Source organism: the organism of the source record quoted next, unplaced genomic scaffold (assembly GCF_019419815.1).
Source record: "Pyrus x bretschneideri cultivar Hongxiangsu unplaced genomic scaffold, Pyrus_bretschneideri_v1 Contig39, whole genome shotgun sequence".
Lineage (NCBI taxonomy): Eukaryota > Viridiplantae > Streptophyta > Magnoliopsida > Rosales > Rosaceae > Pyrus > Pyrus x bretschneideri.
The window spans coordinates 1117275-1188773 of NW_025999712.1; the positions used below are offsets into that span (position 1 = coordinate 1117275).

At 36.3% G+C, this 71499-nt stretch overlaps 6 protein-coding genes, 1 long non-coding RNA gene and 2 other non-coding genes across 11 annotated transcripts in view; 4 read left to right on the plus strand and 5 right to left on the minus strand.

The window, feature by feature from the left end:
- Positions 1-671: 671 nt before the first annotated feature.
- TRNAE-CUC lies at positions 672-744 on the minus strand. Its single transcript has one exon. It is a non-coding gene; the product is annotated as a tRNA-Glu (tRNA).
- Positions 745-1783: 1039 nt separating this feature from the next.
- On the minus strand, positions 1784-4343 carry LOC103959027 (BAG family molecular chaperone regulator 4). The gene is made up of 4 exons (XM_048564772.1): positions 4020-4343; positions 2986-3242; positions 2766-2912; positions 1784-2205 (listed from the first exon to the last, which is right to left on the minus strand). The coding sequence occupies exons 1-4, from the start codon at positions 4210-4212 to the stop codon at positions 2005-2007; spliced, it is 798 nt and encodes a 265-aa protein (XP_048420729.1). The 5' UTR covers positions 4213-4343; the 3' UTR covers positions 1784-2004.
- Positions 4344-13400: 9057 nt separating this feature from the next.
- LOC103958990 (probable N-acetyltransferase HLS1-like) lies at positions 13401-15268 on the plus strand. Its single transcript, XM_009371313.3, has 2 exons — positions 13401-13893; positions 14000-15268. The coding sequence occupies exons 1-2, from the start codon at positions 13720-13722 to the stop codon at positions 15002-15004; spliced, it is 1179 nt and encodes a 392-aa protein (XP_009369588.2). The 5' UTR covers positions 13401-13719; the 3' UTR covers positions 15005-15268.
- Positions 15269-32206: 16938 nt separating this feature from the next.
- LOC103958991 (zinc transporter 6, chloroplastic-like) lies at positions 32207-34863 on the plus strand. Its single transcript, XM_009371314.3, has 2 exons — positions 32207-33041; positions 34330-34863. The coding sequence occupies exons 1-2, from the start codon at positions 32298-32300 to the stop codon at positions 34642-34644; spliced, it is 1059 nt and encodes a 352-aa protein (XP_009369589.1). The 5' UTR covers positions 32207-32297; the 3' UTR covers positions 34645-34863.
- Positions 34864-38828: 3965 nt separating this feature from the next.
- TRNAI-UAU lies at positions 38829-38902 on the plus strand. The gene has a single exon. It is a non-coding gene; the product is annotated as a tRNA-Ile (tRNA).
- A 13000-nt stretch (positions 38903-51902) lies between these two features.
- On the minus strand, positions 51903-53102 carry LOC103931247 (RING-H2 finger protein ATL63-like). Its single transcript, XM_009340682.3, has one exon. The coding sequence runs from the start codon at positions 52935-52937 to the stop codon at positions 52113-52115; it is 825 nt and encodes a 274-aa protein (XP_009338957.2). The 5' UTR covers positions 52938-53102; the 3' UTR covers positions 51903-52112.
- A 4303-nt stretch (positions 53103-57405) lies between these two features.
- Positions 57406-65301, minus strand: LOC103931246 (6-phosphofructo-2-kinase/fructose-2,6-bisphosphatase). Of its 2 annotated transcripts, none has more exons than XM_009340681.3 (23): positions 64824-65301; positions 64648-64711; positions 64194-64492; positions 63792-64010; positions 63286-63492; positions 63084-63179; positions 62767-62865; positions 62633-62662; positions 62250-62303; positions 61844-61897; positions 61683-61760; positions 61482-61573; positions 61349-61406; positions 61175-61249; positions 60820-60867; positions 59913-60010; positions 59472-59547; positions 58790-58852; positions 58570-58655; positions 58431-58499; positions 58287-58350; positions 58122-58187; positions 57406-57766 (listed from the first exon to the last, which is right to left on the minus strand). In XM_009340681.3, exons 1-23 carry the CDS (start codon positions 65025-65027, stop codon positions 57689-57691), a joined length of 2277 nt encoding a protein of 758 aa, XP_009338956.2. In that variant the 5' UTR covers positions 65028-65301; the 3' UTR covers positions 57406-57688. The 2 variants fall into 2 exon arrangements, with proteins under 2 accessions (XP_009338956.2, XP_009338955.2); XM_009340680.3 differs by having other exon boundaries at positions 58564-58655.
- Positions 65302-66569: 1268 nt separating this feature from the next.
- On the plus strand, positions 66570-67081 carry LOC103958996. Its single transcript, XR_668977.3, has 2 exons — positions 66570-66692; positions 66843-67081. It is a non-coding gene; the product is annotated as an uncharacterized LOC103958996 (long non-coding RNA).
- Positions 67082-69049: 1968 nt separating this feature from the next.
- LOC103931244 (protein CHUP1, chloroplastic-like) overlaps positions 69050-71499 on the minus strand; it is a 3029-nt gene continuing 579 nt past the window's right edge. Inside the window, exons 1-5 of one of the 2 annotated variants that reach the window (XM_048564515.1) lie at positions 70928-71499; positions 70471-70787; positions 70234-70345; positions 69384-69515; positions 69050-69288 (exon numbers count right to left, since the gene is read on the minus strand). The exon at positions 70928-71499 is cut by the window's right edge and continues 579 nt beyond it. In XM_048564515.1, coding sequence (XP_048420472.1) covers positions 69247-69288; positions 69384-69515; positions 70234-70345; positions 70471-70787; positions 70928-71499 — 1175 coding nt within the window. In that variant the 3' untranslated portion in view covers positions 69050-69246. Of the gene's footprint in view, positions 69296-69383; positions 69516-70233; positions 70346-70470; positions 70788-70927 lie in introns of both variants that reach the window. The other variant, XM_009340678.3, reaches the window with a different exon arrangement.

Genomic DNA, 71499 nt, shown 5'->3' on the forward strand with positions numbered 1-71499 from the left:
CAGGAGTGGCACCATCGTTAATGTATGCTTTGAACACATTGCCAAACCCACCAACAACAATAATGAAAGTATTGTTGAAGTTTAGGGTGGCGGCTCTAGTCTCAGCCAGCGGAAAGTAACAACACAGATAAGACGATCAAGGACACTCGAGGGTCTCTGCTGACTTTGTTGAGTTGTTGCAATAGACGAAAGTGAGAGTGGAAAGTTTCAACCTTCTAAATTCGCTTTTGAATCTCATTTTCAATAATATTATTTTATACAAAAAAACTGACACACTTGATGATATATTTTCTAATGTAAATGATGCCTACTACTATATGTGATACTTACTTATATGCTAGAAAGTGTATGAGCAAATATGTTAACTTTATATATCTAAATAGCATCTCTCACTTATGCTAGATATGAATATAAAAATTCTTTAAAAACTTTGTAATATTGAATTAGTTGTTAGAAAAACGCTAGTCAGTTTGCATGTTTTAGTCCAACGAAAATTGATTACCAACTAATTAAACTTCTGAAGATTCCACGAATTTGACACTTGAAATTCTACGATTTTAACCATTGTTCTAAAAACATGCACAAAAAACGCATGACTATACTCTTCAAAGATCAATCAAAGACCATAAAGGGCACAAAACTTCATCCATCGAGGGAGAGGGAAAAAGAAATTCCGTTGCCGGGACTTGAACCCGGGTCTTTCGGGTGAGAGCCGAATATCCTGACCAACTAGACTACAACGGATTAGCTGACATGGTACTACGCAATAGTTAATATCAATAGATAGACCACATTCTCCTCTTTAGAAAAGTATAATATTGATGGGTGCCCTCCCCCAATTTTGTGTACAGTGATATGACCACTTAGTATTACTTTCTAGTAATATTTATTTTTATTTGTAAGTGAGATGTTTTAGATTCAATTCTCGTCAAAGGCGAATTTGAACTACAGCTAGCCGAGTGTGAGGCTTAGCTCACTTCCCCATCTCCTTAGTGTAGCTAATAAGGTATGTTTAAAAAAAATTGTAATGTCTTTCAATTCGCTATGATCAAATCTCACGAACATTGATAGAAAGGTTAATTAACCTAACCAACCTCACAATCATTGATCTCAACTTTAATCAAAGAAAAATGCCAAAGAGACCTTTTTTCGATTATATTTTGTAAATCACATGATGTGATGATTGGTTGAACGTTGGTTGAATTCCTTCTTTGAATCATCAAAAATGAGTTCAACCATCAACTGACACATCATGTAGTTACCATTTGAGAGGCTCTCCAAGTTGAAACTCATGTTTTTTGATGAACTGTACACTAGAGAGGGTGCCAACGTGTTGCTGTTGGTTTTAAAACCGTATAAAACATGTCGAAAGTTCTAAATATATAAATGATAGTCAATACTATTTACATGTGAAAATCTATTTACAATGAACAAAGGCAACAATTTCACAAATAAATTCAACTACAAATTAAAATGATAATTACATTCAAAACGAAAAACTTGGTAGTTACAATGAAGGTATCATTAAATGAGGCAAAAATATGAGCAACACCGAAAACATGCTCTCCATCACAGAGAACAGTTCCAGGAATTACATTTTCTGCCACTGTGTACCTAGGTGAGTATCGGAGAGAAGAGGAAGAAGGAAGAGAAAGAAAAAATGAAGTATTTATATTTTCTTAGACGGGCGGACATGAAATACGGAAACTAAGTAGAGGCAAAACTGAAACTACTGTGCTTATAAACAGTAAACAAGTTCATTTTGAATTTAATTTAGATTGAATTTGGGGAAGCAACAACCAAGATTTTGGAGACTGAGCATCCAATTCCTTGGGTTTATCATTTCTGTTTCCATTGTGATGGTCTTTGAGTACAACCTTTCACCAATCAAAATCAGTGTACAAAATTGCATCAAATGGGTTCGGGTCCTATGACGATACATATATGTGTGTGTGTGTGTGTGTATTTATACAAAAGCGGTATAATTAGAAGAACATAATAAGCTTAGTCCAACAATTCCCAATCCTGGGTTATTTTGGTAGAAGATGGCAATGGGGTTGAGGCATGCAGGCTTCCAACCCCCAACTCAAACCTCTCCCAATTTGTAGTGACCGAGACCGCGTTGATACTCTTCTTGCTGAATGGATTAGAGTTTCTCGCCTTCAGATTGTCGAGCGTGTCAACAAAGCTCTGCACACGTCGAACCTGTATGCACGAACACAACCATTGTCACTCTGCATTGACACAAATACTCATTGATATTCGTAAATTGGACAATTGTTTCCGAGCAAAAATCTCATGCAGGCACTTCTATGAAACACATGGGCGAATGATGTAAAAAGCATCATTCGGTACAGAAAATGTTGCACAACTTGAGAGTTGAAATTTCTCAATGTTGGAGTCCTAGGATTCGTTTCTATGACACAATCCAAAATACGCACATGGGAAACAAGTATGTTGGAGTCCTAGGATTCTTTTTCTCAAGTATTATCAACAAATCAAAATTTGATTTAGGATCCAAGAAATGTCTCCGATTTGGAACACTTTCAGTCTTCCAATTATACTCGTATTAGGCTTCAGATTTCTCAAGTTCTATTGCATTTCGAACTTTATAGAGCACGAGTAACAAGCATCATTTACCTTAAGTAATGACTCAAGTATCAAAAATATTGATCAGGATAATGTGGATAAGGTTCCCTTAGACATGGAAAACCGTATGAATCACGACACTAGCTATAAAGTTTCGAAAAAGAAGCATCACCAACCTCGACCCGCCTCTGCACTTTTGCTTCTCCATCAGCTACAATCGAATCCAATTTAAGTAACTCCACCATGAATAACTCTGTTAAGACCATAATTTCCCTATCTGAAACCTTGATGCCACTTAACAGACTTGTCTCCAAATCAACAATCTAACAAATCATTAACAGCACAATTAGCTTATAGAACGCTGCACGAAAAAAGGACCTGATCAAACACACAAACCTTTTGAGAGAGCTTGTCAACCTCTGCTCTAACTTTGGCAACTTCCTCGTAGGCTTTCAATGTGCCTTGATTTTTCTTCATCTCTTCAAGCTTCTTCTCTTTGCTAGCCGGGTCCTCTAGTAATACAATCTTCGACGTATCTTCTACGCCTGCTATGTGCAGACATTCATTATCTTCCTTCTCTTTCCCTCTGAACAACAATCTTTGTTCCTTTGGCTCCAACCCAGTCTCATGGGAAAGAACTCTCTTCAGATCACCTTGCATTTAATCGCTATTACAAATAAGTCCCCAAACAGTACCGACATGTTGAATGATGTGCGAAAAGATTGACATTCTATCCCCCACATAAATTCCAAATGCCAAGTCCATCACACCAAAATGATGAAGCAAAAGACAACTCTTGAACAATAAAAATTTTGTGTCAGAACATATGAGTTGTTTGGGATTGATTTTAAAATAATTGAAAACTCTTCTAGGTCCAAAAATGACTTAGAGTGCTTCTTGCAATAAATACTTTTTCAAAATTCACTTGCATTTTTGTTAAAAATTGATTTTAAAAATATTTTTACAAAAAACGCGTTAACCATTTAAAATCAATTCCAAACAAGGCCCGAAGAAAGAAGATTAAACAAAACCCAAGAAGCAAACTTCAAGAATCCACTGCATACATTGAAACATTAAATAATAAGAATGCTAACAAACACACTTGGGTAAAAAAGAAAAAAAAAAGACAAATACAATTTCACAAACTATTACATAAATCATTTATCACCTCCAACTTCATCCCTAGAATTGTCCATTTTGAATTTTTTTTACAGCTTTTAATAACAAACAAAACAAAATGGCATCAATGGAAATCTTCAAATTTTCCAAACATTTAAAAATAAAAATAATATGTAGAACCCAAATTGTAAATGGGCAATGCTACCCAAAATTCTCACTACAACACCAAAAGAGCAATCCTCAGAAAAATTACGAGGAGAACAACAAGAACCCAGAGAGCAAATTTAAATTAGATTAATGAGAAGATTTACCAAAAGTGGACTGAGCATGGACAAGGACATCATGGTAATAAGAACCATGAGAAACCTTGATCTTGATCATAATCCCAGAATTGGCTTCCCCAATGTCCCTCTTTTGAACAAGCATTCCACCTGGCCTCAGCTCCCAATATATTTTCCTGTTTAACCCATCATTTTCCACACTAACTCTTGATTTTTTTTTCATTCTATTTATCTGAGAGGATCATAAAAAATAAAGATATAGAGTTATGGGGAAAATGGAAAAGGTGGAATTGCAGAAAGAGAGAGGTGAGAGTGTGTGATGGCTTGGCGGGTTGAGTAAGCAAAGAAAAGGCAGCTAGCGGTTGGTCGGTACAACTCAAAAGTTGGTATGCAGGAGAGTACCACTTTACACTTGCACTCGTGCGACTGTGTTTAGTTTTCCTGGAGATTACGTGGGCTTCGTAGCATACTTATATGATGATCAAGTAATGGGCTTTTTGTGAAATTTGGACTTGGATTTGAAGTTCATGGATATTTTAGAAGTGTTTGCCACCAATGCACTTTGATTGGTCCACTTTGTTCAATGTGTTAAGGACATGGATTATGTGTCTTCTTAAGTTGGCGTGGCCTCCCTATCCAAATACTCAACTTGGGTTCTTATCATTTTTTAGTTTATTTTAAGGGAGTTGTATTTAATTGAGAATTTAAGAGATTTTAATGGATTTATACATTCATGAATTTTTATGAAGTTTAACTAATTTGTAGAGATTCCATGTAAAATTTTGATTCAATCCCTCAAAATCTCATAGGGAGAGGTGAGATTTGTAGATGCTTAAAATACACTACAAAATCTCTCCATTTCCCTTTAATTCCTCAACTTTTCCAAATTCTTTAAATTCTAATTGTAATTGAATACATCTAGAATGTTATAAAACTTCTTTCAAATTCTAATTGAATACACTCGGATTTCTAAGGATTTTAATAAACTATCTTAAAATCCTGATTGAATACATATTGAATTTCAGAGAATCACTTAAAATCAAAATTGAATACCCTTGGATTCATTAAAAGAATTAAAATCCCTCAAAATCCCAATTGAATACACCCCCCCCCAAACCATCACCCCTACATTTTTTAGTTGAATAATGTTAGGTAAACTAACTTTTTAGATTAATTTATAAATTATACAATGTGTCACCAAGCACATTAATCAATACTTAAGAAATAATTAAATCATTAACAGCCACATCATATAATTTATAAAATTTGGTTTAAAAAGTTGGTCTCCTTATCATCAGGTGAGGATGCTATATGTGGCAACTCAATCATAAAGGGTGGGATCGAGTGCGGCCCAAACGCAGGGCTTCTTGCATTTTTTAGAAAGTTGTCGGATAAGGCAGCCTCACTTAAAATACTCTTCTTAATAGTGATTTGTGTCAGATTTAACTTCTCAAATACTTAGCTACTTAAAGATATTGTATGACATTATTGTCCTTAACGATACTTGGATGCTTCACTCCACAATTGATTAATAAGGTGCATAACACGTTTCTTTGATAACACCATTAACAAGGTGTATTACACTATTGCCAATTCTACCACCAGAACTACATATACCCACCATCAACGCTTTATATGTCTGCGAGGTCTCTCACAATCCATTTGAAAAGTTATTATTATCCAACACATCTATTCCGAACTAAGTCTACATGGGTGGTGTTCTTTTTCTTCTCATTATCCAAAAGAGAAGACAGCTCTCTCTCTCTCTCTCTCTCTCTCTCTAAAGCTCTGTTCTCTTTGCTCAACTGGTGATAGCGGCACCTCCTCCATCCTTTTGTGTTGACTCTCCATCCTCTTTGTGATGGTTCCTCCACCCTCTGACCCCTCAACCTCTCCATTGCTTCTTTTCCTTCCTTCTTCCCTCTTATATCATGCCCTATTGCTCATTTTTCTCTGACTTTTTGTAATAACCCGTATTTTAAAAGTATATATGTATGTTCATATACATTATTATGTTTCTTTCAAATATAATTATGTTACAAGGTTTCAAGAACTAATATTTTTGGCACGTAAGTTACTTTATGAGGTCCTTTGACCACAAAAGTTTATATATTCTCGTACTTAACTAGTATCTGAGATGCCTTTTATTTTGAATAGGAGAGTGATTTGGTTGAAGTTGGTTGATATTTACTATCAAAGAATACGTGGCACATTTGCAATCATTAGGACTCAAGCCATATGTGATTACACACCACTCTAAAATAAGGAGGCGGAAGTCTACATATAGAGGTGGCTGGTAGAGGACTTGTTGGTGCCTTACTATTTGAACACCTGGATGCTTACGTTCAAGTTTTTACTCTCACAGCTGGAACATGACGTGATTCAAGCTACATAGATAGAGCCTCCGTGAAGCACAAGCAATTCCAATCATCCCCTTTACAGGAAAGAACATGCAGAAAAGAAGACATCAGCAGGAGGAAGAAGTTCCCTCCTCGGACCACTCCTTCATACAACCCATTTATTTTAGGTTATATAAAGGCCTTTAATCCATCTCCAATGTATTTTGTAAATCTTCTTAAGTAGTGAAATACAAACACAGACACAACATAGTGAACGTAGTCGATTTGGTGAACCATTTAAACTCCGTGTGTGTGATTTTGTTATTACAAGAACTATGCATGAATCACAACCAAACAAGAAACCCTTCGAAAAATTTGGAAAAGTAACCATATTTTAGACCCTATATAGAATTATAGCCACCATTTTAATTTTATGATAATTCTAACCAAAACTTATGTAAAAGTACTAATATACCCTTAATATTAGGGTTTCTCACAACAAAAACAAAATCTTCGTGGAAATCAATAGCAATCAACCAAGAATGAAAAACAGGGAGAGATTTTGACAAAAAAAAAAGGAAAAAGAAAAAGAAAACAGGGAGAGATTAAAAATTGAAGAAAATCAAGAGAAGAGAGGACCTGCAAGTAGGGGTATTGGGTAGTATTGAAGAGGCTACCTCTTTTATGCTTGAAGACCTCAACTAATTGTTGTTTTTTCATGTTAAGGGTATATTAGTACTTTTACATCAAGTTTTGGTTCGAATTATCATAAAACTAAAATGGTGGTTATAATTCTATGTGGGGTCCAAAATATGGTTACTTTTCCAAATTTTCCAAACCCTTCATGTCGGTAATGAAATTTCATTTCCTTTAAAAAAAAAAAAAACTTTTATGTTTTGTCTATCAATTATCTTATTACAACAATATCTGTTAATAGAAATTTCAATTGAAATGACTTTAATTAAAATTAAAAATAAATTTATAAGGCTAGTTTATTTAAGAAAATGATTTTTGGACTCCCATTTTATCTTCACACAATACCTCTGTTATTATATTTGTCTTAATTGAATTAGATTAAACAAAATCATCGTAGTAGAGAAAATCACTACTATTAATTTAATATGTAAGACGGAAAAACATAAATTTGGACACATTTGATTTGAGTGAGTTTTTTATTTTTTATTATTGTTTCTTTTTTGGTAAATTGTTATTTTATTGTTGGTGGAAATATGGCATATAAAAAAAATACATCTTTGTCATCGTGGGCCACACCCTGTCAAGACATGTAGACAATGGGCCCAAATTGAGATAGCAGCTTGTGGACAGAGGTGGACTAATAACCTTTCAAAAGAAGTTACAGATGGGCCATCAAAAGACCCACACTTCAGATTGTCGAACTCAGTTAATCAAACTTTTTTGACAAAAAAAAAAGGGTTAATCAAACCTTTTTGACAAAAAAAAAAAAAAAAAAAAAGTTGATCAAACATTGAATATTGATGGGAATGGGATTATTTCTTTCGTTTAAGACAAACTTTTCGTGACACATACGCCAACAAAATGCTACATTCGCAAGAAAAATTAATTGAAATTTTTGATAAATGGATTATGAGAATATATTAAATGGATGAAAATAATCTGCAATTTGATGGAACAATTGACAAAACTAACGGCCGATGGGACATCTGCACAAATTGAAAAGTTATAGGGCTCAAAATCAAATTGAAAGTTTAGAAAGAAAAGTGAAATAAGGCCTATAAATTAAGAGGCATTGCACTCAGTATTTTTCTTTTGTTTAGGCATATTAAAATTAAAATTTTATTGTTTTTGACTCTCACGTTAAATAAAATTGAATTATAATCTTTGGCGTATTTATTTATTTTTGTTCCGCCGTGTTGTTGAGAAAACTATTTTTCCACTTAAAATGCCCCATATGTATATTCTATTGGAAATATAGTGCTATATTGCCGAGTTTGAACATTATACATGCCCATTTTAGGACAGGAAAACTTGAATTTTTTTATTGGTTTTTCAATATGTTCTAAGGTACAACATTTGTAGCTTGCTTTTAATGTTTTCTCGTCTCATAGCTAGTTAAATTCAAGGTTCTTTAAGCTGAGGAAAAAGGACCAGAAAACCACAAAGATTTTCGTCACACCAAATGCGCAAGTAATATTGTCACGTGTTGTCATAAATGCTTTTAAAACACAATTAGACAAGACGATAAGTTCATATCAAAATATGATATTGTTTGAATTACTTATAATAAATCAAGTAACATTTACGAGTCAGTGTAACGTCATTACAGTCACACATTAAATGTTTCTTGTTTTTTATGTGATCATCTATGGTAGGGATTGCATAGTAACTTAATGTTCTAATTGGTTACGTAGGTCATCGTGTTGCCTAATGAGTCATGTATTTATCTTCAGCACCACCAGTTCTAACACATCAAACCTCACCATCGTAATTTCTTTCAGCCATAAATATCAACCCCATTCTCTATTCCATATGTAAGTGCATCAAATACGGACACGTCAACGAACATAAACAAATGGCCATCGGTTACTTGTCACATTAATATGTATCCACGTGTCAATATCTTGATTAGAATTAGAAAAGAGATCCTTGAGCGATGAATTGCAAAATTATGGCATCTACGATTTAGAGGTGGAAATCTGGATAACGAAAGTTAACTTTCGGTTAAACATCTTTAAAGGAAGATGGTATAGATTCTAAAGTTGTTCTCGACATTTTCTTCAAACTCTCGTCATATGGAATAAGTTCTACATGTATATGCCATAATATATTATGGGTTCCACCATGAAAAAAAGAAGAGAATTGAACTCTTTAAAAAGTTGGGTTCAAAAGTATTTTTTTGAAAAATAATGTACAAAAAATATATTTCTTTTAGCACGGGAATGATTTAAGTTGATGTACAATTAAAGTGCCAATTAATTAGGTTATAAGAAATCACATTTTTTTCCAGCACATTGGGTGCATATACTTTGCCAGAAAAGAGTACTCTCGTCGGTGTAATTTGATATGAACATAATAGAAAAGAAAGTTTCGCACACTTATTTTTATCTTGTTACGCTCTTCTATTTAATTCTAACATTTGAATTGAATAAATAGGAAAAATCGAGAGATAATAAAAACATAGGCGTTTATAAATCAATTCTCTATCTATACTTTTCTAGAAACTCTTAGTATGAGATATAAAGTGCCAATTAGCAAACTCACTAAAATACTAAAAAGATGCATGATTCCTTTAGTGCTCATTTGATCCATATTGAAGAAGAATCAAGAAACCCGCACCCCCAATCACAAATTCCCCTCCCTACTCATTTTGGACAGGACCCACTATCTTTCCCCAGACCCCCACAAGAAAAAGTGGATCCCTCCCCCTAATCTTTGAGCATATTAGGAATGCTATTAGCAAGCTTCAAAGCATCTAATTATCATTGAGAAAAAAAGCATATGTAGAGGGACAACATAATGCATGCAAAGAAAAAACACAAAGCAGATAAAGATATGCAGACTTCAATTGGAAGATGCACTTTGTTGTGGAGAGTTGAATCATTCGAGAAGGGACGCTCAGTTTTCATGTAAAACATGTAATGGCAAAGATCACAACCTCCTTGGTGGTAGTGGGTTGGGGCAAAGAGTGATTTTCTTGTGGGGTGGGAAAGCTTAGCATTTACACACGCTTGTACATGTTGCAGATGGTGAATGGATCACAGATTGGTGTACGTGTCTTTTCTAGTTATATAATGGAAGGTCTAATGATTAAGGAAGAAAGGTTAATGAGTAAGTTGGGATGGAACTAAATAGATAATTAAAGGGCCACAAAATAATGAAAAAGGAAGCATGAAAAAGAGCACAATAGCGATGTTTAGGGCTTATTGAGCCATTTTTGTTTTGTTTTTTGTGTGAATATAAGTGCTTGGTGCAATATTATGAAGTGATTGTGCTATTTTCTATTAGGGTTTCTTTTATCGGTCTTTTTTTCAGTGATTGATTTGTCATTCATATTATATACCAAACCCTAACCAACGCTTATTATTGAGATTGTAAAAATGATCGATTTGATTCATGAGATAATTGAGAGACAAGTCCAACTTAGTATATAGTGTATCGTGAGATAATTGAATATAATCCGCAATTCCTAATTGTGCTTTTCTCAATCAGTTTCCATCGCCTTTTCAATTTCTTTTACCTTTCTTTCATCAAATAAGTTTTGTTTCATCTCTCATTTTGTCTAGTAACCTCTTTAATTTCCACGCACTTAAGGCGCATTAGGTAAGTATTATCATTAAAATTTGCTTCATTAGCAGAAAGCTAAGCATGATTTAGGTGGGTTTCACTTTCACTTCCGAATTCCGAATCTAAGTGTCTTAGAAAAGGAGGTTATGGGCTACGCAACACCACAAGTGTGGAGCCAAACATAATCAAGAAAAATATGAAGGCGACACGTGGATTTTAAACAAGATTACCCTCGAGGCACACCAGGATTTTTACGCGCAAGCAATGGACAATTATCCCTCAATCAAGTTAAAAGTGCCCAAAATAGGTATTTACTCAAAAACCATTTCATCCATTCTCATTAAATCTTCTCCACAAGGTAACTCCCAAATCATTCATTTCTAATTATATTAATTAGCTAATTAATTGATTTATTACCTAATTAATTTATTAATTAGCTAACAAATCATGAATCTCACCCAAAAAATAATCCAAGTGGCTGGTCCTCCTCCTCCCAAAGGGGCTGGCCACATCCCTATATAAACACCCTCATTTTCTCCAAAACCTAAGTTCTACACTTTTGCTAAATTCTCTAAATTCTCCAACATTTTTCCCTCAAAATTCTAACTTTGGCATCATAGGTTCTTTAGCCAAAGCCCCTCCTCATTCATCGTGAGCACGTGAGGCTCTTGGTCTTAACCTAAGGTGTTGTTTGTTTTATAGGTGTAACTTTGTCCAAGAATAAGGATGAAGAAATTTGCATCCACAACAAGCATACATACAACCAAATCTAGTTAAAATAGTCCAAAAATGAGAAAAAGTTAGTGTGGTTGGAAAGGGATTTCATTTCCTCCTTTTCAAACTGATTTTTAATTAAACTAATCTTTGCACAACTTAAACTAAACATCAGATGATATACCATGCAAACCAACAATTTTGATACAAACATACACGTAGGCCCGCCGACACAAATTTCAATTAATTAATTAATTAATTAGGTGATATTGCATCTTCAATTAATTAATTGTATATAAACTTCAATCCATGCCCACATTATCTATAATATCTGTATAAATATTGGCCCTGCCGACTGTACGGTGTATCGATGGGGATGGTGACATAGTGGGGTACCTAATACTATGTGATATTAGGCAAAGGGGTACAAATTTTATACCCAATAGGCCAATACTTTGGTAAATACAATAGGTTAATAAATCGGGGTAGGCCAACGACATAATATTCATATATCTTAGGCGTGCAAAGTGGCGTGAGCCCGAGGTTATCAGAAAGCCTAATGATGTTTGATTCGGAACCTTATCAGATGGTGAGTGTGGCATATCAATCATAGTTTCTGCGTGCGTAAAAACTTTTCTAATGTACAATAATTCTTTTTTTTTTTATTTTTAACCAACTTATGTTAAAATTTCTTAAAATTTGTTAATTAAATAAGTTTCGAAGTAGCATATGCGTGCAACATATATATATATATATGGGTAAATTATATTTTACCGTTTCAAGAATGTTTAAAACATTTTAATTTTATATACTTAGTTATATTTCTTTTCAGTTTCATACATCTGTTGAAAAATCTGTTATAAATTAACTATTAAATAATGACGTGGTAAATGTAGGGCTCACATTTGTGCTGTCATCGATGACAACTTTGCACAATGTGAATAAAAAGTAATATTTAAATTTTTATAATTAAAAACTTAAAAATTTGAAAAGAGGATTTGGGCAGCTTGGTGAAGGATTTTTTTTTTTTTTTTGGCCGTCGTTCCCAATAACCCAGTCATCTACATCTGTTCACACTCATATACGCTTCCAATCACCACCACCAGAACTCACGATCTCACAACTCATTTGCAGCTGGGTCCATTCCGTCACTCCCGAGTTTCATCTCGACATGACTCAGTAGGGCGAGAGTCAGATCTGGTGGCGGGGCTCTACCTGGTTCAGTCCCAACACCTCGATTTCGTCCGACGAGGTGGATGTGGACAACCCCTCGCCTTGATGTTCTCGTGCTAGAGATCTGTGCGGTTCGCGGCCGATGAGGTCGCGAAAGACTCGCCAAGATGGTGATTGACGGCAACGTTGAACGAGGAGGGATCGTTGTCAGCGTGGGAAGCTGTAGCAGTGCAAGAGTCTACCGCGACGACATATTCTGTGACGGAAGAAGTCGACGAAGGGGGAGAAGAAACAGGAAATAACATGTCGTTGGGAGAGATAGGTGCGACGTTGGGGACAACAAAGCCGGTAGGGATGTCATTGATGGACTTGTTGGAGATGAACAAGCAGATGAGGATGGAGTCGAATCAAGGAGGAGGCGGCGGCTGAAGAAGCTTCCCAAACCAAGAATCAAATTCTTGGTTGCAGACAAGCACAGAGGAAATGGGATGGAGTCGAGGAAGAGATGGGGTTATTGGGGCAAGCTTTGCCCAGATCATCTTTTCAATTTTTTTTAGTTTTTAATTATAATCTAAAATTATTATTTTATTATCTAATCCTTTTTTCATTATTTTTAATTCACATGTTGCAAAGTGACATTCATAGTAGAACAAATATGGATCCTATATTTGCCACGTCATTATTTAATGGTTAATTTAACAAATTTTTTAACGGATGTAAGAAATTGAAAAGAAATACAACTAAATGTATGAAATTGAAATATTTTAAAGATGTTGTATGAAGTTGCAAGTCACTCTATACTTGAAGGGTAAAACATAATTCACCCTTTATATATATATATATATATATATATATATATCACTTTCACATGATTGGTTTTTTTTTTTTTTTTTTATAGACGGAGCAAAATTCAAACTTGAAACTCGTTCCACTCCTTTAATTCAAATAGCTAAAGACAAAAAACACATTCTACTGGTATGTTTTAACACCATTTTGTCTAGTATTTAATATAATTGTGTTCTTGTCGCTAAGCCTAGGTTGCTGCCCAAGTGCCCCCAGCTCCATATAAATGCCTCCCTGATCATTATGGAAAATTATTCAGGCCCTGCATTTTTTGTGCCTGAAGTTACATACATCTAGCTTTGGCCCCTCTCTAGTAAACCTACGAACCCTCCCTTTCGTTTCTCTCCCAAGATTACAGATCATCTTACATATCTTGGACGACAAGATTAAATTCTGGCATGGGATTTCAGGAGGCTATAATTCGAAGCTATGATGGGATGGCGGATAGAGGAAGAGTGGAAGATCTCGAACGAAGGTGCGAAGTAGGACCATCCGAACGTGTGTTTCTCTTCACAGACACGCTGGGTGACCCCATATGTAGGATCCGAAACAGTCCGATGCACAAGATGCTGGTACGTTACTACAATAATATTCATTCTTTTTTTTTCTTTTTCCTGATAATATCTCCTTTAGTTTCCAATCAAGCATACGTCTTATCGACTGATTGTGTTCATATAGGTGGCGGAGTTGGACGACCAGCTGGTTGGGGTCATCCAAGGCTCTATAAAGGCGGTCACACTTCATAACAGCAAGTCACCACCTAATGATCAGGCCAAAGTTGGTTACATCTTAGGCCTTAGGGTTTCGCCTCTTTATAGAAGAAAAGGAATTGGGTCAAGCCTTGTGAGCAAATTAGAAGAATGGTTCACAGACAATGATGCTGATTATGCATACATGGCCACAGAGAAAGATAACCATGCGTCAGTCAGACTTTTCATGACCAAGTTTGGCTACGTCAAGTTCCGAACGCCAGCGATTCTCGTGAACCCGGTTTGTTACAGTCCCCGTCATGTGTCTTCTGGCGTTGAGATTGCAAAGTTGAAGGTTGAAGAAGCTGAATATCTCTACAGAAAGTGTATGGAAAATACTGAGTTTTTCCCTCATGATATAGATAAAGTGCTTGGGAATAATCTGAGTTTGGGGACTTGGGTGGCTTACCCTAGAGGAGAGTTGAAGGTTGGAGATTTTGGGGTTAATGGTCATCTACCTGACAGTTGGGCTATGCTTAGCGTGTGGAATAGTGGGGAGCTTTTTAACCTGAGGCTAGGGAATGCACCCTTATCTTGCTTAATGTATGCAAAAAGTTGGAAATGGATGGCTAGGGTTTTTCCTTGCTTTAAATTACTGCCTTCCATGCCTGATTTTTTTACCCCTTTTGGATTTTACTTCATGTATGGGTTGCACCATGAAGGACCATTGTCAGGGAAATTGGTGAGGGCTCTCTGCCAGTTTGTGCACAACGTGGCTGCTACCACTTCAGAGAATTGCAAGGTTATAGTGACAGAAGTTGGGGGCTGTGATCCAGTGAGACATCACATCCCACATTGGAAATTGCTCTCATGCTATGAAGATTTGTGGTGCATAAAGGCCTTGAAAAATGAAGATAGAAGAACTAACAGCCTCCATGAATTGACAAAAACCCACCCAACAAAATCTCTCTTTGTAGATCCAAGAGAGGTATGAAACGACAGAACTTCTGCCATGCATGCGAGTTCGAACACTGTCTGAACCACTAATTATGTTGATCTAACGGTTCAGACAGTGTTCGTGTGGCAGACAATCTCCATCCACGCAAAATCTCCTGAGTCATGATGAACTGAACTTCTTTGGCCCTTTTGCAGCATAGGCTGCTTTGTTGCAGCAGAATTGAGAAATGTTGAGAGAAGAAGCCAAACTTAACCCCACCTCATATTGTTTTCTTTGATATAAGTCTTACCCTTCATTCCATGACCATTGTGTTTGGAGTTTTTCTCTTATTCCTTTCACATCGTGAACACAAAATCTCGAAAGATTTCCTTAATTAGGTGCCATCATCGGTTTCCTTTGTGTGTTTGTGTTTTTGATTTTGCGTTTGCATGATTTAGACTTATCAATTAGGCCATGGTGGTCCAAATTTTTGTAACCATCTCTTTATGAGGTAAAGATTTTAGCTGGACCCTCCAATGCTTTCTGTCCTGTCAAATTCTTGGATAGACACCAGAACGTGCCATTGTATAAAATTTGGACAACGATATTCATAACCCTACATTAAACAAACAATAATACATGAACAATTTAAGGTAGTCATCCAAGTAGTGGAGCATTCTCAATCGTTGATGCATATATATATATATATATATATATATATATATATATATATATTTGAGATTCATAACACATGCACCGACTAGAAGTCGATCACTCATGCGTGAACGAATATTTCTACCATTATCAATAAACTATAATGCAATGCAACTTTTGAAATGTAGACCCACGTACGTACTTAGAAATTTAGGCTCGTTTTCCATATTATTTGGGGAATATATATATTGTCGCTAGCTAGGCAAATGTGGGGGGAGCCTACAAAATTCACATCCCTCTCATTCTTGGGGAAAAGACCAAAGTAGGGTTAAGGTTTTAAGTCATTAGTCATGGTCATGATAAAGATTATATAAAACATGAATTAGTTAAGCGTCTTATCCGTACTTACTTTCTCCTGCCCAACAAGGAATTAATTGAAGCCTCTTTATCTTGTTTGTGTGGTGGTGGTGGTGGTCATTACAGGCTGCAATTAAAGATTAAAAATTGATTTTAGTCCCTAGATTCTATTTAATGTTAGTATATGTATTTAATGTCTTCTTTTTATTTATAATTTTATGGTGTTCATAAGTAAAATTTTAAGATTATATTATAACCGATAGGAATGCTTAAAAACAAATTTGAATCCAACGGTTAGCTGACATCAGCTAACTGGCGCAAGTTACCGATGGATTCAACTTTTTTTTTATAGGTTTTTGGGCCCCTTTTTTTTTTTTTTTTAATTCTTAAAAATTCTTTTTTTTTTTTCCCTATAAATACCTAAACCATTCATTCACCATTCCTCACAAAATTTTCACCATTCCTACACCATTTCAATTCTCATATTTTCTTTCCTCTTTCAAAAATCTATCCTTCAATTTTTTCAATAATTTTCCAATGGCCTCATCTGCAATGAAAGGTAGGGCTTGGACCCGAAAAGAAGATGAAGCTCTTAGTAAGTGGGAATTATCAAACAAATGACGGTGTTTGGACTCGTGTGTCCAAAAAATACTTAGAGTTCTATGAAGGCACCACTCCAATGAATATTTGAAACCACAAGAGTTGTTCTTCAAGATGAAGAAACATCTTCAGCCAAGTTTGAACAAATGGCATCAAGCATTGTTAGTAGCCGCAAGTAGACATGAAAGCGGCGCTAATTACTACGATGAAGTCAATGTTTTCACAATTTATTTTAAATATTTAATTATTTTACATTTAATTTCATAAATTAATTTCCTTTAATTTTTTTCTAGGCATGCCAAGCGGAGGAATTGTATATGGAGAGTAGCTCGAAAGGGTGGGTGTTATTTGAAGGTCCACCACATAGAGCTCCTACGCCGATGTTCGGAACTGCATCCTCAGCTGTAGATATGGATGAAGATGGATCTCCGACCATTCAACAAACAAGGGTAGAAAATCTGTCTTTGGGTGAAGGTTCCATACCTAGGGCTATGGGACGAAACAAGGCACGAAGGTTGAAGGAAAAGGGCAAGGCAAATGATGATTATGCCGCTCAACATGAAGTGGCGGCCTCATTGCGATTAATGGCGGAACAAAATGCCTTTGAGGCAAAAGAAAGGAAAAGTAGGCATGAAGAACGGGACAAATAAATACAAGAAGAGATGGATGATAAGAATATGGAAATGAATACTTCGAATTACACTCTAACGAGTGAGGCCTATTTTGATAGGAAAAAAAAGAAGAAGAAATTATGACCTGGCAGCAGTTGTTTACCTCTGACTATACTCCTACAATGGTGGATGATAAAGATGATGTTGATTATAGATATTAAATTTAAGTTGTTGTAGTTTTTAAATTCAAGTTAACGTTGTTTTTAAATTTAATTTGTAGTTTTTAAATTTAAGTTGTAGTTTTTAAATATAAGTTGTAGTTTTTAAATTTAAGTTGTTGTAGTTTTTAAATCTAAATAATAAATTATGTTTAGCCTTTGACCCTCTGTTGGAGACGGTTTTTTGTGACATGGCTAAAACGAGCCCTATGGCCCTTTGGCCCTCGGTTGGAGACAGAGACAAATATGACCATGTACTGTTCATTAAAATATTAATATATTGAAGGGCCAGAGGGCTAAAACGAGCCCTTTGGCCAGCCCTCGGTTGGAGATGGCCTTAGGTATGAACATTTTGGTCCACTAGTTTAGTATCATATATTTAGGTACGGAATTTTCGGTACACTTACGTTTTTGCATATTTTCTTATGTGCCACTAATTCACTACAATGTATTTAGGTAGTACAATATATTTAGGTACGGATATTTCAGTACACTAATTTAGTAAAATATATTATGATACGGATGTTTAGGTACACTAATTAGAAGAAGTAAATAAAATTAATGAATTAAAATGTGTATAATAATAAATATAAAATTTAAAGTAATGACATTAAATAAGATATCTATTAAATATTAAAACAAAAATATGATATGAATTTAAATTAAGTACACATTAAATTAACTAAAAATAATATCTAATCTAATACTAGGTTTTTATTAAATTTTAATATTTTTCAAGAATTAAAGATCAAAAACCCTTTAATAAATTAGGGTTTGAACTAATTAGGATGCATATATGTGTATTAGCCTCTTATGCTGGTTTTTAATTAAGATGAGGATAATGTATGGTAACAGTAGGGTTTGACAGATCGAGAGGCACATTGTCCCTGTTCTTCCACTTTCTCATGGACTAGAAAGAAAGATGACAGAGTAAAAAAGCTGTCCAGCCGGCATGGAAAAGTAAATCACGCAAAGCCTGCTAAGCTATAACATCATGTTCAGTTTTTCTCAGACTTTGTTTTCAACCTGATAGAAAAACTTGCATTAAGTGAAGGACAATGGTGGCACCAGTTATTGTCAGGTAGTGCATGGTGATTAGGTGCACTGAAGTTCTCTAATCGTGATGATTATTGATTAATTAATTAAGTAGTTTCAATCACGATATCCTCGTGAAAAAAAAACAAAGCAGAATGCAAAAACATCGATCCTTTCTATTGCTACCTCATAATTTAGTTCAAACGATCGTCAAGGGTCATAATGCAAACAAAAGTAATTTGTCATATAAATAAATTTAGATGACATGCTTTTTTTTTTTTAAACAGAAGTGGTGGGGATAATTCATGACTTTAATATTCTTGTTAATTGAAAAATCCCTAATCAAACTGTTGAGTTAAAACAATGATTAGATGATTTTTTTTCAACTTTCCATCAGTGATAAGATTGGATAATTTATTTGTTGGAAGTCTTGTTTTAATAGTTGATTAGAAATTGAGACCGATAGTTAACAGATATACATAGAAAATATTTAGTGTTTAATGTAACCATGCAGTGCATGCACTGACGAGGTTTTGCTTCGTCGTATTCGAAGTTAATAATTTGGGTGGGGGATGGTCCTTTGTGGCTATCATTTATTTTGAACAAAGATATTATGATCTCTTATTGAAGTACTTGATCTTTCCATCAAAAAGAAAAAATTATGATAATGTAAATGCAAGAAGTTGAGCGGTATTGGTAATTTAAGTTAGAGTAAATTACATAAAATTATCTTAATTATTGATCGAATCACAATCTTATATTTCATGTTTTAAACGTTACAATGTCATACCTCAACTTATGAATTCGTTGCAATGTCTCACCTCCGTTAAATTTTGTCAATTTGATTGTTAAATGATAATGTGGCAGAAACATGGCCCACTCATTTGCCATGTGGAATAAAATAACAATAAATTAATTTGCCAAGGGAATAAAATAATAATAAATTAATAGTTTTTATTTAACAATTTAAATTAATTAAAAAAACAAAAAAAAAATCTCTCTTCTTCCCTTTTCCCGAAACCCCTTCTTCCTCCCCTCCTTTCTCCGCAGAACCCCTTCATACCTGGGGCTGAAATCTCCAAATTTCCCAATTTATCAACAGTTTTTGAGAGGGAAAAATTGCTGGCAAATGATTTGGGAGCCCGTTCATTTGAGCGGGAGGAGGACGAAGGACTTCGTACCGAGTAGTTCTACTGGACGGTGACGGGCATACCAGGGAGTTCCTTAACGATCTGGTTGCTATTGTAATGACTGGTTGTTTGCGAAAATGGAGAGGTTGCCGTCGGGCAAAAGGTACAACGATGGGTAAAGATTGTTTTCCTTGGCATGGTCGTCGGTCTCCGCCAAGAACCGGAAGTAGAACTCGTTGGAGAAGGCTTTTCTTCCTTCGAAGACGATGACGCATCCGTCGGGGAGTATCTGGTTGGATGCGTTCCAGCGGCGGTCGGAGATGAGGGGAGGACGAACAGGGTCTGGGAAAAAGAAGAGAGTTTTTTTTTTGTTTTTAATGAATTTAAATTGTTAAATAAAACATCATTATTTTATTTTTATTTTATTCCATTTGGCAAATGAGTGGGCCCTACCACATTATCATTTAACAGTCAAATGGACAAAAAATTTAACGGATGCCTGACATTGCAACGAATTCATAAGTTAAGGTATGACATTGCAATGTTTAAAATATGATGTATGAGATTATGATTCGACCTATAATTGAGATAACTTTTTGTAATTTACCGTTTAAGTTAGAAAGAATGGCTATTACAATGAGCCGAACAATGTTTTGTGAAAACCCTGTCTCCAGATTTCACTATTTAAAATTACGTATTTAGTATTTTTAGTTTCGATGTGTTTGTATTTACAACATATAATTTTTTTTTCGATAAGTAAAATGACGAAAACGCCCTAAATGAACTAAATGGAATTCTCCATGGATGTATTTGATCCTTTCATGATTTTCTAGATTTCTTTACATATTTGGATAGTACTCGTCGATACGAATGCATGAGCACAAACGGAATGTAATTTGAAGTTATAACAAAGAAGTTATAAACAAATAAAGTTGAGGGTAAAATGGTCATTTGACTATTATATGGAAGGCTCCAGATTTGTTGGAGTAAGATATGTGAAACCACATGTGTGGTTGTGATGGAAAGGCAAGGAGAGAAAATGAGGGAAATAGACCAATCAGGGGGGAAAGAAATGAGGGAAATGAGGGGAAAAGAGAAGGATGAAACCTGGACCCCTTTTTGACCTAGTTCGTCTCTGCGACCCGACCCCGTTTCCTCTTCTCCTTCCCATCACTTTTTCAGAGGATTTTACGGCAAATCACTTCAGACCATCACCTCCAAATGAGTCGCCGACCTTCCCTCTTCATTTCTTACTCAAGTTCGAGCCATCTTGGCTACCGTTTCATAAGAATCGAAGTCGTGGGCTTCATGGGTGTCATGGCGACGATCCGTCGTTCCTACAGCTACCATCTTTGACCACCACCCATAATTGACTCTCCTTGAACATAGGAACAAGGCCTAAACAAGTTTGGGGGCGGTGGAGTACCAAAGAAGACAAATCGAAGTGCAACAATTTCAAGAGTTTTCGGCATATCGAGGGTGCTTTCATTTGTTTCTCAGCCGAATTGAACTTCGGCTCAAGTATGAAAGTTTTTCCCCTTGTTGTGCTCTACATTCTTGTAAAATTTGGTAATTTTTGGAGTTAGGTGAATTTTTCAGCAAGTCGGGGTGGTCAACCACCACATATGGCGACGCGTGGCCCGAGGACACACTTGACCATTCTAGACTAGATTTGATACCCCAATTCAATATTTGACATCCGATTGATGAAATTCCAATGTTTGAACCTAGTTCCATTTAGGTCCGCCACTTGATTAATGTAGCAAACGACAATCTGACCGTTAGATCGTTACCAAACTTTAATATGTTATTATATGTAATATTAGAGGACCTTAGGAACTTAAGGATCGGGAATCTGACCTATGGATCTTCCCGAATTGAATTTCTAAGTTTGTAAAACTAAACGTTAACCGCCTCCTAATTTTAGCAATTGGCAGAGATGGTGGAAATCCGACCGTTGGATCGTTCTGAAATTTTAGATATTGTTTTAGAAGATAAAAATGTATTATATATATATATATAGCTATTGAATTCTGTTTATTAAATGATTTTTGACTTGTGTATTGATGATATTTGTGAAATGTGATTTAAAGTGCTTGTTAAATTGTTGATGTAATATGATTTGATGGGCATAAATGAAATGTGGTTTGATTTGCAAGATTGGTATGATGTGATGAAATGTGAGGGCTAGTAGTGGATCGTTAACCCAATGCCATGGGTTTTGTTGCTTCGAAGCTTGTTTCATATCCCGTTCATTATTTCATTTCTCGTTTTGTTTACTGTTCTAAATTGTGTAATTTGTGCTTTTTTTTTCATTTCTTGTTTCATTGAGCCTTTGTAAATTAAGTAAATTGATTTATGTCTTGTTTCTTCAAGTCGTTGTTTTGTTCTACTTCCGCTCGATTCTCTTGAGTGATCCGGAACTGGGTCCCGTTGGGGTTTCGTTGAGTGGTCCAGTTCCCTGCTCCGTCTGCATTCCGTTGAGTGGTCCAGAATCCCACATACTCTACGATTCCGTTGAGTGGTCCGAAATCTTATCATGCCCTGGATTTCATTGAGTGGTCTGATATCCATTGCACTCTGTGATTCCGTTAAGTGGTCTGGAATTGTATCTACTCGGATTTCGTTGAGAGGTCCATAATCCTTTCTACTCCATGATTCCGTTAAGTGGTTAGGAATAGTATCTTGGTTTGGATTCCATTGAGTGGTCCGAAACTTGATATTGTTGGATTTCGTTGAGTGGTCTGAAATCCCATTCTTCAGAGATGTAGGCTTTGGTCGAACTGTGTTGCTCTAGCCCTGCATTTTGGTGTATTGTATGTGTTATTGATTGATGTGATTGTTGAATGGTGTTGGAAAGCATATGTGTGTGTGAATGGCAAGATGATAACTCTTTGTTTGGCTTAGGGTTGATGTGTAGTGTGATACTCTGTATTTTATGCTAGAAAGTGTTTTACGAAGAGTTCAAAGCTTAACAAATAGTAAACTACGAATGGCTTGATCCCTATTTGGGGTACGTAGACAGTTTAACGAGGAGGTTAGATGCAGCCATAAAGTATACGAAAATTACTACGCAATTCAAATCTTGAATTGTGCTTTGTCCATATCTCGAAGACAGGGTATGCTAGATATACGGGTACTTGGTGACGTCACGTGTCAATTCTGGACGTAGGTCTGGATCGGGGCGTGACATGCTCATTACTCAACCGAACCATCTGATATAAAATATCCAAGTTCGTAATATGTCATGAGAGACTTTTTGACAATATGCGGAGAAATCCCAAGATTTCCCTATGGAGCCAAAAATAATCAAGAGACGACACGTGGATTTTTGGGCAGAAATGACAAAATTACCCTTGAGTAGCACTGGAATTCCCACACGCGAGCAGTAGACAATCATCTCATAATCAAGTCAAAAGTTCCCAAAATAGGTATTTATTCAAAACCTATTTCATCCATCTTCTCCACAAGGTAACCCCCAAAATATTCCTTTTAAATTATGTTAATTAGCTAATTAATAGATTTATTACCTAATTAATCTATTAATGGCTAATTAAACTACCAATTAACTACAAAATACACTCAAAAACACCACAAAGGGCCGCCCACCTTCTCCCCCCATGCCCTATATATACTACCCCATTTTCTCTAAAAACCTAGGTCTACACTCTTGCTAAATACTCAAAATTCTCTAAACACTTTTTCTCTCTAAATTCTAATTTTGGCATTGGAGGTTCTTCGGCTAAAGCACCCCCCCTGAAATTCATCGTGGACGCATGAGGTTCTTGGCCTTGACCTAATGTGTTATTTGTTTTATAGGTACAATTTTGTCCAAGAACAAGGAGAAATAAATTTGCATCCACATTCCCCATCTCCAGTTTTCAACACTTATCTTCTGAAGCTCTCTAGCTAGTCTACAAGAACAAAAGGATTGAGCAACGTTGTATTCACAGTAGTTGACAAAAAACAGCCTCTTGGACCACGTTGAATCGTGAATCGGGAATCATGAATTTGAACATAAAGCCAATTCTATGATCTAAGATAAGCCAAAAACTGTGCTCATCATACGAGTAATGCATGTACTGTTTCTTTGAAAAACTTGCCACTTTTTGGAAGGAAATTTCTCCAGTAGGACAATATGATCATGATCAAACCAAGTGTAATTGGACCGACGACTAAACTTCGAGCCGCCCTGCGGTTAGCTGTACTACAGTTGACGTGTTAATCCATAATCAAGCTGTTGAGTTTATATATGCATGGTGTAATTGAGCTGCCATGTCGCTACCATGTACATCATTTCTCTCAAGTTCATAGAGTTTGACATTTTGATGAACAAATGTTTATACACGTGGAAGAACTAAATTCCATTTCGTAGACTATTAAACGAGATACAACAAAAAGTTGGCGACCCACTCTCTGTTACCATAGGATGTCCCGACTCCCAAGTCCTAACTGAAGGAGTTTCATCAAGGTAATCACTCTGCACTACAGCAAAAATGTAAGAGATTATCATTCATACATCACCCACGTATCCGTAAATTATATATGGGTCTAATTAAAAACCTAAATTTCGAAGATGTGATTTAGGAATGATATATGAGTTATAACCCATCTCGTTTTTACTAAATGCGGCAGGATCCCTTTTGTTTTTGAGGAGGGGGAGGGAAGCACGCTAAAGCACTTAGCTGTTAGTAAATTAGTATAATAAATTAATACAAACAGTTCGATTTGAATAACTCAACAATGTAAGGGTTTTGTTTAACATTTTTTATACATAATAATGTAGTTCGAATTTACCAATCAAACCTAAGACCTCTCAATTACAAGTGAAAAAAATATCAGTATACCATAGTACAAAATGACATGTAATTATAAGAGTTGAATCGTTCAATTTGTAGGTCCTCATTTCAGTTTCATTCATGAAAAAAAAAATCTAATTCGCTATTCCATTATGATCATGAATAATTCATTATTTATGGAGATATTGTGTTAATATTTATATACACGCACACATACATACATACATATATATAATCATAGTAAAGTGACTAAACAACTTTTTATTTAATTGAATTTCACAGGGATGATCTTGCAACAACAATTAAAAGGTAAATGGTTTGGATCGTAGGGTTGGATGATAGGTTAGATTTTGGAATTATAAAAAATAAACGGTTACGATTATATTAATTGACTAACTAATTAGAGCTTGAGTTCTACCATACATGCATATATATATATATATGTATGTATGTATCTATACAAGATGAAGCACACACATTAAGACTGTGTAAATATAAAAAATTAAAAAAAAACATATATATATATATATATATATATATAGGGTTGGATGATAGGTTAGATTTTGGAATTAAAAAAAAAATAAATGGGTTATGACCATATTAATTTACTAACTAATTAGAGTTTGAGTTCTACCATACATGCATATATGTATGTATCTATACAAGATGAAGCACACACATTATGACTGTGTAAATATATTTAAATATATATATGTATATAGGGCTGGATGATAGGTTAGATTTTGGAATTATAAAAATAAAATAAAATAAAAAATAAAAAAAGGGTTACAACCATATTAATTTACTCACTAATTAGAGCTTGAGTTCTACCATACATGCATATATATATATATATATATATATATATATATATGTATGTAGGTATCTATACAAGATGAAGCACACACATTATGAGTGCGTAAATATATAAAATTAATATATACATACATACATACATATATATATATATATATATATATATATATGGATGAGAGAAGGAGAGGGAGAGTGGGAGTGGGGAGAAATGATTTTATTTTTTCAAATATTTTTTTTTTAATTTTTTGATGGGAGGAATTATTAGTTTTTAACAGGTGGGTAGACATCAAACAAAAGGGGTTGGCAGAGAGAGAGAGAGAGAGAGAGAGATATAATTTGGAGGTAGTGATTGGGTGATATGGTTGTGAGGTTTAGAAAAGAAAAAAAAAAGCAAAAATTTGTTTGTATGAAATTACTTTTGTCACATCCCGGCCCGGGACGGATCACTTCCCGGGCCCACTCCACCACCGTAGCACGATATTGTCCGCTTTGGGCCCCGACCACGCCCTCACGGTTTTGTTTCTGGACACACGAAAATTTCCCGATGGGTCACCCATCCTGGGAATGCTCTCATGCGCTACTCGCTTAACTTCGGAGTTCCCATGAAACCCGAAGCCAGTGAGCTCCCAAAAGGCCTCGTGCTAGGTAGGGATGGGAATATACATATAAGGATCACTCCCCTGGGCGATGTGGGATGTCACAATCCACCCCCCTTAGGGGCCCGACGTCCTCGTCGGCACACACGCGGCCAGGGTTAGGCTCTGATACCAAATTGTCACATCCCGGCCCGGGGCGGATCACTTCCTGGGCCCACTCCACCACCGTAGCACGATATTGTCCGCTTTGGGCCCCGACCACTCCCTCACGGTTTTGTTTCTGGAAACTCACACGAGAACTTCCCGATGGGTCACCCATCCTGGGAATGCTCTCATGTGCTACTCGCTTAACTTCGGAGTTCCCATGGAACCCGAAGCCAGTGAGCTCCCAAAAGGTCTCGTGCTAGGTAGGGATGGGAATATACATATAAGGATCACTCCCCTGGGCGATGTGGGATGTCACAACTTTAAAGGCTACATTTTTTTAATATTTTTTTCAGTTATGTATTAAAGGTTATAATTGTATTTCATTGTTTTTTTTGTTCACAAAGAGAGTTCTATTAATATGTTGTTTAGATTAGAGACATGTTTTGATAACATGTGAGTGAGAGAATAAAAAAAAAGAGCAAAAATTTTAATCTATTAAATATCTATATAATGTTGTAATGGTCATCCCTTAGCGCAAATACTAAGCAAGTAAACTACTTTCCTTTAAAGCTTTCGTTTCAACAATTTCTTCCACCTTCCTCCAAGAGCTAACTCGCCCGCACTACTTTAATGACCTTGATTTTTCTTTTATGATATTTTTTTTCAATTATGCATTGAAGAGGCCACTTTGTACCACGATCTAGTGGTACAACTCTTCATTTGTAAGTGAGAGATCTTAAATTCGAGTCTCACCAAAGGCGAATTTGAACTACATTATTGCTAACCCATTGTGAGGTTTAGCCAGTCCCCCACCCCCTTAGTGTGGATAATATCATTTGTTCAAAAACAAAATTATGCATGGAATAGTACAATAGTATTTTCCTTGGTTTTTATATATCCCATTACGTTGAGGGACACCTTGTGGGGCCAAATCTACAATGGATTTTGACGATCCAACCATTGAATATTCCTCTCTTAATTCGTAGAACATCCTAAAACAATCATCAAAATCGTTAAGTCAACTTGGTGGAATGTAAAAATAGGTGAACATAGTTTTTTCAATAAACACTAAAATGACTACCTTCTAATTAAGTGGTCAAATGATTTTCGATTTTGAAGAACTTTTTTAAGAATAGTCTATGAATAATGACTTAAATATTCAATGGTTGAAAAGTCGAAATCCTTTGCCGATTGAGCCTATATACACACTGGCGGATCAATGGCGCATGGGCTTGTTTGTGCTGCACGTTGCTGCTTCCTTGAGCAAGAAGTTGTGCATTGTGCAATGTTGCAGCATTCTTTTTTCTTTATCTGATTAGTTAGTCTCCTGGGTTTGTGGTGTAAACCTTAACACCCCAACCAAGATTCAGTTACAAGAATCACAACCGAGCAAAGCACAAAACCTCAACCCAGATGAATGCTGCAATATACTAACCTGAAGAGTTTTCACTCGACGAACCATGAATGCTTGAATCAAAAAATGCGCAGTAACTCTTCTCCTCCCTGTCAGAATACCTTATGCTCAAATTAAGAATAGTGCTTAGTTCCAAAAGAGCGTAATTCTGTGAGAGTAGAGATCACAATATATACAGATACATATAACCTTCTCATAATTTAATGAAGACTCCCTATTAGAATCCATATAGAAAACAACTTATGTTTCCTATCATATCTCAGTTCCAATGCTTCAACAAAATTCTTTATCAACAAGAATTAACCCACATCTTCTAATAAGGCTTTCCTAATTGGACTCCCGATGCCAAAATATCTAATCTCATATTCATATTCTTACATCGGGTTGTTATATATCATAACCTCTTAACTCTCAAGACACTGCATTGACATATCCGCATTTTTTATTAAGTTTTTAAATACGTTAATTGATGATTAACACTCCCTAAAGTTCTCTAAATCTCAACTTTTTGGAGCAAATTTCCACCATTTCAAGTTTTACAGCTTAATTAATGAGAAACTTCTATTATCATCATGCGAGATTGTTTTGTTGCTATCGTTGATGTGATAATTTCTTAAGATAAAAACTCATGATGGAAAATTGTATCTTGTAAGGTCTCTTTTGTCGTTCAAAAAATGTTTATACATTGACCTCTCGTAGAAAAATTCATGAATCCACCACTATATATATATATATATATATATATATATATATACACACACGTCTGCAAACTCATATGAGACACACGGATGAGATACACAAATGTTGATAAAATCACAAGAAAAATGATTATGCTAGCCGCAGTTGGTCAGGACGCAAACACATTCACTAATGATTGTGGCCCTATGTTTGTGCCACAAAAATCAACAACTAGAATAACATTCCTGGTGAAGATACACGGGACTGACATTAGCACAACTCCAAGAAATGGAGAGGGGCAAACCCGTTGTTGGGAATTTTAGTGCTACAATTTGATCAAGAATTGGGTGTGGGGGTCGATCATATGCTTAAACAACTGACCCAGCATTGATACAAACCATGTTCACTCTAACCTCCAATGTCTTTCAGAAAGGAACCCAACCCACCATTTTAGGCCAGGCCAGACTAGCTGAACTGGAATTTTTGGGCCTTGGTTAGTACTTGCTGGACTCGTGCCAATCAGCCCTCTTGTTTCTTCAAGCCTAAAACTAAAACTATATGGAAAATCTTCTGTTATCTCTCTATGAAATAATTCTTTCAATTTCATGGTTCATTTCTAAATGTACCGATGTTTTTTGACATAAAACTCGCAATTAGAAGCTCAATGAGCCATTACCTACCTTTAGTATTGAGCCTAGTAGGCTAGTAGTTAACTTCAGGGTAAAATAGATCTAAATTTTAACCGTCTATATATATTTAGTATCAATGCAGGCAGGTGAATAAGGAGATTAAAGTGAATATACGTTCTAATAAATTCCTACAAAGTGCTATGGTTTATCAATTATCATAACTGAGGTGGCATCAATTGACCGAAATGGAGTAAGATTCTTCTTCCCTCCAGTCCCCTTATCAATCATTTTCCTCTTTTCCTTTCTCTTTTATTATAGAAATCAACATAAAATATTAACGTGGTTTAATTGTAACTGTTCAAATAGAAGAAGATTGAAAATGAAGGAATTTAGAAAGAAAAAAAGGGAGAATCCTACTCCCTACTTGAATTGGTGAAAGCAATAAAATTAGAACCCCACCACTTTAAAATGTTGTATTAATTTTGGTTGTGGAAGAGTGAAAGCGTCTTCATTCAACAGATTAATGGAATTCATACATGACCATCCTATTTAAAATGATGCATCTCTGTCGGGAAGAAAAAGTTACTAATTGAGATGTATTCGCTGTGAAAGTTAAGTTACTTACACTGGGTTAGATGGACACTAATTAGGATAATGCTAAAGCGATTAAATTTGTTAACTAAATTTTGTAAACTAAATGATATGGAAGCTGATGATTTGATTATTGCTTTAATGTTGATTAACGTGCTTTTTTTTTACTGGTGACATATCATTTAATCAGCAAATTTAGTCAAGAAATTTAATCAGCATTGCTCATTAAGCAATACCATTAGAAATAAAAGAAAACTAATGAAAAAAGTTTGAAAACTTTGAGTTTTAACGATAAGAATAAAATAAAAGATAAAATGAATAGTATCAAGTTTGACTTTTTAATGTAAAAACGTGATTTTTAGTTAAAGTAAACAGTACCGCAGACTTTTCGTTAAAATTTCGTAGAAATAATTTATTCACATGTAAAGTCTAGTGATCAGGCGTACTTTCACACTAGCCAACAAAAATTGAGCAAATGTATACATAAGCCGTGGCAGATCAAGGGGTTTTGTAGGTTCCAAGACTTGCAGAAGTTGGGAAATTGATGTTGCCGGAGGGCTCTGGGGCTATCTGGTATGAAACTTGAGAATGCCCATAAATCGTTCAGTGAAATGTCTCTTAGGCAGAATTTGGCGGCCCTTGACAAGTGATGCTCAACAAGTCTTGGGATAAGACTTGGCAGATGATGTTCAGCATCAGGTCTTGTAAGTTCTTGATAGAACTAGAAAGATAACGACATACCCACCAAATACCTGATTAAATGCCTCAATGAAAAAATAAAAATTTTGGGCGTTGCCCTCATTTGGATCTTTTACTTTGGGACTCCACAAGGTTAAAGTCTTAATGAGATCCTCCATTGAACACAAAACACACCACATGTCAGGGTTGTGTAGAGAAACTACACTACTTTCATCGCACAACCACAGAGCGGACAAAATAACTTTAAAATATGCCCCATCTTAGATACAAAAATATTGCGTAATGTGCTTAAAAGATCTTAGATCTCTCCATGCGCTGCTAGTTTAGAACAATACTTGGCTACTAAAAAATAAGTAGGAATTCCTACTCAAAACTCTTAGTGTTTTAATCATAGAACTTTGTGTCTATGATCAGAATCGTTCATACTATGAATCACACTATAAAGATCATCTCTGCAAAAAATAAATTAAAACTAAGGTCATTTAGTCAATCTATTGTAGCAAATATATAGACGGTTTGTAATACTTTTACCAATTCCGTTCATTTGTTTTTAAACAGTTTGTTGACTAAACGACATTAGTCTTAATTATTTTTTGCAAATGCGACCTTTATAGGGTGATTTAAAATATAGATGGTTCTGATTATAAATACAACGTTTTATAAATTGACAACAAACAATTTTAAGAAATTTTGAAACGAGTTTCTACTCATTTTTTTAGTAACCAAATATTGTTCGGCAGTTTATATTTATGTTGATTTACCTTCTAAAAGACTAAACCATATAGTTCCTAACTTCATATACAAATTTTCAAAAGCCAATGATTTACATTTAACTCGCATCAAAATATTTAAATTCACCATCGATCGATCTACACAAGAAGAAAAGTAGCCAACTTTTTTTTTCCTTTTTTCCCTTAGTATTCAAAAGCAATTAACTTTCCTCCTAAAAAAATTTGGAAGTGGAAACACACACGCATCACACTTCACAACAATGGAAACTCACGGATATGCAATACCGCCGCATGCCACCATCCATCGTGTAAATGGCCACGTCCTCTCGTACGAGGGAAAATTTTTAGTTTGCCAAGAGCACAGTGTGGAATAACAAATGTCATAATATAATAGGTAATGTTAGAGAGACTAAATTTTTAAATAAATTTTGGAAAAGAACATGAAAGTTGATGATTAGTTTGATAAATGTACTCATTTCCATTAGTGACACATGTCACATCCCGGCCCGAGCCCCCACCACAACCCGGGCCCGATCCACCACCGTAGCACGATATTGTCCGCTTTGGGCCCCGACCACGCCTTCACGGTTTTGTTTCTGGGAACTCACACGAGAACTTCCCGATGGGTCACCCATCCTGGGAGTGCTCTCGCGCGCTACTCGCTTAACTTCGGAGTTCCTATGGAACCCGAAGCCAGTGAGCTCCCAAAAGGCCTCGTGCTAGGTAGGATGGGAATATACATTTAAGGATCAGTCCCCTGGGCGATGTGGGATGTTACAACACATCAATTAGTTTGCACATTTTATCTCTAAATTTGGTCTTCCTAGTATTACCCTATTCTTATTTAAGCGTTGATAAACGTGTTTATTCTTATTGATGATAAATAATTTAGTTTGCTAAATTTGTCGAGTGCATTTTTGCTCACCACAATTTAGTGTGGTGTATGCTTACCACCCTATTTATTACTGTTAGATGAGTTTGAATTTTGAGATTTGTGCTTATTTACTACACGAATCTTAAAATTCAAACTCATCTAAAGGTAATTAATAGGGTGGTGATAAGCAAAAATGCTCCCAAATTTGTTTACAAATTTAGTTTCCCTAGTATTACCGTAATATAATTAGTTGAAACTTTGTTTTTCAAGTTTCTAACCAATTGTATTATGACAATCAGGTATCGGGCCGTTCTTTCGACACATTAAAAAATCTCTCCTCGTATAGTCTAAGAATTTCTCAATGTGTTCGAACACAGAGTAAAATACCACATGTTATTGTACAATTAATTGAACTCTTAAAAAAAAAATATTTATAATAACACGTAGAGTTTAGCCTCTTATTCCGTATTTCTTACTCTGAAAATTTTCTCCTCACGGAGTCCCACGGCCCCACAACCCGGCCCCACACTATTGTACAATTAATTGAACACTTAAAAAAAAATATTTATAATAACACGTAAGAGTTTTGCCTCTTATTCCGTATTTCTTACTTTGAAAATTTTCTCCTCACGGAGTCCCCCGGCCCCACACTATTTAACCCCACAAGCATCTCTCTCCCTCTCTCTGTCCATCTTCCCAACCAGACAACAAGCCCACAAATTAAAGAGGCCTCAGAGTCAGTTGTATTTTGCTTGTTGGTTATATAGGAAAATGGCCTCTTGCGTATCGGACACGGCTCGGTCCCTCTCCTGCCGGGACGGACGCGCCGCCGCTCACCTCAAGCTAATCTCAATCTCCGTCATCTTCGTCACCAGCGTCATCGGCATATCGTCCCCCGTCCTCCTCTCCCGCTACTTCCAAGGCAAGCCAGCGTACGACAAAGCAACGCTCGTCATCAAGTGCTTCGCCGCCGGCGTCATCCTCTCCACCTCCCTCGTCCACGTTCTCCCCGACGCCTTCCTAGCACTCAACGACTGCCACGTGTCCTCCCACCACCCCTGGAAGGACTACCCTTTCTCAGGGCTCGTCACAATGGTCGGCGCCATCATTGCCCTCCTCGTCGACCTCACGGCCACCTCACACATGGAATCCCACTCCGCCGGCGGCGGCCACGGTCACGGCGGATACGAGGTCGTGCCGGTGGGGACGCGGGATGAATTGGTGGGGAAGAATAGCAATTTGAATGGTAAGAATAGCAAATTGTCGATGGATACGGAGGTGGCGGTGGCGGTGGGTGTGGGGAGTAATAATGGTGGGGGTAGTGAGGAAATGTTGATCCGGATGAAGCAGCGGCTTGTTTCGCAGGTGTTGGAAATCGGGATTATTTTCCACTCGGTGATAATTGGGGTGACGATGGGGATGTCGCAGAACCAGTGCACCATCCGGCCGCTGGTCGCTGCGCTGTCGTTTCATCAGATCTTCGAAGGGATGGGACTCGGGGGATGCATTGCTCAGGTAAATTTATTAACAAATATCTTAATAATTTGATTTTTTTTTACTTAATTAATTAATGAACATATCCATGCTAATCAGAAAAATGAAATGATTTTAGATACAAAAATGACGACATAGATTTTGTTGTTTGTTACTTTCTCTAAGTTTACGGGTCTCTGATTTTCATTTGTGGATCGGAGAAATTTTCAATATATCGGAAACATGCCCCAGTGCACCACAAAACAATTGGTCGGATACTTGATGTATCATGTCGTAGTTTATACACTAAAAAATATCTCATTTGACTGATCATACTGTTAGAATTCTAGGTCATTATTGTTTGAAAATTCTAGTATGCTCCGTTGTGATTAAAATTCAGATGGTTTCAAAATTGATTTTAATTCTAAAACTGACATATTGAATATGCGAAGTAAATGTTCCAAATCAATGTGCTCGTATGGGCAAGCTTTATTTGTTTTTTGTTCGAAAATTTGCACATTATTTGTACGTGAATGTTTTGATGAATATTTTTATGTCCGAAAAATTGACACAATTTTTTGTTTAGTGGTCGCGTGTGAAGCACTTGCAACTTTTTTAACGGAACGATTTATCGAATTAGTAAGTGACATGGAGCAATAACTTTTATTTTAATGGAGGTGGCACGTACTTTCTTTCTTTTTTTTTTCCTTTTTTTTTTTTTTTCTTTTGCAGATTTGCTAAATGGCTTAAAATTCAGATGATATTGGTATAAGTTATTAAATTATTTTAAAAAACAATGTAACTTTAGATAATGCTGCAAAATCAAGCACCAACTAAAAGCAGAAGTTTAGTGTAATATAAAAGTGGGTTTATAAAGTACACAAACGATATTATACATTATCACCTGCATGCACAAAAATAACAAAGCAAATAGCTATCATATGATTCGAGGAATATTCATGTAGTGCGCAAAATCTCAGTCCCTAGAACACGTGGCTTATAAAATTCGTAACAAACTAAAGTCACACGTAGAGATATGAGTTAGGTCAATTGAAAAATTTGTCTTGGACATGCATTCTATTCCTCCTAGTAAAATAGGAGAATAACTTACATGATATGACATGGCTAACATCGTCACGCACCCACGTTAACGTCTTATGTAAATAAAATGAAGACATCAATTAAAATGTATATGTGTTTTTATTTCATTGACATGAAACGCTACCTGTGCCATATAAGTATTTCTCATAAAGTAAAGACTTCTCTATATGTTTTTGACAAACAAAGCAAGTGCTCTTACATAACATGCGCTTCATGTGCTTCGTTGCAGGCAGGATTTAAGTTCGGGACAACAGCCTACATGTGCTTCATGTTTGCAGTGACAACGCCAATGGGGATAGTATTGGGCATGATCTTGTTCTCGGTGACAGGTTACGATGATAGTAACCCTAAAGCCCTAATCTTGGAGGGTTTGTTAGGGTCGTTCTCCTCGGGCATACTTATCTACATGGCTCTGGTCGATCTCATAGCTCTGGATTTCTTCCACAACAAGATGATGAGCTCCAATTCATGGATGCGAAAAACATCGTACATCGCTCTTGTTCTTGGCTCTACCTCTATGTCCATCCTTGCCCTTTGGGCATAGAATTTGCTCCCTTTTTTAATTAGCTAAGGAAAAGAAAATTCATGCCATGGGTTGCATAATGTTTAGTTTGAAATGTGAAATGATTGTTGATAGGTGCCCGGTAGCACAATGTTGTAATCACATCTTCATTTGGATCTTTGTAAGAAGTAGAGGAAAGAAATCGAAAATGTGAACATCAATCGGGCGATAGGGTAAAGCTTGTGCCCGCTATATCTTGTATCTCAGTCGTGTAAGATGACATGATTCTACCTAGAGGTTCCAAACACTAACAATATATATCGTTCTCGCATCATGTTTGAAAAGTAAAATTTTATTTATCAACGAAAATGATAATCTGAATTTGGATTTGTTAGTTTCAATTACATTGGAGATTGGATAGCACTATCACTACCAAATAGTTTGGACTAACATGATGCGAAAGAAGCTATTTAATTATTTAATTTACGAGGAAATTTGTAACTCGATTGCTTAAATCATTTATCTTTTATCTTTCACTCTGACTTGGACAAAATATAAGAAATAGCCAACCAAACGTTGGCCCACGTTCATTATCGTTACTTTACCATGCACTGTTAGTTTCTGCCTTCTATGTCATCTCCAACTACACATATTAAAGTAAAGGTAGATGGAATGCAATTATATCTACCCCAGCCAATTAAATAGATTGACATGTTTTGCTCAATTGAGAATTCAATTGACAGCTTCTTGAACTGAAAGGTGGAAATGGGTCGGATCATGTCGTCACGGATTTACGTTTTCACGTGCCGGGTTTGGGGCTGTCGAGTTATTCTTTCTACTTTTCTTTTTTTCTTTCCTGGTATTGAGGTTAATAATAAAGAAAATGAAGTTGAGATTTTCACCTCCAAAACAAGATTCTTTAACTTTTTGATGCGAGACTACTCTGTGCATACTCACATGTCCCAAGTCCCTTTACATGCAGCAACAGTAAGTAAAAAAATATGGACAACACATATTGAATGATGTGAAGCACTTGTTATACAAGTAAACGATTGTAAAAGTAATTGCCCCGGTTGATGCACAAGCAAACAATTACAATCCCTTTTTGCCCTAGTTCAAATCGAAGTCTTGATTTTAATAGATGTCTTCCTTGGTATGCTTAATGTAATTAGAAAAGTTTGAGTAATTATATTAGATGTCTGCCGTAATTAGGAAAGTTTGTAAATGCATGATACGAAGTTCAAGCAATCAGGAAATTAGATATGTTTGTTGTAACTAAGAATCGTTTTCTTTAATTAATATTTAGTACATGTGTGATTAGGTAAATCTTAAGTAATTTGGAGTTAAGATTAATTTTTATTTTAACGATTCTTTCTTATTAGATTTTGTATTAATTGAGTAACAAATTTCTCTCTTTTTACGGTTTACTATAAATAAAGCTTACACAAGAAGACGTAACTTTTATTCTAGCGATTCTTCCTAAAGGCACTGGTACAAAAAAATACATCCTATACTCGATTTCACAAGAAGACGTAACTTTTCTCTCCTAACTTAGAAGATGACTCACATCCCTCAAGCTATTTGCAACGCACTAAATGGTTGTGGGATGCGTTCCCAACAGTGGAGGTACATCGGTGAGGTGACATTTTCTGGAGACGATATAGGAATCGGATCCTCTCCGGATCTATATATTATGAGCTTGTTGAGTAGGCAATCCGTGCCGTTGAAATTTGATTTAACGGCTACAATTATTATAACTTTTAGAGGGCCCCCTATTTGTAGCCGTTGAATCAAATTTCAACGACCCGGATCGTTTGCTCAGCAGACTCATGATATATGGATCCAAAGGGTATCCGGTTCCGACAATATAAGCTAAGATTTTCAGAGTAAGATTATCTCCCCTCCTATTCTCATCTCCTCCTCTCCCCTCCTCTCACATATTGTTTTTTGTCTTATTGTCTCTATAAAAAAATCAATATAAGATGTTGACGTGGTTAACTGTAATCTTTCAAATAAAAGAAGAGGAAAGGGGAAAGATATTAGGAGGGGAGATAATCCTACTCCAAGATTTTCGGCCTATAGCGCTACTCCCGACAACTGAATACTTATGTGGTGTAGACATTACCAAGAAACTTGAAGTACTTTTCATGGGGCCTTCGCTTGTGCAAGAAAGATTAACCCTACGCGAGTTGGAAAATCATGGGTTTTGCATAACTTATGGTTGGAAACAGACTGTGAGAAAGGAGAGATTTGTTCAATGTGGGAAGGTGCATCTATGGGCTTTTAGAGAGGAGGACGATGACCTTTGGTTTATATGCATAACGTATGATGGATTTTAGTCATATCGTTTAGGATTTTAAAACAACATTTGAAATTATGTAATAAAAATCGGACATTTCAATTACTGTTTGTATTATCTCGTTTTTAAATTGGAATGTGATATCCACACACCTCATTTTACTTCTCACACACCTTTTTAATTTTCGACCATCGGATCGAGTGAATTGAAGAAGATCAACAAACAGAAATTATCAAGGGGTGTGTGAGAAGTAAAATAGGGTGTGTGGATAGCATACCTTTAAATTTTAAAGAGCTCTAGGGTTTTCCTTTTAGTGTCTGTATAAGCTTTTTGGCTGTCTATGTAATCTCATCAGTTCAGTCTTTAATCAAATAACTCATTGAGATTTCTCCCAAATTGGTGGAATCCAAACTTTTGGTTCTTCAAGGATTTACATTTGTAAACCTTTAGCTTTGTGTTGTATAATATAGTTGGGTAATTATGGTTTCCTTTGCATTAATCTCTCTACTAATAAACCAAAAGAAAAAACAGAATTGACATAAACTATACACTTATTTTTGCATTCTCCTTGGAACTTGAACTTAATCCTACTTCTCCCTCAAAAACAAAAATAATGCCACCTTTTAAAACATCATTGAAAGATTGAGGCTATATGGTTTAACCACTAGAAGCACGCATATGGCGTTTAGATTGACAACATTAGCACAAAGCTTCATTCTGTGTTTCACTCAAGGAAGTACTTTAAGTTTCTGTTATCACTCTACCATTAGCGGATTAGTGTAAGTTTTGGTTGTGCCCTGGTTCGGTGGATTCTCTTCTCAGATAACGGTAGGTTTTGTTTGCACCGCGTTAGCGGGTGATATGGTCTTACCTTTGAGCGATGGCTTGATATGGTTTCGCCTTTGAGCTATGATTCTATGTGATCTCGCCTTTCATCAATGATTCTATGTGATCTCGCCTTTCATCAATGATTTTATGTGGTCTTGCCTTTCAGCAATGATTTTATATGGCCTTGCTCTCCAATGATGACATTGTGTGGCCTCACACATCAACAAAGATCGGTGTGTGCACTAGTATAGGTTTGTCGCATCTATCATTCTATGTTAGGGTTTTAATTAATTGCTTGTTTATGCAAATTTACTCTAGATATTTGCTAGTCTCTAAAGCAATGTACCAAATTGGCACCCATGCATTTGTTTGTGGTGATCAATGAAATACCGCTATCATTTCTTGTCAAAAAAAGAAAAAAAAAGTTTATGTTATCACTCTATCATGATATTTGGTTATTAATTTGTATCTACTTTGTGACCAAACGTTTAATTTCAATTGTTACTCTTTCTCTACATTCAATAGAATCGATATAGTTATGTTGTATTTTCAGAATTTCGCATAAAGAGATGGATGAGATTGATAATTAGATGAATTTTTATTTGATCGAGCAACACAATACAGATTGGTTGTTGATCTATGCATCTTACAAACATGTAATTAATTGAGTGTTTGTAACTTTATTTGGGGATAAGTTAATTAGTTAGTGAAAGCAGCACAGTAAAGGTAATATTGCAAACGATAGACGTTCTTTTCCGTTCCTCTCACAGTGAGAAGTTTTTTTTGGAATGAGTTCGCCCTTTGAACACTTCAAATCAAATTATTGAAAAACAAAACCCTTACCTATATCAGTGGTTGATATAGGACGCATAAGGGATGCATAATATAGTAGTTTTGTGCAATTATAGTTGCTTCCAGGAGTTGTTTTCGAAACCAGTTTTGATGTGGATCAAGGCTGCAACAAAAAGAGGAATCGAGTTTGATGCTCATTAGGGAAAATTGGATCCGAGTTTTCTACAACTAGATTATTTGTTTGGTTTTTAAATTGCTTGACGACATAATCTAATATAAGTCGCATTGGAGAAATAACAAATAAACTGGTCCCGTAGCTCAGTTGGTTAGAGCGTTGGTCTTATGAGCCGAAGGTCGCGGGTTCGAGCCCCGCCGGGACCAATTCGGTTTATTTATTTTTCAATATCTTTGGATCCCTGATCCATTCTTTGTGAATATAAAGTGGGCCCGTAAAGTACCAATTTTTAAGTTCTAACCAACATTGACCTTGACCCAATATTTTGTCCCGGAAAGGAAAAACTTGGCCCAATATGATGTGGCTACCAAATCAAACACAATTTTGTTAGAAGAGGCCTAAACATTCTTGTTCATATCATTGAACGGGATCTAAATGTCATTTAACATAATCGAATTTAACAACTTCAAATAAGTTACTTAAGTGTGGATTTTTTATGTGCATTAGAGAAAATTTGTCTGTTGGAAAGATCTTTTTTCCTATAGGTTCAAAATCTACTTTCTTAGTTTTGGCTAAACAATAATAAATTCAATACAACGCTCAAATCATAGAAATAGTATTATGTATCAGGGATGCAGCCAACTTTTCGTGCCTAAATAACATTGAAGTGAAAGCATGCAAAATTTGCCAAAGAGCTTGATGTGAAAGCACGCAAAAGTTGCCAATATATTTATGAGTGGTGTTATTTTACACTTCTTTTTACTTTTTACGCACCTTATGTTAATTTATATTATTTAATTTTCTTCAATTTATTCGATCATCCATATATCAATACTCATTTATGACTGACGTAACAAAGAAGGAGGACATGCAAGTAGTTCAATATTGACATGTTGCACAAACACTAATGCTCACAACCACCTAACCCCGTGAACTGCCAGCCCATGAACTGCCAGCCCATACTTTTAATTAAACTAGTCTCTATCCCCCAAACTGGATAGATGACAAGTCAACCCGTTTTGTATGATTGAAAGCGTTTTTTTAACAGACAAAAATGAAAGTACTTTTAACAAAAGTGCTTATGACCGTTCGTTATGCTACAAAAGTACTTCTCAACTTGCCCGAAGAGTACCAAAAGCACCCAGCCCTCACCGTCACAACCCACACCAACACCACCATTAAACCCAAGAGAACCCACCAAAAACTCATCAAAACCTCTTTTCCAATTTTAATGGCGTCCGAAAAATCACCACTCTTTGAGTGGCATTTCAGTGATCTCAACCACTCCAACTTCCACATCGATAGCCGAGGCCTCTTACTAGTCCTCTTCTTCTTCTCTCTGATGTTCATCATCATCACCCTATCCTTCTATGCTCGTTGGGCTTGTATCAGAGGTCGTCTCTCAACCACCACCTCTAGGGCTACAAATATTGCATCTTTGCCACAAGTTCATCAATCGCTAGGGCTCGATGCTGCCGCCATTGATAACTTGCCGGTTGTCTTGCATCGATCGGTGGTAATAGCTAACCCTAGTTTTGTTCTTGATGTTGAAACCATTGATATTGAGTGTTGTATTTGTCTTGGAGATTTTGAAGGAGAAGAGAAGGTTAAGGTTTTGCCAAAGTGCCAACATACATATCATTCTGAGTGTGTGGATAAATGGCTGACCGTTCAGTCAAGCTGCCCGCTTTGTAGATTGTCCCTCCGAGTCATCACCTCTCTTTAGTTAATAATATGACTTCCTCATCGAATTTTATATCATGATATTTTCATGTATATGACTGAATAATTACACAATTTAATTTTGTAATAATTACAGGTTTTATGCAAAATTCACCCTTATGATTTGTTGTAGATAATTCGTATTTTTGTGTAATAATATGACCTCCTCATCAAATTTTATATCATAATAGTTTCATGTATATGACTGAATAATTACACAATTTAATTTTATAATAATTACAGGTTTTATACAAAATTCACCCTTATGATTTGTTGTGGCATCCCACATCGCCCAGAGGAGTGATCCTTATATGTATATTCTCATCTCTACCTAGCACGAGGCCTTTTGGGAGCTCACTGGCTTCGGGTTCTGTAGGAACTCCGAAGTTAAGTGAGAAGGGGGCTTGAGCAATCCCATGATGGGTGACCCACAGGGAAGTTGCTCGTGAGTTCCTAAAAATAAAACCGTGAGGGAATGGTAAGCCCAAAGCGGACAATATCTTGCTACGGTGGTGGAGCGGGCCCAGGAAGTGGTCCCGCCCGAGCCGGGATGTGACATTGGTATCAGAGCCTAACCCTGGCCGCGTGTGTACCGACGAGGACGTCGGGCCCCTAAAGGGGGTGGATTGTGACATCCCACATCGCCTAGGGGAGTGATCCTTATATGTATATTCCCATCTCTACCTAGCACGAGGCCTTTTGGGAGCTCACTGGCTTCGGGTTTTGTAGGAACTCTGAAGTAAAGTGAGAAGGGGGCTTAAGCAATCCCATGATGGGTGACCCACTGAGAAGTTGCTCGTGAGTTCCCAAAAACAAAACCGTGAGGGAATAGTAAGCCTAAAGCGGACAATATCGTGCTACGGTGATGGAGCGGGCCCGGGAAGTGGTCCTGCCCGAGCCGGGCTGTGACATTTATTGTAGATAATTTGTATTTTTATGTAATTCTATTGCCATCTCATATACGCATTTTGTAAAAAGAGAATCGGATACAAGACCGAAGATACCTTCGTCTTTCTACCATGAACTACAACGGCCCATGGGCGTCGCCAATGGCTGAGAGCCCCACTTTGTAGCTAGATAAAATGATCTCTTCAATGAATCATTCTCTTCCAGATTCTGCATACATTATGACTGGATAACTTTGAGACTGAGTTTTATGCAAAATTCACTCATGTTTTGCATGTACGTAATTTATACTTTCGCGTAATTCTATTGCCATTTAATTCATGCATTTGTGAAAAGAGAGAAATGAGTACATGATCTCTGATGTAGTGTTGCATATTATTTCAGCCGTGAGCTACAAATATTTCATTTTGCTTACCTCAATCACTCAGTTACTCATCAGTGTCTTCAAACAACAACCTATATGAAATATTAAGTGCTTATATACGAGAAAAGAACGGAATTACACTCTAAAATCTGTCAAGTGACTTAAGTTGACGAAAAATTAGGTAAAATAGCTTTGAATATAATAGTAGGGATGAAATTAACAATTTTTAATTAATTTAGGGACTTATTTTACCGAAAAAATAATTCAGAGACCTAATTTTCATTGAGGTGATAGTTCATGAACTAAATCAACACTTCACCTTATATGTATAGGATGGTGCAATCCACACACTCTTGATAATTTCCGTTCTTTGATATTCTCGTCAATTCTTCGATCCGACGGTCAAAAATTAAAAGGAGTATGTGAAAAGTAAAAAGTAAAAATGATGCGTGGATAACAATACCCTATACATATTTATTTGAATATTAACTATTTTTTTTGAAATAAGTCTTATCTGCAATATACATGTAAGACTAATATAGGGATTGCATCTTTTTAGGATTCATAATTGAAAAAGGAAACAATAAGGAAAGGTTTTATTTGATTATCTTCGTTATTTGAATTGAAGCGAAGTAAATGTTGGATTTATCCAATATAAATCAACCTTTAAGTGGTCTACTACATGTAATAGGAATGTAATATTGAAGAAATAATGTTGATTGTGATTCGATCTCTTAAAGATATTAATCCTATATCATGTGTCTTATATTGGAAATAGGATTGATGGAATCCTTAATTGACTATAATTATGATACTTAACTTAGAGGCTAAGAAAGTAAGTTTAGGTTTCCTTTATGGATGGAAACCCTAGCTTTTAGCCTATAGATATAAACACTGGTCCTATAAGCCCTAGAACACACAACATAATACTTCCCATAGAGTAGTTGTATTCAGCTAGGAGTTTATAGAAGACATTGGTGTTGCCGTGCCCCTTCTCCTTCCTTGCTTGAGTACCATGATTAAAACTGGAATCATGTTTGTCACTTCTTCATTTGTGTTTTAATTGTATAATCTTATAAGGCTAACAGTTGGTATCAGAGCCATTGGTTATATGATTAAGACCTATTAAGTTTGAAGTTTGATTATATAAAATTTTCATGTAAGTTTGATTATATAAAATTTTCATGAACTGCGGTTTTGATCTTACATCCAAATTGTGATTACACTTGGCAACACCACCACGTTGAACCTCCATGAAATCTACATAACGTTTCCTGCATATAATTGCATGTACACGGCAACACCACCGTGTTGGATTAATCAGTGGAATTTGAAGATTATTAATAGGTTTTATAACCATTCTGTTTTAATCAAGAATATCTTTTAATAATCTTACGGCATGAATCTGGGGAAACTTTATCAAAAATAGCACCAATCATGGATCAATCCTATAATAGTGACATGCCGCATGAGGAGAAGCATATATATATAAACATGTTGAAGTATAAAATTAAAATAATGGCGATGATCCAAATATCGAATAAGCTTCAAATCCCAACAGTTTTTAAACAATACCTATTTTATTTTAGATAATATGGTTTAGTTGATAGCTTTTTGATCAGGCATCTTTATTGCATAAAATATGTTTTGGTCGAACCACTAAAGTCTGGAGGTTTGCTAGTATTTTGATCAAGCAAGCACATGTAATTTGTTTTTTTTTTTTTTTTAGCCAATTTGATTAGTCAAATTTTATTACCACCAATAGTTCTGATAAGGAGGGGATGTTAAAGAAAATTGATTAGTTAGTTCATTGGATTAACTATGACAGGAAACCATGGCATATTTCAGATTTTCTATTTCAATTTTAAAGCTGATATTTTGATTGGAATGTTTAACCATGTACTGTTAATGTGTTCTCAAGTTGTGTAAGAATATGTACATATTTACATTTATTCTAACCTTGCACTGGAGAAATTTTTGAGATTCCTGTACATCAGCAAGTTCGAGGGGGAGGCTCATATATACCCGCGTATAAAGGAATTGATGTACGGAATGAAAACATATAGTGGAAAAGACATGAAGGCAATTAATATATGGATGTGAAGGCATATGAAATCTTGGTACCCTTTTTTTTTTGGTCTCCTTGTTTAATTAAGTGTTTTACAGTTTCTTTCAACTAGCAGCAGATCGTTAAGTAATTTTGCTCCAAATGTTAAAGTTTTAGATGGGGGCTCCTTGACGAATAGCCCAAATCTGTGGAAATTAGTGTGTTTGGGAAAAGTTGAATTTTTAAGGCATGCCCAGAAGCATACATATAAATGTGCATATATATCTTGTTTGTTAATGGCTATTTTGTTAGTAGTACATGAGTGAGCGAATTGGCTGGCCTCATCAGCTCCGGCTGCAGTTTACAGGGTGGACAGACGCAAAGGGGACACTAAGCACCCCCTTAGATGCCTCACGGACAGGTTTTGGAAAACACCCTAAATCCTTATTGCCTCTGATCTCCATGGGTAAATAAAATTCGTCAGGTTTGGGACATATATATAGACTGAATTGAATTGCCATGTCATTGATTGTTGTGGGTAGTAATCAATATGGATTAAATTTTAAACTTGCAATCATGTAGCAAAATGGACATATGGCGTGTTTTTAAACAAGGATTGGGTGGTCATATGTCGCTTTAAGCTTGAAAAGGACACAAATATATGTATAATTTGGTAGATAAGCAGTAGTTGTGCAGTGCATGTGTTGCTTATGGTCATGGTGATATTAACTCGTACGGAATCTGCATGACTAATCAATTAGTCTTGTCCACAGGTTTGCTCTTCCTTTTCGGTAGTCATTTAAATATACATGGCTAGTTAACTATGAAAATTGTTGCATGATTTATGGATTGACTGAGAATGACATAAAACATTCAGTGGCAAGAACAAGGACATTGTTCAAATGAATGAGGTTTGTAGTAATTATGTGACAATGCTCATTTGTATTTTTATCTATTCTTCTATGAGAATTTTGGTTGGTCATGTGATTATATATATGTTTACAAAGAAGTGGTGAACATATGAAGGCATGAGGTATGTATTTCATTCAAAGCATGTGACTTAATTGATAAGCATGAATTTTCAAACCGTATTATTGTTTATGGTTTTTTCTTATGCCAGAAGAATTTAAACAATGTTTTGATCGGTCAATTGTTTTGTGCCATAAGGGGAGAAGAAAAGAAATTATTCAAGGCTAATGTATGGCATGTATTGGAGATGTTTCTTTTGGAAGAAAAGAATTTTGGTTGTTCTTTATTAATTTGGTATTTACAAGGCTAATGCACGTTTTTTATGCTAATGTTTTAGGAGTCTTTTACTACGGAAAGAAACATATAAAAGGAAAGGAACTTGTTTGACTTAAGAAAACAATTGAGAGCTTTAGCTTTTAAATTAAAGGAATGTATTGTTCTCTCACATTACATAGAGTATTTCTAATATAAGTAATTGACTCCATAATGATAAGTATTGACATTCTTGTGGTGGAATAAAACTTGTTCTATATGTGATTAATCTCTTTCAAGTATGTTGTCAAGTTTTTTGAAATTAATTTAATGTCAAAGGGAGTCATGAAGGAATTAGTGCCATTTGTTGGCAAGACTCGAAGCTCGAATCAGGTTATAATAATTTTGTCACTTACAGTTAATTAATCCATGTGACATCTTGTATTGTTTCAGGGCAGAGTTGATCAATGTCTTGTCAACTAAGCAAGCCATAGCGGCTTAGTTGATGCTGGGACTATGGTTTTTGAGTTATTTCGTTCAACATTGCATCTTAATTAGAATAAAAGCGATAATCTTCAGCCCGTAGGTGTGGATTGTTTCTTTTAGTTTAATTATGATGGCATAGTATGGGTTTTATTTCGTAAGAGTAGTGAAAGCTTCATCTGCCCATAGGTGTTGTAGTTTTTCATGAAGGTACTCTTGAGAAATAAAATTTAGTACTAGAAACTAGTTAATTTTCTGCCTATATGTGTAAATTAACCTAGTTTCATGAAGTTCATTGGGGATAAAGTTCCATGTCATCAGTTGCAAATATTTCCATTATCAGCCCCATAATAGATTGTGGTTTTAAGGCATGGAAATCGGTTGCATCATGATGTATTTTGTGTCTCTTCATGAGACTTGTTGATGCAAAATATTGGACCCATGAAGGTTAATCAAGGATTGCTAAGGTACGCAATGTTTAAATCTTATGCTTGTAAATCTTTTCAATTTGAACTATGATGTCGGTTTAGAGGATGAAATTTGACTACTAAAGTTTCCTTTGGACATCGAAATTGAAATGATATGAAATTATGGATGCATAAATTCATGATAGATGCGCATAATTGTTTCTAGCAGATTACATGACTTAATTTAAATCGGGTGAATGACAAGTCTAATGGTCACCAAATGATCTAAATTTTGGATATGTTCAACATATAGATGTCTACTATGTGTCTGCAAATTTTCATAATTTTCTTCCATGTATGTTAATTATGGTGAATTTACTCATAACCCATGCTTGTATAGACAGTTTTACTGGCAGATTGTGTTGGTCTTTTTGAGACATGACTTTTGACTACTATTTTGATCCAAAATGGCTCTATATTCTTATTTTATGAAGATTAGTATGTCTATTTTTATCAGTATAAATTTGGTAGCAATCAAGCTTATAAATTAATTATGATTAATTCTAAAGTAAGTGTAACTCGTTGCTGAAATTCTATTTGACAACTTTATGTTGGTTGTAATGTCTATTTTATTATATCCAAAATATAAAGCAGTTTTATTCAGGTACATCTTTGAAAGAGTGTTTGCCCAAGTGGGAGAATTAGTGAATGAAAATTGGGCTTCACACTCATTAACTTATTTGCAAGTATAAACTCTGAAAACTTAGTCGGAGTTGTTCTAAAATTTTGAACATTAAGTGGACTTGCATGAATCTATTAAAGCATTATTCTATCTTCCATGAATTTGTGTTACTCAAATGTCTATAATATGTGTAAGTTGCACGAATGGATACTTGATATATGCGTACATTTTTCTGTTACTTGCAATCATTTGGATTTCTCGATTGATCATTTATTTTGAGGCTCATAAGGACTTAGCATAAATGTGGAATTATTAATACATATAAGATGGTTGTTGGATGCATGTTTTTTGTGTAACAGTGGTGAATGCTTCCATGCTTAGTTGTACCTTTCATTGAGATAATATGCATACCTTTCATTGAGATAATATGCATTCATTGACTGAGTAAGGCTATTCCCAAAGGCATATTTTCAAAGGTATGATTTAAGTATTGATTTGCAAATTAAGTAACGATGTTGCAGATCAGTGGGAGCTTGAGTTTTGTGTTAGTAATGCCTTACGTTTGCAGATGACCATGACCTATAAGGTATGTATAGAATCCATCTATTCGGTTTAATCTTCAGTTGGATTCATTAAGTCAGATTTTTGTGTGCTAGTCATTTATCTGATGAAATATATGTTGGATATCAAGTTGTTATCAAACTGCATACTAAATGGCATGGTCTATGCGTCAGTTGTGAGGATTTCCATCTGCCCGCAGGTGTTGGAAATCACCATTAAAGTAATTGGTAAAGTGCATAGATCAGTGTCAAAAACATGTTAATTCATCTGCTTATAAGTGTTGGATTAGTTTGTTTTATGAAGCTTTTGGGTATTTTACTTGGACATGTGCCTATTTGGTACATTCAGTTGTGTCTGTTGGCTTCAAACATTGTCTGTGTGCTTGTTATTGGTCTAATGAAAGTGATGCGTGATTGTTTTGAAATGTATTCACGCCTACATTTATGGTGGTTTCATTAGATGAAGGATATCTACATTGGTAGATTTAAGGCTTCGAAGAAGCATAAAGTGTAACTTATGAGTTACAATAAGGTGGACTTGAGATGATATAAAGTAAGACATTTTGGTTAATTTAAAGTTTCATCTCTTGATCATAATTTGTGTTTCATGTGAATGAGGATCTTAGCATGTGTGATTATGAAGGTTCTGGATTGTGTCAACCCTACAACCTTGTTAGTTCCATGTTGAGAAATTCATTTGACAGAAACTGCATTAAGGACGAGATGTAATCATTGTTACATGGCCACTAAAGAGACATTAGTCTCCAATCTCAAGTATAAACATGAATATTACATTTTGTAGACCAAGTGGGAGAATGTTGGATTTATCCAATATAAATCAACTTTTAAGTGGTCTACTACATGTAATAGGAATGTAATATTGGAGAAATAATGTTGATTGTGATTCGATCTCTTAAAGATATTAATACTATATCATGTGTCTTATATTGGAAATAGGATTGATGGAATCCTTAATTGACTATAATTATGATACTTAACTTAGAGGCTAACAAAGTAAGTTTAGATTTCCTTTATGGATGAAAACCCTAGCGTTTAGCCTATATATATAAACACCATTCCCTATAAACCCTAGAACACACAACATAATACTTCCCATAGAGTAGTTGTATTCAGCTAGGAGTTTATAGAAGACATTGGTGCTGCTGTGCCCTTTCTCCTTCCTTGCTCGAGTACCATGATTACAATTGGAATCAAGTTTGTCACTTCTTCGTTTGTGTTTTAATTGTATAACCTTATAAGACTAACGGTAAAGTCATAATACAATGAGAATATCTATCTTATTAGGTTATGAATGAATGGTCGTGTTAAGTGTAAATATTAAGAGTCAGTACTTTTTGTATGCATATTATAGATTGGCTAGGAGTGCATAAAGGCTTTTAGGAAAAAAGAAAGATCGTTGCTACTTCGTCATTCAACTTTGATCATGTAAATCGCTTCTCATAATCAATACTTTTTGTATGCATATTATGGATTAGCTTAATATACACACTTTGACACACAAGCATAAATATACCATTAAAAGTATAAAAATAAAAACTTACATGTTATTATTTGGACCTGATTTGGCATGCATTTGACTCATATATTCTAAGTTGTTGGCTATGAGAAATATAAGAATCAGTTGGTTTCAGGATAAAAGTTGAATCAATCACATAATCCATCTAGGTTTAGAGTCTTTGTCAAAGGTGGCGAGACTTGGTGGCGATAGATTTTTGGTCAAGAATAATTTCGAATATATTTAGAGAATATCCCAAGGAAATAGAATATTATTAAAATTTTACAGCTCAGCAGGCTTGGTCATCACGAAACTCTTCCCTATAAATAGAAGTGGTTTACTTTTCATTACAAAACCAATCAATCCAAAAAAAGATGGATTATTTTGTGAAAGAATTTTTGGGCCTATAAAAAGTGGAATTTGTGCTTTGCAACGCAGAGAACCCTTCAACTCAACAAACAACTCAAAACGCTTTAAGCGGAACCTCACTCTATGCTAAACCTTCTTACTACCTTGATAAAGATACTAATTATCCTAACCTTTATGTAAGCACATAATCAGTTTGTTGGAACGTCACTGGAGCCATAGAACTAATCGATCTAGGAGTATCTTCAGTTTGGTTAACAACACTACTTCTAGTTTAGTTAGTTACCTATCCAAGTCTCAGCCAACAAAAAGTCTTTGATTCTTTAGCCAAAAGAGGTCACTTAGTTAGCTTCCCTGTCAAAGTGAAGTGTTCTATGATTGGTTACTCGCAAGTGCATTTCCGAGTTCGATATTCGGACGGCCAAACAACATTCATGATAAAGACACTCATCTCCTTTGAGTATATTTTCCCTTACAGCCTGATACCCATTTGGCAAACTTAAATTATCATGAATATAATTAAGATGTCGAACCTATTCCAGAAGATCTTGACTTGCCTTCAAGTTCTAAAACCCTACGCTAAGAGACGTTCCTTCATTGGCCCTAGTTGCTAAGTAAAGAAATCAGCAACGCGTTCAACATCACCACCACATCTACTCTACTCGCCCAACTAACCTCTGTCATGAGTTGGCATGTCTGCATTAACAAGAAAGACGTAGTTAGCTCAATATTTACTCAATCTACACGTCACATAGACTTTATAATTTTTAAAGTCAACAGTTACATAGTTATTGAAATGTAAAAGTAGAAATGACTACTTTCAAGAGAATGATCAAAGTATTTTTCTTTGAATATCCCTTCAAAATCTGAAAAGGAGCCGAAATAGTGGTTAAGAGGTCATATACATTAATTTCGAGGATTAGTGAAAAGTTCCATTGTGACAATCCTTTCCCTTTGTCGTTCATTCACGTGCCTAACCCCCAATTTTGGCTACTAAACAAAAGCCATACTTCTGAGAATCCAAGGCCTTACCATGCCTCTCGGTTCTTGTCTATTCAGATTTTTCAAGATTTGATATGCGTGAGTTGATAGTTGAATTTTTTCAAAAAAAATTATTTACTTGAATTATATTTTGTAGAACACATGACCTGACAGTGATTATTGAATTTATTGTTAAAACATTAAAGAACATATATGATCATTAATCATCACATCATGTGGTCTAAAAACTATGGCTAAAAATATGGTCTCTCTTTGCTTTTTTTAGGTACGAATATGAACGGCCCCATGTACAATTCTTTGCAAAATCAACAATTTTATTTACAAAATCTCTAGCCACATAACGAAATAGTGCTATGTACACTCTAAATTTTTCATCATGCACTCAACATTACTTAGTTGAATATAGAACACGATTCATTGTTGTATTAACATTTTATTAGTCCAGTTAGTTTAGCAGTACCTCTTTTTTCAACGTTAAAAAATAGGATAAATGTGACAATAAAAACATGATTCATCCACAAAACAAGGACAACATACAAAATTTAATGCAGCAGGACCCGAGGGTACGTATTAATTAAATGTAAGAGCATAGAGGATACAGTGAGCCACCACCACAATTTCACAAGAGTTTCTCTTCTTGACTAGTCTTCCTTGAGACATGCGAATGCAACGGTCCAAAACATTAACCAGAAATCATGGACGAACGACTTGACAGCAACTCTCTTGTCTTAGTCACCCACAGGCCAAAGGGGGCCTCTTTCAGTCAAGGACATGAGTCCCTCTCCAATCTACATTGCCCATCTATTATTGGTGATGCCTACAAACTTAGGGCTCCTAACAAAATTTATTTTAATTTTGGATTCTACATGTTTGAAACACTATGAGTTCAATTTGACTTCGCTCAAACTCACAACTCCACAACCCAATTTTAAAATCATCACATGAGTTCCATGTTTAGATTTTTCTTTAATTACGGTGAAGAGAATCGAACTATGTACTTATTCTAATTCTAACTTATTTTCCTAATATTAATTGTGATTTAATATGAACCCACTAATTTACCTATAACCGCCTCATTCATCCAACCAAAATATTCACTTATTGTACGCCTACTATGTCTTTTGGCTTTATCTTAGCCTTGACTCACCTTTGTGGCTGAACGTTGTGGAAGAGTTTTTGGGTTTCCGAGGATTGGATTCTCACCAGGTTTCAAAGGATTGGGTTCTCACCCAGTGTTTGTGTTACTCAAGCTGCATTCTCGCTTCTACTAGGTCCAGCGCTGCTCATAGATGCTTACCTCTAGGCATAACACTCCACTACAAATGCATTTGTACATCCCACTGCTTTGATATATCATTCAAGAGACTCCAAATCTTTGAGTGTATTATTATATGCATTGTCGAGAAGCCAATATGAGTCCATTGGGGATTTTTGTGTACCTAGAGACACTAAGTATGTCGATGTTCCCCTTAGCTTAGGAGTGAGTATTTGGTCTGGCCGTCACACTATAACATTAGACACACTGGGGTGGAAGCCACAAGTTCGTTAGATTAGCCACTAACGCCATCAAACTAGTATGATGCTCTACCAAAAGACCTTGACATTAGTTGCGTGCAAATTGATGACTCCTTACGAATACGATATGGATTACAAACATGACTCTAATCTAGCTTACTTTTTCTAATACTCTCTCCTTTTCACTTTGCGGAATTGTGCCTGAAAACTACAAATTGGCATCCTTGTTTGTTTGTTACCCCATTTAACTATACAACACTATTTGTAAATGTCACATCCAAAATCTTTGACACCATGCCTTTTCATATCAAAAGCGACCCAAAGTTTTTAGCACAAGTCGCATCAGAAAAACAATAACAACCGGAGAGGTATGAACAAATCATTCATCAATAACGTCAACAAAAGGCATTTCTGATACGCTCCAAAAATATAACCAAAAAAAAAAAAAAAAATCGATGTATTACTTGCAAGAAATCTATACAAATTTGGTTTACAAACCAACCACAGAACCCTCTCTCTACTCTCTGATCCTCGATAAGAACTTTTATCGCGCAAGGGGAATGACAATGTGATAGTAAGTTAATCACGCGCTGTCGCCGAGAAAGTTAAAACTTGCGACAGTTACTCAAGCATCTGCTTGGTCTAGCCCGTTAGTGGTTGGGAAAACCTTGCTAGTTTCCGACCTATTTCTGCTCAGCATTCTCTTCAGTGAACACCCCACCATTAATGGCGATGACGATGACGATGAAGACGAAGGAGAAGTCGAAGATGCCGAGTCGGAATCAGTACCCATCACTCCGACACTAACAAGACCACGATTTGAAACATACCCAGAATCCAAAACATCAATGATAACCGATTCCTCTTCGCCCGCAACCCTATCTGACGTCGTTTCAACCACAGTCGGAGCTCTGCAAATTGGACAGTTCGTGTGAGAACCCAGCCACATATCAATACACTCGACATGAAAACAGTGACCGCATTTTGGCAAACTCCTCCCCACGTCGTTGTCCTCGAACAGACTCAGACAAATCACACACTCCATCTCCAAAACCCCATTTTTACAACTCTCCTGCTCCGCCATCTCCGGCAACTCCCCCGTTTTGTACACGAACAAAGGAATGGCGGAGATGGTTTTCGAGTCGAGGCCTTTGGATGAACCAGAGCCCGAAATATTGTTAATGTTGGCCGAGTTTGTGTCCAATGTGAAGGTGTGGAAGTTCTGGAAGCGGTTGGGACCGAGGACCTGAGAGACGATGACGGAGCTTCCCCGGCGGCGGTGGTGGGCTTGAGCTAATAGCCACTTGGCGTAGATGTGGAGGATGAGGACGAAGAGAATGACGAGAAGAAGAGAGACCAAGGCGGCGAGCATGACATTGCCGTCGTATGAGAAGATAGTGTCGACGAGTTGTTTGAAGGGGTTGGTGGTGGAGTTGTTGGGACTGAACATTATTATGGATTGGAGTTATTGCTGAGATAGTGCAAGTAATTGGAGGGGCCGATGGGTGAGAAGGGAAAACTGAAAAGGTCGATATAATGGGTCATATGATTGAGTCAGTGAAGAAATGAATGGAAGTACCACTAATTACCCAAAAAAATAATAGAGAAAGGTTAAGGAGAATCTCTTAAAAATGGGGGATTCTCTGTCATCTTATTTTTTTAACACATTGTTTTATAATATTAACACGAAAATTGTGTCACAAAGATAAGGTGGCAAAGAGTTAGAGTTTTACTTTCGAGGGTCGTCTTAGTAATTAAAAAAAAATGGAGGAGTAATGCTAGACTTACTAGATTTTAGGGTAAATTACACAAAACTACCTTATCTATTGAGGTAGTCATAGTTTCATACCTCATCTTTATAAAATGTTAATGTCATACCTCATATACGAATTTATTTCATACATTCCATCAGTTGTCTGTCAATTCTTCCATAAAATGTTTACGTGGCTTGAATTGGTAGCCATTTTTTATTAAAAAATTAATTAAAAATTAACTAAATATTTTGAAAAAACCAAAAAAACCCATCCACACCCAAATCTTCCCCATCGACCCGTGTCCCCCTCCCCCCACATGGGATTAAGAACTTGAAGAAGAACAACAAGAAAAAGGTTCCCCGGGGAGAGAGAGAGGAGAGAGAGAGAGTCTCGACCCTCTGCGTCACTTGCGACCGGGACATCCACTTTGCCAACCTTCTTATCCGACGCCACGAGTGAGTCCCGGTCACGCCTTTCTACGACTCGGTGAACTCCGCCACCGATTTAGTCCCTGTTGTCAAATCCGCTGTCAACTTCCTCGATGACAGTTACTTCTCTGACGTTGACGGAGACATTGAGGCGAGGAGGGAGACATCGAGCGATTATGCTTCCTAATTCGAGAGGGAGGATATCGAGAATCGACAGGAGAAAGAGGGAGATAGGGAGTCCCGACCCTATGCGTCACCTACGACCGCGAGAGTGGGGTGGTGAAGGAAAGGTTTAGGTGGGGTGGGTGGGGGGGGGGGACACGATGGGGAAGATCTGGGTGTGGGTAGGTTTTTTTGGTTTTATGGTTTTTTTTTTTTTTTTTAATTTTAATTTTTTAATATTTAGTTAATATTTAATTAATTTTTTAATAGAAAATTAGTTCTATCTCAAGCCACGCTAGCATTTAACGGATCAATTGACAGACAACTACCGGAAGGTATGAAATTGTAATAAATTCGTAAATGAGGTATGACATTGACATTTTATAAACATGAGGTATGAAACTGTGACTAACCCAATAATTGAGGTAGTTTTGTGTAATTTATCCTAGATTTTATTCGTCAACTATGTGTCATATCAAACACAATTATCTATGTACTTGTGAATGAGTGTTAGCTATTAATGCATGCAAGTGAGATTATAAGCATCAACGTTTAACGACTATTTGTGCATAGAAATATTAGTTGTTACCTTGACTTTACAATTTACTCAAATTTGGGTTTACTATAAACCGTATGGATACGATGCTAATATATGTCTCGTGACATCATTTGGTTAGCAAACTTTTTACAAGCAATGCAATATTCTCCGAACTTTATGTTTGACTTGGTAATGTTAAAGACATTTCTATAGTTGATGCAAGTCAGTCTCAGAATGTATCAATGACTGACAATCACCTATGAAATTATTGTTGTCAGCACAATTTAGGCTCGTTAATGAAATCATTATCTTACACATCATTTAATGAATAAATTTAAACGAATAAATTTAACCAACATAATATTCTCCGTGAATGAAAGTCATATAATTAGATTATAAATACACCCAAACGACTTCACCTTGAGTGACCTTTTGTTTCTATATTTCCGTGAGCTTGAGTAATGAGGAGTTGACGTGAAGATGAAGAAAAAACCCTTGTGCTAATGGGATTAAAATGGGGGGTTTGCGGACACTTGGCTGCCCTACTCCTACGTTTGCGAGTAATGGTTGGCAAAAGTCTCAGGAGTTTTCAAGTAGATTAATGCTTTGAATACAATAATATTAAGGGAATGGGTGAAGTCGTGGTTTGAAGTCAAAGGAAGATCCCTATGTCCAAGGCCAAGGGGAATGTAAGGAAGAGATTTTTTAGAGTGTTCGGAACATGAACACATACGTTATATGTTATTATATAAATGAAAGATACTCAGAAAATACTTTTCTCCACAACTCGATTTATATAATAATAGATGACGTATATATCTGTATTCTTGGTACATTAGAAAATCTTTGAATGAAAAGGGAAACTCGATGCATGGTAGACTCGTGAAGGCGACGGCAGCGGAGGTGGGAGAGGATTCATGTGCTATTTCTTTAATGGAGGTGGTGGAATCCCGAGGGCCTTGAGATTTATCGAATCAATTAACCACATTTCTTTCATTTGATTTTTAGTGCTTTCGCATTTTGTTCTTTCGGCAATAATTTATAGAAAGTTAGAACTAATTGCGCCTCGCAAATGCGTCAACGCCTCGAAATCGCACGCTTATTTACGGACAATTTCTTCATTGTGATTCTGTCACCTAAAAGAGGCCTACTCTTTGAGAGCTTTTATTTAGATGATTGTCAATCGTTAATGTACGTGATTTTGAAACAACGCAAATATTTATTGCTAAATAGATTATTATTGTACTGTCACTTAAGCATTTTAACAGTACATACGCTAACTTACAAGAAATTTGAGTCTTTTGCTTTAGGATAATGTTTATGTTTCCCTGGTTGAGGAACCTACTTGTCCATCCACTAACACTTAACGTATCATCACTGTACGAACATTGTAATCGAAACGTTCCTAAAACATGAATTATTTATACCCTTCCATGTGTACTTGAATTATAATTGGAACCGTAATTGAATTATTTATATTCTTTCTGCATTTATTAAAACATAATTACTAGAATTACTTGAATTTATGACTTCATATTTGTTTACTAACATATATGGAATTCAGAAAAGTGTGAATATCTTATTAAATTTCATAACCTAATACTTGAAAAATCAAGAATCAAAATAACTATAGAGGGCAAATTGGTCCCCATACACATTCCTTCTTTTCCTTCCTAATTCATGACTTTCTCCATTCTAATGCTATCTCCAATGCACATAGAAAATGACTCAAAGTATAACTTTTGACTTCAAATTTGACTCAATTTTTCAACAAATTACGTCGTTAATTAAGTTCATAACTTTCATGCTCCTTGCAAATATGCCATTAATAGATGGAACTATTAGGGAGATTCTCTCAAAGTAGAATTTTTCATGAACCTTCTGCCACTTCACAGTAATATCAATCTTCGTGTCGATATTATAAAATATTGTGCAAAAAACATGAGATAACAGAGAGTTCATAAAAAGTCATACTTTTGAGAGCGCATCCTTAACATTTCTCTTGGTACATTAACTTTCAAACTCAACACAGATTCCCTCCCTTTTCTTCTTCTTTCATATTTATAGAAAACCTAACAAAATGAATTTGACTGATAAAATCAACCTAATTATCTCGGGAATTGTTATTGACACTCTAAAAATCTCATTCTACACTCCAAATTTTCTATATTTGGAAAGAAAAATACACTTGTAAGGAGTATAGAATGAGATTTTTGAAGTGCCAATAACACTTCTCATAATCTCAGGATAATCTCTTCCGAATTATCTTTTCTTGGGGTGTTTTTGTTCATGGCAGAGACAGAGGACTGAAGAACTGGGGAAGAATCTTTCAAAGGGCTCAATTATTTCACAAATCAGGGTTCCCATGTGAAACCAAACACACCTTTTTTCTGTTGCTTCCCACAAGTACTGTTTTGTGGATGGCTGGTCACTTTTAGGGTTTGTCCCTTTGGAGGTAGGTGCAGGCTCTGTGGCTGGTGACCCCTTTTGAGTCCTTGACCCATACAAACACAGTCACACACTTGGCCTTGTTTCATCATCACATTGTTCACATAGAGCAGGACCCCCACATTGCTAAATTCTGGGCGATTGCAGAGCCAATAAATCTTTTGCTACTAGGGTAGTGAGCCTAGAGAAGAGTGAGACGGAAATTAGACCCGGTTGAAATCACTGTGTTTCAGTTTTAAACTTTTTTTCTTCTGCATAATATGGATGAATTTTGTGTACATCCTATTGCTTAAAACCTCTCTTAGTTTTTAAAATGCCAATGTATGTTTTTGGTCTTTGTAATTCGACAAAGTTCCACTCTGGTTCCGGTAAACTATTGTCGTTTAACCCATATTGTTTACTAGTTACTGCAATTCAAGGACAATAATTTAATTTCGTCACTTCTCAACGGAATTAGAATTACATCATTGTTCCTGAACTACAACAATCAGTAAACTACAATCGTTTAATCACAACAATTCAAACCATATGAACTAAAGTGAAACTTCGCTTAAAAACCGCATAGGCTTTTTTGGTAACTAAACCAAAGACTAAAATCATAATTTAGATAACCAAAGAATTAATACAAGAAATCTTTACATATTTTGGTAAGATGGGAAGAATAACAGGAGCCAATAGTGAAATCACTACGTTGCTAAGAGTTTGGATTACTTATTATTGTAGACAGATATACAGTTGAGACATTTCTGCTAAGACTACATTGTGTCAACAGATGGAGATACGAACGGAGATTCGGAGAAAATAATTTTAGGCAAACGGAAATTTTCCGGAACCTTTTAAGTTACAACGAAAAGTTTCGGGTAGCAAATATTCAGTCCATGAGCTTGTATCTTTTCTCCTGTACACCCGTAACTCCCATTTGAATCTCTATTATGGTGTGAAGTGGCATCTGAAAATTGAAAAAATGGCTGTCAGAAGGACCTTCATGAGATCAGTTAAAGCAAACCGTTAAGTTTATGAACGAAGAAAGACAGATCTTTTAGGGCTCGCATGGTGGATGAGATAACTCATAAAATTCAAGATATGTCGAGGGTAGAGGTGATTGATTTTTATTTCGAGAGGATTAAAAAGGGATTAGACATGGAGAAAACTTATCCAAGCGTAACTTGAGCACAAAAGGGTAAAGGGCATTTGGCCTTTGGCCTTTTTTTTTTCAAGCCGACAATAACCATGTGTAAGTAACTCGGAATGTTCAGGGAAGCAGGCAATAGAATACAAGAAATGCACGAAACAGAAGCAATAACCTCAATGTGTGGAACCTCTTTCAGAGGCCTATCGGCAAAGTAAGCATATAACGCTCTCAAAACAGCCTACAAAAATGAAACAATAAACAAGCATTTAATTATACAGAAAGAAGAAGAGAAGAAGACGATCATTAAGCATATATTAAAGCCATGTGTATCACCTACCTGGTGAGATATAACCACAACAGGTGCACGTTGTCGTTCGAGTTCAATGATTACTGGCTCTAGCCTGCATTTGCGGTGGAAGTTAAATTCTACTGAAGAGGTTGGCTTACAAGAAATTGTATATTGTAACTGTAAACTACAAACCTTTGGATGACATCTAAATAAGATTCTCCACGAGGATACCGATACCTCAGTTTGTCTTTCATACGTGCTCTGCAGTCAAACATATTAGCAAACAACAAAGACCACTTCTAACTTAGAGAATAGTGTAACATACTCATACTCGTCCGGCATATTTTTCTGTATCTCTTCATACGTCATTCCATCACAGACTCCAGCGTTTATCTCATCCAGTGCACGCCATTGTATCTACCAAAATTGTAAAGAACCATAAACCAACTATGCTTAATTATATTTAAATTTCTGGGACTATTGGTAGTCTTAAACGTATAAAACTTGAGAGGCTACAGAATTTTATGACATTCTAAACGATGCACACTAACCTTAGGAAATCCTACAATGGGACTTGCTGTCAATATTGCTCGCTCCAGTGTGCTAGTCCAAATCTGAACAGCATTAAGAAAAGTAGTATTATTCATTACACTCACGTATTATGCATTCAGTCAAGGAACAGTGAAAGAAAAGTTGGAAAACAAATGAACAAAAAATCAAAATGCTAAACTTTCAAACAACAAAAGTCAAGAAGTGATTTCAGGGACATGGCTGCAGCCCTTACATATGCTACATACCATGAAGAAAGGAACCCAGACATTAAAATATGTTCACTATTAAGATAATCAGTACGCATAAAATATTTGTTCGCATTAAATCCCGGTTGCATCTCCACCACTCATGGTCAATCCTCAATTATGTTGGTCTGATTTTGAATTATTTTCTTTCTAGATTCTTAAAACAATAGTTAGTAAATGTACATTCAAAAGCGAACTATAGTTTTCCAATGTTAAACAGCTGATACTATATATCTTCTAATTAACATTTAGCTTTATCCATCACACCACCCATGGTCAAAGCATGTTTTAGTAAGAGAGAGATGTAGACTTGTTTTTTGGGATCAATAGATATATGTAGACTACATGAGAAACAAGGATCAACTCACAGCAAGCATTTAATTCATATGGAAATCAACAAAATTCAAACTGAACATTAGATATTGCTGAAGCTTACAGAAGCAGCCCGTTCTGATTTCAGTCGCTTTTCAACAAAGTTAGCAAGTTTCTTTGCATAAATTTCTCCGGTATCACTGTTGAAACAATTAGGAATATCATTTGGTAACTCACAACCCAGCATTGACAACCATCAAAAAACAAAATTTACGTGGAATTTAAAATGCATTGCGAAGAAAGTAGAAAAAATCATAGGAACAGGTCTTATAACGAGGCAAAACCAAATTGTACAATAAGACTGAAATGAAACTGTGGCGGGAGCAACACCATTGTATGTTAGTAAATAGAAACATGAATAGCAGCATACTTATGAGTTATAAAACGAGAATAGAATTGAGGATCAGATAAGTTTGAGCGGTTGAGCGGTTACTATACTAAATGCATATTTTAACATGAATAAACCAGTATTATCATATCAAGATAATCAACAGCAAAGGCAAACCTCAAAGGATTGTCTCCTCCAATTCTGCCTCTAACATTATCCTTACTTTCTCCATGCCTAGTAAGTAATATTGGGCGGGGAGTGAGGTGTGTATTCACCTACAAAGTGTACCAGAAATATATGAATACATGACCAAAGTATGAAGAGGCAAAATGACCAAAAAAGAGTGCCAAGGGAGCGCAAAAGAGGTGCTGGGGGTGGGGAAGGTGTTTGGGGCTTGGGGATAATCAACGTAAGATTTTGGTATGGTAGTTAAAAGTGCAATTTAAAAGAGGAACCTTATACTAAGATGGTTAACAGTTAACCACCATCAAGTGCAGTTCCAACAGATTATGGTCAGATTGTTATACTTATTATATGACAGATTGTTAGTTTTAAAACACAAAATGTAAGGTTTTAGAGTTTTTGTTTCAGCAACTCTCTCATCTCTATCTTCTCTTGAAACCTCTCTCTTCTCTGCCTTAAGAAACTAAGGACGATCTCTCTATTTCTTCTTTCTGTCTCTGTAAATCCTATCTTTTCTCTCTATTTTCCTCTCTATTCTCTGCTTCGTCATCGCCTCAATTACTGCTTTGACTCTGCCAAAAGTCCCGGAGCTACTACCACAATCTAATGGTTGTATTGTTCACCATGGTGATTAGATCGTTACTTCAAATCTGAAGTTGGTGTTGGCGGATCTGGTGGTTATGTAAAAATATTTAAACATAGGTTTAAATGTCAGATATTCAACAAGAGGTTTTTGAATCTTTAATCTTGTATTTGCGAACTCGCATATTTAAGAATGATCGTAGTCTTTAAGGAGGATACCCAAAGGGCCCTAAGATTACCACCATTGTATAAAAGCCTTGAAAGAATAGGAGTATGAGTTATGCCAATACAGAACCATATTCTTCAGAGAATAACATACCAGGAAGAAAACAATTCGTCCGGGAAGATAGCCACTGATGTTGTTCACCTGAACCAAAATAGAAAGCTTCTGAGTGGATATGAATCAAAAGTCAAAGCTACACATGCATAAAAATCTAGGCCAAGGATTCTAAAGGGCGAAGAACCTAGTTGCATTAAATTGAATTTACATATATGTAGGAGGTTCAACAATAACACGCTTAATAATTTCAGAAGATGTAGAAATGTCAAAATCCATTAGTTATATCTACCTCTTGAACATACAAAACACGACCATGTCCTAAGAGCATGTTCAGATATAATTACCGCAGTTCACTACTCTTCAAGAAAACAATGCAAAAATCATGTGAACTTACTTGTAGTTGGCCTCCATGGCCACTGACCATATCTATCATTTTGATGTATGACCCTTCTTCTACTGGCTCATAAACCTAGCAGTGGCAGAATAAATGTAAATCTAAATATAATAATAAGAATAGTTACAGACCAAACGTCACCAAACCATTAATAATATATGTTTAGGGAAGTACTTTTTCATAATAAGCCAGTCGATTTTTGAAGTCCTGTAGTCCAGCCTCAAAATCTGGCCTGCAGAGGGGCAACAATTAATGTACTGCAGAATCAATCAAGATAAAGAACTAGTGGTACAGGTCTAAACCATACTGTTCTGCATAATCAGGGCTTTGCTGAATTTTAAGACGTATATTTCTTTCTATAATGCGTTCATCGTTGCATAACGTTTCCAGAAAAATAATCTGCAGAGAATATATAAACATTAATACACAAACATATACTAGAAGAGCTTAAGAACAAGTTTTTACAATGTCATATGGGAACTGTCACTCCATGCAATACTCATAGTACCTTGCATTTTCCTTCAGCCAATTTCATGAGCATATTTCTCCGTTTCCTTGAACTGTTTGTGGCATCAAATATTCCTACCTATAATCCAGTTGGATTTGTCAAAAAGAAAGGATTAAGCAGACACCAGTAGAGATCAATATCACTCATGTAGAAGGACTTACCTGGCCACCTTCTTGCATCCAAGAAACCATGTCATCGAATGCCAGGGCTGCTACCTGGTAGCACGTGATATATTAAAACTATGTACAAAGAAAAAGGTTAATATTGTGTTAACTTGGCCATTTGCCCAATGAAATCCAATTTCCTATAAACAGTACTATTCTCAAGCAGAAACACTCAGAGTTACAAGCATCTATAGACTGGTGCACTAAGACCTGACTGAAATACGCTAAAAGTGCTTACCCTCAAGGTGTTTTCACTTCATTAGGATCGTATTCTATTTCGTGTTTCATATAAGACCTCATCTATTTCACTTGAGAAACATCCGTTCAAGATGTGTCTTTTCTAAACAGGAGAATCTATCATGATTTATGAAGTCTAAAAGAAAGTAAATCCAAGGACATTCACCTCATTACGTGCCTCCATGCCTTCAGGGTTGTCAGGTCGGAAAAAATCAGCAGTCTGCATGAATAAAATATGGTGAGATTTTGCAGGGCACCCAAGCACTATTTGATTAAATAATTTAAACACTGTTTAAATTTATATCTCCACCCACATCTTCAATATTGTGGTACCATGTCTATTTTCTTTTGACACAGGAATACCACATGACATGTTTGCAAAAGTTTAAACTAAGATTCTAGTGATGAAAAAGTTAGGCAGCGAGACAAATAGATTGCATTTTGTATGATGACTCATCAGTCAACAGATAACAAGTTAACCACTAATGACTTCTAAATTCTCTGCCAATTAATCAACCAAATCAAACTTTCAACAACCTACAGTTTTACCTGATTAGCTCCATGCTTAAGACGGCGGTACTGCAACAAAAAATAAAAAACAAAAAAGGCATGTTGGTGTCCATCTTCATATATTTCCAACAATGAACACAACAAACAATTGTCAGTCATAAAAAAGTAGTAACCTTTCCAACATTGAAGTGCTTGGTATCATGACCCAACCAGCGGAGATACCTTGTAAGCTTAGCTGCTGTAAAAGTTTTTCCACGAGCAGGCAAACCAACCTGAAGTATGTAAAACTTGTTAGAATTGTTTGTTCTAGTGGTCATGAACAAATTTTGAATCAACCAAAATAAAACCTTCTATGTTTCAGCTTTTAGGCTACTAAATAATACATTCAATTTTACAATTACCAAGAAGCAAACTAAGAAACAACACTAAGCAGATGATTATATTTATCAAGTTCTAAGCTGTGTGGCCAATCACCCAAGCAGGGCAATACCAGGACAATTGCCAAATGCCTATCTTCCTTTGGTCCAAGCATTTGATCAGCTACGGCTGCAGCTGCAACGGCTCCAGCAGCTTCTGGAATTGAATTCTGATATAAAACATAGAAAGATAGAGTTTCAGAACAACACCCACTGCAGATAGAAGATGAGTTAACTTTTGATAATCTTCGAGGCAAGATGCTAATCCATACAGACCTTTTTTTCTGTATCAAATCTGGACTCAGAGAAAGTACTAGTACTAGAAGATTTAACTAGCCTAGGAGATCCAACACCTCTATCCACAAAGAGACCCTTGTGACTATCTTGCTTTTGGAAAGGTGAAAACGTTCCCACTGACTTTGATTCAACCATCCCAGACGAAGAAGACAGATTGGATGAATCTGGGATAACAACCTCCATCTCCTGCATAAACTTTGAATTAAAGGTATGCTTACGGTACAATGTATTAAAATTCTCCAGAGTCAAATATTGTCCCAGAACCAAAATATGATTAGAGCCTCCTATTGTAAAAGTTGTTCTACTCAAAATTGCAATAAAACAATGAGAAGGTAAGAATTGATAGATGTTACATAGTGGTGAGAGAGAGAGGGTGAAAGAGAGAGAGAGAGAGAGAGAGAGAGAGAGAGAGAGAGAGAGAGAGAGAGAATATAATTTAGAAATAAATAAAACTAAAAAAAAGGCACACAGGTAATGTGATAAACCTTTTTAGTTGCAGGTCGATCATCTGAAACACCACTATCGTTGAAGGTATGTGAAGCACTGGTAGAGCCATCTGCATTGGTAAAAACTCCAGAAAGATTTAATGACCTTGGAGTCTCGGTCTTGTTAGCTGCGTAAACATGACCTGAATTGGCAGAAGTTGAAGGAGCTGGAACGACATAATATTCAAGGTCAAGCTCCAAACTAGCTGAAGAGCCATTCTGCATATACAACAACCCCACTTTGAGCCAACCAACGAAAATGGTCAAAAGCTTCTTAAACAGGTATGGAAACAATCTAATAACCTCACTTTGAGCCAACCAGGACCGCAATTACAACCGATAAAAAGTCAATATAATGAATAAGCAATAAGAGAGATGCAAAGCTTCTGACTTGGAACGCACCTCGGCACCTATCTCTGGCACTGTACCTAAACTGACATCAGGAATTCCGCGAACAGCAGAAGGCCTAAGGTTATCCTGATAAGCCCTCCAACTGGCTGCAAGATCAAACGGCGATACCCTATCTGCCTTAATGAACACCCGGTACTCAAGAACCTCATCACTGCTAAGCCTAAATATAGCCAGCCTTTGATCCCCTTGCAAGGCCCCTCCAATGAGTTGGCGGTTCGGACCCTCCTCCACAACACAAGGTGCAGGCGCATTGTTCTTTGGCTTCAAAAGGAACTTGAAGTCCAAAGTTTCTAGTTCGAATACAACAAAACCAATCATATCAGAAATCGAAAGCCAAGATCTTTCCACTCCACAATGGAAACAGAGTTAAACTAAGCAAATACTAGTACAGCAATTTAAGGCTCCGAATTACAAGTCGAAAATCGAAAGCGGAATCATAAATTACCATGATTCGGAGGAACAACAAAGCTCAATTCCCACATGGAAGTCGATTCCCGCTCCATTGAAAGCTAACAATCATTCAATACAACCAATTGCATCAATCAGCAATCAGAAAACAAAAACGGGATTAACTAATAGATAGTCAGCGAACTAATTGGATTGAATTTGTAGAAAGATTACAGCTTTGGAAGCATCCCAAGAGCCAACGAGCGGGACGGAGCCGAAGACGTGAGGGAGGAGCTCGCCTTTCTTGAGCTTGTAATTGTTCTCCATCTTCAGCGACACATAGAGCTGCCCACCTCCCTGGTCCAAATATTCCTCCTCCTCCGGCTCATGGCCGCCGTGCGAGCCGTCGTCCGTCCTCTTGGACGCACCGGTCCCCATTCTCTCTCTCCTCTCTCTCTGCTCAGAACGGCGGTTAGTGCGCTTTGTGGTGCGAGTTTTTGGGATTGGATAGAATGGGAGTGGAGAGTTAGAGATGGAAAATGGGAGGGATTGGAAATATTTTGGATTGGATTGAATTTATATGCTGCCGGCCTCGGGTTGGATTGGATTAGCTTTCTAGTTTGATGATGGGGTCACCGCCGCGGCTAAGGCCTTCCCCGGTACGTTAGAAGGAGAAGTTGCAAAATCAAATCATATTACGTACACTGAAAAATTTGACTGTGATATTAATATATTGAATATATTATCAATATACTTGTTATCCTTGTTTTATTAAGATACATTCGCTTCTTGTGCGTGATACGTATTTTGATACTGGACTAACATATGTCATGATGTTTTAGGTTAGAATCGATCAGATTAGTGGTTTGGATTAACAATCTAGCAATGTAATTATCTCAATCAACCATTTACGGAATTTTTTCTTCTTCTAACAACTAGAAGATGACTGAATTTTAAATCTACTCTTCTTGTTGATAAGAACAATATAGATATTATGTATTGTCAAACGCTTTGATTATGTTAGGCCAACTACTTTTTTTTTTTTTTTTTTATCAGTGATTGACTTATTTATTTTCAAAAATGACGATTTCAAGTCAACAAGATTTTCTGTTTTGCGAAAGTTGAAAAGGAATCGACTTATTTATCTTTAATTTCCATAATTATTAGTTTAGTAGATTTTTTGGAGTTGTTGAAGGAAGTTTGGTGTTCGAATTCTTGTTCTTGCTTCTATATCAAAATTCGTAACAAATATCCTCCACAAAATTTTGATGAACGGCAGATTAATTAGCAACATAACTTTGGATATATGCCTGGGACCAATAGAATATTCAGGTAAATTATACTCCTTTTTTTTTTGGTGAAAAGGCAATTATATTCCGAGGAATTAGTATTTTGAATTCTCTAACAAGCATATTTTTATCTCATGTTGCGAGTAGTAATGTACGCTTTTAGGATAATCAGTATAACAATGAGGTGCTTTTAATGATAAATATACAAGTAAATTCTGAAAAGTACTTAAGTGAAGTACTTTAAATATTTTTGAAATTAAAAAATAATTGCTCTGAAAGAATTTACAGTCATTTAAAAGCACATCAGTCTATTTAGAAATATTTTTAAAATAACTAAAAATGTTTTAAATTATCGAAACCATTTGTATGACATAAAATGTTAGAAATGCTTCTAGGTTCAAACAAAGTACTTGAAGTTAATATACTTTTGGTAGAAGTCTTTTTACTTAAAAGTAATTCTAAGCGGAAATACATGCAAAAAAGTTTTTCCAAACGAGTTCTAAAGTTTCGATTTCCTCTGATGTATACAGTGATAATAGTTACGGGCCACGGCCCAAACAACAGCATAGGTCTAGCTATTTAGAAGATGGCCCACTAATGCCCTTTAATTCTTACCCGGGTCGAGCCCATGTCCGTCGGATTACATCCAACGGCCCAAAACACAGCTAGGGTTTTACTTATAAACGCTAACCTCCCCCTCACTGTCTCACTCCCACAACACAACACCCATTTCTCATCCGCCGGTTCTCATCGGAGGACCTCCAACAAACAGCGCAAGGGTTTCCAGTCACGCTTCGCCGCCATGAGAGCCAAGGTAACAACTCTAACTAGTTCACATTTCTGCATCCAAATTTTTTAGCTTTTCCTGAAAGTGCTTATGATAAGTTAGAAGCTTTGCCAAACAAGGCCTTAGTCTCCAATCTATCAAGATCAATCTCCTATAATTGGTTCCGTTTAATTGCAGTGGAAGAAGAAGAGGATGAGGAGGTTGAAGAGGAAGCGCCGAAAGATGAGGCAGAGATCTAAGTGAGAGGAGCAGCTGCGTGGAGCTCGTTCGCATGGCGGATCTTCTGACCCCTAGGGTTTTGGATCTTGTCAGACTTAGCGGTTTGTTTAGAATTAATGTGAAACCTTTGATGTTCTTATCTTTTTACCTTTGCTACCTTTCTTACTATTCAAATGAAATTTGACTGCTTTTTATAATTTGGCTGCGAGGATTGCTTTGTTTGGAAGAAATTGTGATTTTAAATGTTTGATTTGTTTTTGTTGATTTTTTACATTGGGGTTTATCTGAGTAAAACGTTAAATTTTGGGTAGAAATCAAATAGTTTAGTTAACCCTAAACACCCAATTGAATTTGGTGAAAAGTTTGAGGATTTTTCAAATTTGGGAAGTTTTAGGAAAGATAGAAGAGTTGGTTTTTTATTCTCAGAAAAATGGGGGAAGTTTTAGGGAAAGTGCTGGGTATAATGTAACAACCCGTCCCTGTAATTTTTGGGGACGGGTCGTTACATAAAATCCATCATTGAACCTTCCTAAATTCTTCTCCAAACTAAAATTTGAGGAAAAAAAAAAAAAAAAAGTCATCCAACCCTTTCTTAAGCTTCTCATTTGTAAGAAATTTCCTCAACTTTTTGTAGTCTTGAGGGTTCACAAAATTTTCAGAACTTGGAACCTCTCTATCTTATTGTAGTCTTGCGGATTTGGATGAGTGCTGCTATGTTTGCTACTTTTCCAACTATCTTATAACCAAAATACAGATCACAAATTCATGTAAGGTTGTTGTGCATAGCAATATTCATTCAGATTTGTTTAGGAGGATTATGTTTATCCAAAGTATGTTTTTAAGAAATGTTTGGTGACCAAGGAATGTGTGGTCATCCACCATTAGATTTTGATCATGGGTGGAGATTAAATGAATGAGCTTTTAAATCTCAAACTCTTGATATAAAATCTAAAGGGTGTTTGACCATGAATCCTTAATCTGTGACCAAGAGAATGAGGCACTTATATTTGTATCTTGATGAGCTGGTATGCTTGCTTAGGTTTGGTTGGTGTACCACGTTACTGGTCCAACCATACTCATAAAAAATCGAATCCCCTGCATTTGTGTTGGACAAGCATTTGGTGTCTGAGGAGGAAGAAATTCTACGGTTTTGCACCGGATCAGCTCAACCATATGGTCAAGACACAAAGAACCACCCTACCCCACCTCCTTGATTTTCAACGTCACACTTAACCCTATTTTTGATCCCACCCTCTTTCGTCCGAAAACTAGACTAGGATTGAAAAAATGGTGGGGTCAAAGAGTGGAGAAGGGGTTGGTCTAACAATCGAGGGTGTGGTGTAGGGTGGTTGTTCTGTCTGGGACATAGGGGTTCTGGTTTCCCTATGCTAGAATTTCATTCTTTTGTGACCCAAATAAGGAGTTATGCTCTTTGTGAATTTGTGAGTGTGGTCGGACGGGTGACGTGGTCCACTAACTTAATCTAGAACATGCACATGGAATTTTTGAGAAAAGGTAGTGGATTCAGATTTAATGAAAAGAGGATTAACGATAATCCGCATTATGTTTTTATATCTAGAAGTAGAGATATTGTTGCCTATGAGTGTTGTGCAAAGGATTCATTATAAATATTTGGGTCCAACGAGTGAACCATCACCTATTTGGCCACTCAAGAGAACTGAACTCCCTCCATTAGGGTTCCTCAAGTAGGAGTGTATAAACTTCAAACACACCGAGTCATGTTCTTGTGAGTCCTTTGGATCCCAGAAGGTCTCGAGAGAATTTGTAATGAATGAGCAATTCTGTACTTCCTGTCTTCCTTTTCTTCAAGTAATGCTAGAAGCACCGACTTTTTTCTTAATTTTTGTTTCAACAATCTTACTTGGTTTGGATCCAATATGGTTCCGTCATGTGAGGGAGTTGAGATAATAGTTGGTAAAAGAGTCAGTGTGTCTAGTATTATTGATTTCGATTCTTTGCATCCAGAGTATCGATCAAATTCTTGTTTACTGTTTAAGGACTCGGTGGTGTTCAGTGTGCATGCTAGTTGAGGAAGCACAAATGGTGGAACCCTAAAAGAAGGGATTACGTTCTTTGTGAGAGTGGTCTGACGGACGACGTGATCCTCCGCCAAATCGGAGAATTTCCCTGAGTGAAGACCTGTCGCACCCAATTCAAATTAAATTAATCTTGTAGTTTTACCAGTATAATATCTTCAAACACATTATATGTTGGACATTTTACAAACACATTTTCTGCTACAACTAATCTGCTGACACCCCCATCGATCAATTTCTGGGTTCATGTACGTATAGAGTGAGCTAAATCGTGCCATTTCTTCTACTATTCGCGCCTATCTTCTTTAGTTCCTCAAATGCAAGTACCGTCTCCGAATCAAAACCACCTGCAAACTGAATTTTCTGTGTGTGAGTACCCGGTACAACGAATTAACAAGTAGGTCAAGAAATTTGGAACGGCGTTTGTGAAGCGCTTCACTACCTGGTGTACCCGGAAAGCGAATCGGACTCCTTGAAGCAGGAGATTTTCTTCTCTTGAGCATTCACTAGACTGCACTTCTCTGGTAATTCTCTTCATATACTCCTTGGCTAGCTTCAGTGAGCTCAGTTTCATCTGCAAATAGTTATGTGTACAAGATATGCAGTTATTATCAATCGATGGTTTTGGGTGAAATGAGATGTTTTCGAATGAATGTGCGTGAATCCACCCCTTGCTTCAAATCCACTCCTCAGGTATTGTCGTTAGCACTCTGAAACAGTCGTAGAGTGAAGAACGATTATCTTAAGAGTGTTAATAACAACTTTCTTATTCTTCGCGAACTGCTATCTACAGTCTCGTAGAATAGTGTGGTCAATTCATGTTCACAATTTTCACATTTTATAGCTTCCACATCATTGTTAATCAGTCGAAAGTTGAAACTAGATGGGGGTTTGCTTAGCTAGAAAGTGTTCAAATCTTTTGCCTTTATTTTGTTTTGTGTGGGCCTTCCTGTGGCTCCTATCGTTGATTGATACGTGTCCATAAGTTTAACTCTCCTTAATTCTATTGTCATACATTTAACCCTTCTTAACTCTGTTGTCATACATTTAACTCTCCTTAACTCTATTGACATAAACTTAACTCGTATCATTCAATGATAAAGACTACACACAAAATGAGTACAAAAAATTTGATCTCGACTAAAAAACGTAGATATTTAGTTACTTGAGCTCTAATTAACCATAATTTAGTACCACTTTAATGGAAGTCAAAAGTAAACATAGGATTCATAAATTATTATCTGAATGATTGCCAAATTAAAGTTATTGGTAAAACATGGTTATCTACCTACCTGACCCATCAGGCCTGTGTCCAGCATCCATTCCCATGGGATCTGAAAATCCTTGTACCTCTTGCTGGCACTCTCCCTTGTTCTTTCTGTGCTGCTCACACTTCTTTCCAACCTGCAAAATTGGACTTCTAACATTAAACGAGACGATATTGTAAGCTATTACTCCAATCAACTGACCTGACACACATCTGCAATTTTCTATATCAATGGAATGGTAATATTGTACTCCACGCTTACCTGTCTTGTAATGCTTCCATTCTTCTCAGAGCAAGGACTGATGGCTCCTTCATGTTGTCCTCGAATGATGAGGCTTCATTTTTCAGATTCCTCAGGTCTCTGTAGCTGAAAGCGGCTTCTCGCAGCGTGTCTGCTTTTCGTTCCGGCCACTGCGGGAAGTGCTTCAGCACTGCTCTTTCATCCACTAAAGAAGATAGCTGCCGATCCAGCCAATTTACAAATGCTTCCACGTCTGCGATGTTTGTAAATTTTGCAGACTCCACCTCACTGATCAAGAAATTTATGAACTCTCCTTGCGTTTCGACCTCCGACTTTATCTGTCCAGAATGTAGAAATTAGTATTAGAAATATTTCTTACTGTATGATTCTCTCTTGATTTAATCAATTCAATTACCAGAAGAAAGTGTGCAGACTTAGAAAAAGGCGTGTGCGGAAATCATTTGCTATATTAACTTACAGCTAAAACATAAGATGAACGGTTTTCAATTTCTCCGATCATGTTCTTAGTAAGTGCAAAAGCATGAACTCCTGCAGGGTTGGCTTTGTTCTCCATGTGTGCATCTTTCCTTGTAAGTGAACGGTACAGCTCAATTACTTCTGGCACACGTCGCACTCCTCTTGACCCGATTAATGATTTTGAGGGCGGAGGAGGAGGCGGCGGTGCTGGTGCTGAAGGCCCTTTATTTTCCTTTACCTCCTTGAACAAAGCAGGAGGAGGAGGAGGAGGCCTTGGTGTTGGTGGTGGTGCATCGGTTGGTAATAATCTTGTTGCCGGTCTTTCCTTTATGGCTTGAGATTCCGTGAAGTCTACTTTCGGATTCGGTCTCTCTTTCGCTGGACTCTGCTCCAATGCACTCTGCTCCAATGTGCTTTGAAACTTCTTCCAGAGCACAGATTTCCTCTCATTGTTGTGTGCTTTGAGGGAAGTTATTTGTGCTTTAAGACGACCAACTTCTTGCTTCAATTCATGGTTTTCTTTCTCCAACGAGCCGTTCTTTTCGAGAGAGGCTTCGAGTTCTTTCCTGAGAA

Coding starts and splice junctions, on each gene's coding strand:
- LOC103959027 (XM_048564772.1), bottom strand. CDS start 4,212: ATGAAAAAAAAATCAAGAGTTAGTGTGGAAAATGATGGGTTAAACAGG. Junction 3,243..4,019: donor CCATGCTCAGTCCACTTTTG/GTAAATCTTCTC, acceptor ATTAAATGCAAG/GTGATCTGAAGAGAGTTCTT. Junction 2,206..2,765: donor AAGTGCAGAGGCGGGTCGAG/GTTGGTGATGCT, acceptor TCGTGCATACAG/GTTCGACGTGTGCAGAGCTT.
- LOC103958990 (XM_009371313.3), top strand. CDS start 13,720: ATGGGATTTCAGGAGGCTATAATTCGAAGCTATGATGGGATGGCGGAT. Junction 13,894..13,999: donor GTCCGATGCACAAGATGCTG/GTACGTTACTAC, acceptor GTGTTCATATAG/GTGGCGGAGTTGGACGACCA.
- LOC103958991 (XM_009371314.3), top strand. CDS start 32,298: ATGGCCTCTTGCGTATCGGACACGGCTCGGTCCCTCTCCTGCCGGGAC. Junction 33,042..34,329: donor TCGGGGGATGCATTGCTCAG/GTAAATTTATTA, acceptor GCTTCGTTGCAG/GCAGGATTTAAGTTCGGGAC.
- LOC103931247 (XM_009340682.3), bottom strand. CDS start 52,937: ATGTTCAGTCCCAACAACTCCACCACCAACCCCTTCAAACAACTCGTC.
- LOC103931246 (XM_009340680.3), bottom strand. CDS start 65,027: ATGGGGACCGGTGCGTCCAAGAGGACGGACGACGGCTCGCACGGCGGC. Junction 62,866..63,083: donor GGCATTTGGCAATTGTCCTG/GTATTGCCCTGC, acceptor TACATACTTCAG/GTTGGTTTGCCTGCTCGTGG. Junction 57,767..58,121: donor AAGAGGTTCCACACATTGAG/GTTATTGCTTCT, acceptor TTCAATTTTCAG/ATGCCACTTCACACCATAAT.